Here is a 72089-nt window from a genome sequence, read left to right as displayed (position 1 = left end):
ACCTCATTCAACCAATCAATACTGCTACCAGGAGAGAAAGGATTTAGATCGTCCATCTTCGATCTCACCACATCAATAGTAAATATGCCATTTGAGGTCAACCTACATCTCCAAACGTCATTAGATGTACCTGGAATGAACAAGCTTACACAAGCAATAACTTGGCCCATGTTTGATGCCAAAATGTCGTTACAACATCAACGACCCAGTCCCACTCAAACCCATGAGCTTTGACATGATCGAATACAATGTGTTTTTATACATTGAATCTTATACAAATTAGGAAATCGCCTCTCTAAAGTACCCCCAATCAGCCAATCGTCTAACTAAAAAGAGTGTTAGGACCAGAATTCATGATTTTCTGTATAATATTGTTGAAATTGAGATCAATTTCTGAAATTTCTGGTTTTTCCCCATGCAGTGTTATTCCACACTCCAGTTATATATTTTTTTGGAAAGGTAATATACATGCTTACTAGATAAGTTATGAATGCTGATGATCACTCGACACCACAAAGAGTTGATATCATGTTTAATCTTCCACCACCATTTGGTCTTCAAAGGTAAATTTAAAGCATGTAAAGACCCAAATCCAAGACCTCCTTTATTTTTAGAAGCAATCACATTTTCCCACAACTCCTTTCTTTTTAGAAGGAATCACTTTTTCCCACGATACCCAATTGATTTTTTTTCTTCCCATCTAGGCCACCCCAAAGGAATATCTGACAGATCTTCTCAAGGTTATCTAACACTAATTAGGTCTCTGAAAAGGGAGATATATTAGGTAGTGAGATTACCATGGACAACCTTGATGATTGTGAGCCTACCATCGAATGAAAATGTTTTGGACTTCTAAGTAGATAATTTTTTTTGGAAAGGGAACTTCCCTAACGAGGGTTTCCTGGCCAACTTTCGCGCACCGACTAATCCCCCGCTGCAAACATGAGACTTTGCCTCATGCCCTGGAGTCACTGCAGGCGAACCTCCATGGTCACGAGGGCTGAGTGGTGCCAGGATTTGAACATGGGTCAATAGGTTATCCACCATATCTTCCACATGCCTTACCAAGTCACCACAACCCAAGTGGTTTAAGTAGATAATTTAGAGTTGAATATCTCTATAACTGGGTTCCAATTTTTATAAGGTTCATATTGGCTCCTACTAGAACCCTGAGACACTTGAAAGGAAGCGTGCATGTCTCACACCCAAAAAGATTGGCCCAATTACTTGTTTCAATGAATGAGGCCCCAATACCAAAACTTTGAATTTATAAAAGTTGGCCTTTAAAATAGAAGTGATATGAAAAAACCTTAATATCCTAGTAATATTTTTAAGATTGGATCGTGACCATTCGCCCAAAAATAAGGCATCATCGACATAGAATAAGTGGGAAATCAAGGGTTCATAAAGGGAAGTCTTCACACCGTTGAAAATACCTTTATCACGTATCACCTTCATATCAACATTGAGACCCTCCATAAAAATGATGAAAAGAAACAGTGATAGAGGGTATCCTAGTCAAACGACCTACTAATATTAAACTTTTTTTTGTAAGAGGCCCATTAACAATTACCGAAGCTTTCAAAGATACAAGACACCTACAGATCCAAGTTCTCCATTTGATCCCAAAGCCTATTTTCAAGATCAAGGAATTGAGATATTCACAATTAATATATAAAAATATTTGTTGAAATCCACATTGAATAACAAGATTCTCTTATTCACCATTTTGGCCCAAGAACAAACCTCATTTATGATTAAAGAGCTATTAAGAATATTCTGGCCTTCGATATAACTAGATTAAGTCTCATTAATGACATTACCAATGACATTTTTGAGACGAGAAGCAAGAACTTTGGCAATGATTTTTTAGAACGCACCAAGAAAGCTGATTATGTGGTAATAACTTAGAAAGATGGGATCTTTTTTTCACTAATGTTATGAAAGAAGAGTTATATTTGCAAGCAAGAGTCCCATATGCCTCAAAATGTCTGATGACATCCATTACGTCCCCACTAATAGTGTTCTAGAAAGTATACATCAAAACATAACTGAATAATCATTAAAAGAGTAGTAACCAAAATAAAATACTTTATTTTCTTAATTGAATTTATGTTTTCCATAAAATGTATTTTAACAGTAAATCTTGCACCCTACCAAAATGATTTCTAAAATTTATTTCCATTGTAGGTTCTCCAGAACTTGGCATAAATATGCCATTCATAATTCCTTTTATATGAGCTAAAATTTATTAAGTTTTTTTAAAAAAACAATTCACCATTTTAAAAGTTGTTGTAGAAATTTGGTCCTAATCTAATGTTTAATGTTAAAACAATCCAATTTTAAAAATTAATAATATGAGGTTGTACAATACAATATTAAAACCAAGGTCAAGGAACAACCACTACATGTTTCATGAACTTCAAAGTATCCAAACTAATCTTCACTAACCTTCAACCTAAGTACATGTCGAAATAGTAACATTAGACATTGCGAATACCTAATAAGTAATCCCAAAGTAATATTATGTGTGGAAATGGATAATGGAAGTAATTTAATTCTCAATTCATAACTCCCAAAATCATTTCAACATTTTTCTCATAAATTCTCAAAAAATATTTCAACACTTTTCGCAACATAAAATTTCAAAACACTTTTACACTTTTCTCAACATGATCAAAATATGAGTTAACTGAAATTATATAAAAAAATGCAATGCATATGCTTTTAATCCCTAACATAAGGTTTCTACTCTCAAATAAGGGCTCTCTCATAATAAGGTGTAAACTATAAAATGGCATAAACGAGTTAGTAACATCATAATAAGGTGTAAACTGTAAAATGTCATTTCCATGGGATACTACATGTGGTATCAAAGCTTAATCTTGAAGGGTAAGCAACCATTTCAAGAATGACGATCTGAAATGACAATTTGATCTCGTAAATCTACATCGTTCTTCAGTGTTGTAATTCTTCTGTTTTGTGAAGGAATTCTTGTTCTAGAAATCGAATTCAATTATTTTATTCATTCAGATTCGATTTTCTCTCTCTAGAACATTTTTCAGATCTTGTTTCTTATTAAAAAATTCATTCAAATTTGTTATTTATTCGTGTTTTAGAAGTGGATTTGTTGAAGAGATTCACATTTTGTTCATATATTCGTTCTAGATCTCTTAAAATTCATTTTAGATCTACTTTCTCTCTCTAGAATTCATTTCAGTTCCATTTTCTCTCTCTTAAAATATCCAAGATCTTGTGATCATTTTGTTTTATGATCTGAAATGGAAGAAGCAATTATAAAGGAATGATTTGTATTGGAAAAATGTTATCCTTATACCTACACCTTTGAAGAACTTCTTTATTCCTTGACTGTTGGATTCCTTAAAGCTTATTCACTCATTTCTTCTAGTTAAAAGGATAAGCATGGATGATTAATCGGTTATTCTCTTGATCATGAAAACCATAAAATTTTACTTGATCGATTGATTGCTACTTATCATGAGAGAAGAAGGAATAATAAAGAAGGTGAAGTCATTAGAGGAAGTCTTCATGATGCATGTACATATGGTTTCAATAGACTTATAATGTATCCAAATGTTTATGAAGTTCATAATGGTGTTCTTAAAGATGTTCATAGTGTTCATGATGTTCTTGATGTTCCAGAAAAGGAGATAACTCCAAATGTTCATGTTGAGGGGGAGTTAGGTGTTTTGTAAAATTATTGTGATTTAGAAGAATTACACTTCGAATATGATGTGTCAAATGAAGAATTTTAAAGAAAATCTCCTGAAGTTGTAAAAGTATTTTATTCTATTGGAACTCAAACTAAAGACTGTTCATGTTCTTGTGATTCATTTGAAGGAATGATTCCTTATAGAAAACCTTTAATTGAAGATGTTCAAATGTATCAAACTCTGAAGGATATGATACAAAAGTGAAATGTCGAAGTTGTGAAAAAATTTGTTGGTTCTCTTGGTTTCAAATCTTCAAGCAGGAAAAAGTTAAAGAATAAGAAGGAGAGGAAGAGAAAATCCAAGAAAATTTGGGTGCCTAATAAAAAGTCTTCTAATTTTGTAATGAATTCGAAATTCAAAGCCAAAATTGTCAAAGGTTCTCAAATTCGACATGATGATGAAGTTCGATATGAGAAAAGTGAGAAAAAGTCTCATGGTTGGTACAATGTGATGTTTGATAGTTTTTATGTGCCTACCAAAGAGCCTAGAAGTTCATTTTATTATCAGAAGTGTGATATTGGATCTTCGTTATTCAATTCATATTTTTTGAAAGGGCAATGAATTTGCAAGGAATTTTCATCAATTCTCAATTTCAAGTGGGTACTAAAAAGTCTTGTTAAAATCGAAGCTATGTTTGAGGGGGAGCCAATGACTTCGAAATGTATCGGTCGCGAAAGAAACTTCTACCAATCTCAACTAACTATCTTACGAATATAATTACATGCATCGAGGATTAAATAGTCCCTTGACTGAAAGATCATGCACCACAACGATTGGATTCAAACAAGAGCTACGCAATAGGTTCAAATCAAACATTCTAAAACTAATTAATCCTTGTGGCATGCAACTTAGCATATTCACTTAATATTCAACTAACATCAATATAGGTTTCATATAACAAAAAGCAAGCAACATTCAAGCAACAAAACCAACATGAAAAATGGCATCATAATTATCAGACATTTCTAACACACAATTCTTGAGGATCCTTAACCTACACACTATCATGTATCTCTAACAGTTCGAATATCACACACAAAAGGCATCTCTCCTAAACAGGTACTCTAGCATGTAACCCTAAGTAGATCCTTAGCTTAACTTATAGCATACACATCATACTATATCCCATATAACAACAAGTCAAATACAACATATAAAGCAAGTATGTGTATTTTAGGAAATCACTTTTCCGAGCTCCGATTGACTGTACACATTGCATCTTTTCTTTTCTTCTCTTGAAATGAATCTTTTCCAAAACAAGTTATAAAAACTCTCAGATCCATAATTTGAGTTTGGAATCCCACGATTGTTCATCCAAATCCATCAAACGATGGCTCTAATACCCACTTGTAACATCCCAAAATTCCAGGAAATGATTTTCATTTTTAAAGTAATTTAAAATTCCATTTTAATAAAATTACATTCGAGTAAAACCATTTGTTCCTAACCATTATTCAGGAATTGGAGTTTAAGAAGAAAATATGGAAACTCAAATCATAAATCTACTGATATGTGTGTACAGTCTCACCTTCGCAATATGATAAGTATCTGCAATATAGTTAATCCACAACTGTAAGCACAAAACTTAGTGAGTCCCCCAAAATATCTCATACATCACAACATAATAATCAGCTATGTTTTAATAGCAGCCCTTGAACTATCAGTAGTCCCGAATGTCACATACAACACACAATATAATTAACTATGGGTTAACAACGACCCTTGAGACTATCTGCAGTCCTAGTGGGCTAACAACACGCCTTGTGGATTAACAGCACACCTCTCGGGTTATCAGCAACCATGTTCACATATATAAATAATCAATAGATAAAACCCAACTTCTCAACATATACTACCACATAGGCAACTATAGTGAGAAGACTCACCTTGTGAATACCAGCTAACAAACAACCGCTCATAGACCGGGTAGACTGGTACAATAAGACACCTAACCTCGATAAATAAGTACCCTCTCAGTCTACACCTTAAACCCCTATTTTGACCAAAAGTCAACCATGGTCGTGGGCTTGGGCTGCAACCCTTGTCATGTCGTGACCATACACCTGTCACATCGTGACCAACTTCTTGACTTGTCATGTCGTGACCTCCTCCTGTCACGTCGTGAATCATGGTTTTTCCCAAAAATCATGCCTGTAACTCCCTAATTCCCTACACTGATCTATACTAGAAGAAGAGTGTTACATTCATAATAACGATTATGATTATAAATATAAGTTACACTTGAAATAAAATAAGTGTAGCTTAACTTACAGAAATTATAGCGAAAACTGGGAAATTACGTTGGCAAAACTCCGATCCAACACTTCTATTTTTAGGCTCATAGCTACTCTAGAGCCTAACTAAAATACTCAAAAGTCTGGAAAAAGTCAGACCTTAAGGACCAACGAGATTTCAGAGAGAGATATGAGAACTGGGATGAGAAATGAAGGAAAATCGAGGGTAATATGGTTGAACAGGTGCGCGCGGTGCAGCACCCTTCGAGCGGCATTGCTCCTACTCCCCCCATGCTGCCATGTGTCAGCACCAGATTTATCCATGTCGCCATGTTGGCAGCTTGCTGCGCACCGCGCTTTTGTTGCGTGTGTGTGCAGATTTATGATTTTTCAAAAAATCATATCTTCCTCATACGAGCTTCGTTTTCAAAATTATTTATATGCACGCGTAGCTATCGACAACTACTACAACTTTTATTTAGACTCCTTCGGCTAGATCTTACTTTATTTTTAAATTTTTATTGTTAATATACTTAGACTGTTAAAATTCGTATAAAATTCATAACTATTTCATACGATATTCGTTCTCGACTGTCTTTATATCGACAAATTCCTATTCATACGATCTCCAGTTCTCATTTAGATTGTTTTTCCTAACAATTGACTGATGTAAAATTCGGTTTCTATGTCGCACACTGTTATACCGAAACTTTGAAAAAATCATAACTTCCTCATATAAAGTCAGATTTAAACGTTATCTATATGCACGAGTTTGCTTTTATAATTACTATGACTTTCATTTGGATTACTTAAACTAATAAGCAATATATATCCTATTCATTTTTTATGACGCGCATAGCCATATCGGTTTAATCGTCAAACTTCGAAGAAGCATAACGAAGTCGGATTTAAGCGCTTCTTATATCCACGAGATACTCATTACGACTACTACATCTTTAGCTAATATTATCTTTTATATCTTCAATGTCTATCCTGAATTTACGGATGTTAAATTAAAGTCTAATGCTACACCAGATAAAAAAAACCCACCTCATCGTCTAAACTGGTTACACCAATACTGGTCACACTAGAAACTTTTGTCAAATTTAAATAGATTTAATAAATAATAATAATTAAAGTGGTTGCAAAATAAAAATAACTAAAATATAATAGCTATGTATATTGTCCTATTTATTAATATAATTTATTTAACTTAAGAAATTGTATCTTTTTCGTAATATAATTTATTCAACTTGTGATTAATCTTTGTACCTAAGGGTGGAATTGGTAGGTACAAATTTATTTTTTCATTAAACCATGTACCGTACCAAATATACTTGGTATAATAAAATTTCTACCACTACTATACAAAGTATAGTTGGTACCAACTTGTTTGACTACCAGTAAGTTCGATTGGTACATGTTGGTAATGATATATACCAACATGTATGTGAGTTTTGTGAGTGACGATTTTCGTGTTCTCGAGCATGGTGAAACTTCAATGGGGGGGGGGGGGGGGGGGTTGTAAATAAGAGTTTTGTAAAGGTTAAGATTGAGAAATCAATCCAAAATGATTTTATTAATTTCTATCATGAGTTTATAAGTTAAAGCGGTGGAGGAATATTGGACAAGCCGGTATAAGTTTAAAACTTTAAACTTTACTAATTCAGTAATGCAAATATCAAAGCTCGTAAATCATATGCACCAAAAATACGAAAATTATATATATATATATATATATATATATATATATATATATATATATATTAAATTGGTTGGTATGGTACTACCGTGGTATTGAAAACGTTGTACCACTACCAAACCATGATTTCACAATTGGTATGGTACTACCAACCAAACATGTTGGTTACTAAACATATTGGTTACCAATATTCTTGGTTCGGTTGGTAACATGTTGGTTGGTTTTCCATGATACATATTCGTCAGCCTTATTTGTACCTATCTATTTGTTTGTTTCAACCTACTCTCTTCTTGTTATCTTGTCTTTCCATATTTATAGGTCCTCACTTGGCACATGTTGGAAGTCATTTTTTATGAAACGTTCATTTTTCTCTCACTAGAAATAAGATTATCGACTTCTATCTCTTCTATCATATTATAATGAATTTTCGAAGTTTGTCGTCCTTGTTGTTGTTGTTGTTGTATAAATAAACATCGAAGAATAATAAAAGGAAAATTCCGTAAAATTCTTTTTGGCCTCAAAATCGATTTAGTCATTAAATGTTTTTTATTCAATGAAGTCTTAAAAACCGATAATTGTATTTATTTTGACTATTTTACCCGGTCAACAGGTCATCTCACTTTCAAAAATTATGTTTTTTTTGTTGAATCTATTTTCCCAAGAATCATTATTGAGTGATATTGCTAATAATATATGATCCTATAGGGTCACACCTTTATCAAGTTGACATATTTTGTATATTTATTATTAATAAATTATATCAATTCTTGTATTTAATTAGGGAATAATTATTGTTTTATGAAAAGAATAATTATAAGAGAGTATAACTAGTTATTTTTTCATATGGTATGAATTAATAAGTCATGCACAACCTTGTGGACTAGTTGAATCTTTTTGTCTTTAATCTAAAGACAAAGTTTATATTTTATAAACTTTGAGTTTATAAATATTAAACAATTCTTCTTCTTTATTAGCATATAGCCGAAAGTTGTATAAGGTATGGGAGGTTGCTTTTCAACCTCTCTCCATTGTCCCCCATGCCTCTAAAGTAAGGTTATTACTTTAAATTATAATCTGGGGTTGGTTTTGCTTTTGCATGAGTATATAAAGGATGTGTCTTTCATGAGTTTGGCTAGTTTTTGGTCTTAATCTCTCTCTTATTAGAAGTGGCTGAAACCTCTCTTCTACTCCTCACTTATCTCTATTTTGAAGTTAGTTTGGTGATTATAAGCTCCATTGAGTTGTCTCATTTAGTGCTTATTTGAGTTAAGTACCTAAAGGCTTAAGACACTCAAGAATACAAGAAGGAACTAACATTCCAAGAGTCTGTATCTTGATGGTGGATACTTGTAGAGAAAATCATACTCTTTGATTTTTCTATCTTCATCAACACTCCAAAACCAAATGGGTCAAAGGATTCAAAGGTTTTCATTCTAAAACACTCTTTGGTTGTTTTTAATATCATTCTAACCTCTATAAATGGATCCTAAATGGTTTGGTTTTATTATAAACTTGAAAATAAACTCATTATTTTATAAGACTTCCTTTGTGATTTTTTAGGAAAAACACACTTATATTTTGTATCAAAACCCGTCAGAGGTATCAAAGCTATCTTTTGTATGTTAGAATGATTTTTTTGTTTTATAATCTTTGGTTTTTGGAAAAAAAAAAGCATGGATTTCTTTTGGTTAAGAAATATATATATTTGTCTTCTTTTGAAACTTCTTGGTTTAAATTGTTTATTTATATATGTAACCATTTTTCATGCATTTTGGTTATATAAAAGTTGCCTTAGAAAAAAGAAAGAGTTGTTTGTTATTATATTTGATATGTTGTTGTGTATAACCAAGTCATTTGGACCTTTGTGTTGTGTTTGGTTGATATTTATTTATTCACAAGCTGTAATAGATAAATATGTATTTTTTTTATTTGTTGATTTATTGTAATAAATTATTTAAACTAGTTGTATTTATTTTTAAATTACAAGATGAAGAAATGACCTCTTTGAAGATGATTTAACCACTTGAGACTATAATCCCAACCATGAGCTTCTACTCTTGGTTTTGGGCTTAATTATAGTCTTAATGGTTTAAGTGTTCCAACCTTCACAACATGAAGACTTGAAGGTCTTTTGCAAAGAAGAGTTGACTTGGAAAGTGGGAGCTTAAAGACCTTTTGAAGTGTCCCTTAAGTCCTTTAGGAATGACTTACTAATTCTTGTAATGGCTCACAAAAATTATTAGTAGACATGACTTGGTTTATACACATTATAATGCATGCATTTGATGTTTCTTTTATGTTGTATGTTATGTTTTATGTATGAAAATGGTTTTTATAAGATAAAAAACATTTTTTCATAAAATAATATCACTCGAAGTCTGAGTAAAAAAATATTCAAAAGATAACATAAGATGTTCATAAATGGATATTTATAAAAACTTTTTTACCGGTTACCGGTTAAAAATCGATTTTTGTTAAAAATTGTTTTATTGTAAAACTTATAAATAGTCAAATTTAAAATATTTAAAATGGTTAAGCAGGGCGTTTAAAGATTTTTTGTTAGAAAGACTAAAATCGATTTATAGCATTATAACGGTAAACAATAAAACTAATGATTATTTTTTGCGTCGAAACTTAATATAAGATATTATTGTTTTAAACATAACGCAACATGTTAATATTATGTTTTATACATGTCAAATGAGATTTAAAATATAAGTATCATCACCCAAGTTTTGGTTTATCAAAATATGACTTTTATCATAAGATGCATAAAATTGAGTTTATAAAATAAAATGAGTTTATTCTAAAAATTCATAAAGTTATAAGTTTTTTATTGTTAAAAGGAGATTTAAAACTTTGATTTTAGAACTCATCCAAAAATCCAAGTTTTTAGTATAAAATGAAGTTTTATTTAAGACTATTGCCGGTTCTTAACCGCTCTACGACTAAACTTCAAAATATCATATTTTAGTTTATAATTGATCACAGAGAATGGTAAATAAAATGAAGTTTTATTTGGTACCTAAAGAACTTTATAACAAGTGATGATTTTTACAAAATGATACATGAATTGTTGGATGCATGCAATATTCATGAGACCGTGTTTTTTATAACTATAATTGTAAAACATATATATATATATATATATATATATATATATATATATATATATATAAAACATTTTCTTAAAAATGCAAGTCATTGTCGTCCTTTTGAAGAACATGCGGTATCATTTGTATGGTCTTGGTGGCACAAGGTCACTTGGTCATTAGGATTGTCTTATGATGTTTGGGGTAGTTTTATAATTTCTGGTGACTAAATGGTCACCTTGTCACTGGTTAGTTGCAATACTACAAGTTGTTCCAAGTAGGATGACCTGATCGGAATCTTGTGTGATAAAGGTCACCTAAGCATGAGAGGTTTGATGTATAAATGGGATAAAAAATGTCAATAGTTGTTTAGGATCCCATTATCTAGGAGTTACATATCTTATGCAATTGGTAAATGCTACCAACCGAGTTTGATTAAGTTGATAAGATAAAGGTCACATAACCAGGGTGGTCGCGAATATTCTTCGGAGTACGCTGGGCGTACGCCAATCAGATCACAACCCTATTTTAAGGTCTTGGTGTTGGGTAAGGTGTATAAGTCCATAACTATTTCTGGTATGTACTTGACCCGACCCGGCATGGTCCATTTGGGTTGCATGGCATCATGCATTTGGATAGACTAAATGAGAGAAATAACACTTGTGGTTTATTAATATATTATAAGTTCTAATATATTAATAATATTATTTAATTAGTTTGATCAAGAATTAATTTAGAATTAATTAAGTGATCAAAAGATAACTAATTAAATATATGGGTAGATTATGTAAATCTTCCATATCTTATATAGTGGGCTAAGAGGCTCCATGGATTATCAAGTTGGGTTCCACCCATAGGATGCTCTATGGATGCTCCATGGGAGTTACAAACCCATGGGTCATGGAAATGAAGAGTCATGCCACATTAGGGTTTACATGGTGTAACCCTAGATGTGACACACTATATAAGCAACATGTTCTCCACCAAAATCGGCGACACATAAGAAACAAGAGGGCTAGGCCGATTTTAGAAGTGTGTATTCTCTCTAAAGTCATTCCAAAAGCATTTGGTGTTGTGTGAAGCATTTGAGGCATCACACTTGGGGTGCTAGGCTCACAAGGTTTCAAGGATCATAAGCAACAACAAGGTAAGTTATTCTATCTTTCATGCAAGTTAAAATTTGTTCCCCATGTATGCTAGATAGGAATATAACCTTGGAATTCAACTTTGCATGATAATTAGACAAACATAGATCCAAGGTTATTAGGGTTGCATGTACACTTAGGAAGTGTTAGAATGCTCAAAACCCATCACTTGGACCCTATTGAAACCCCTTATCTCATAACCTAACCCTAATATCTTCAGCCTCCACCCCTCTAAACCCTATAAATCGCCCTTAGCCCTCATTTGAGTGATTTTGGAGCTTGAAGGGCCATTATAGGATTATTTTTGGTGATTTGAAGAAGAAGGTGTCTAGAGAAGAAGAAAGGGATTGAAGAGAGCTTGTAGATCCAGAGGTTTTACATCATTTCCAGCCTATTGAAGGTATAAAGTTCTCATCTTGATGCTTCTACAACATAGATCTAGGTTCTCATGGATATTGTCCCTTTTTGGTTTCAAGAATGGATTTTTATGGTGCAAATCCGTTTCTGGACTTAGGGTTTCCACCCATAAAGCTATTTGAGTCCCTTAGGCAGTAAAGTTTCCATCTTGGAGGTCTTAATGGGTTCATGCAAGAGTTATGGTCATTTTCATGGTAGTAGATTGCTATACTTTGAGTTTGGATTCATGTGGGTCATATAAGTCACCAAGTTAGTGACTTTATGGATTAAGACGTTAAGTAGTGCTCAGATCTGTAATTTGCCCCTTGGTTTGAAGCATTAAGCACTTAATGGATTTTGTGCATAAGCTGTTTATACGTTGGGCGTACAATGTAGTACGCCGCGCGTACATCCCTTTTACCTAGTACGCTAAGCATACAGAAGAGGTATGCTGGGCGTACGCTCTCAGGAGGGCTTGGGCCTTTGTGGACTTCGGACCTTTAGGCCCTGACGGTTTTGGGCCTGGATTTACTGGTTGATGGGCCTAAATATATCTTTGGGCCAATATTGGAATAGTTGGGTCTATTGGGCCTTGTGGTCCAATACAGAAATGGACTTCGCAAATGTGGGCCTCGGTTTGGGCCAATTATTGGACTAGGTTGCTGTGGGCCTTCGTTGGTCATTTGGAAACAAGGTTTTGGACTAAGGAAATTTATTGGTCTTGAGGAAAAGGCCATTAGAAAGGTCCGGGCCCAATTTGGAAAATTGGGCCATAATTGGGCCTTGATGATTATGAGATACTGGGCCATACATTGGGCTTTGGCCCATTAATTGACTTTTGGGCTCTTGTAGTGTGAGTTGGACCTTGGACTTGGGACCCAATTATTAATTGGGTATTGTTTGATGTGGACAGTTCGGGAATCTGTCAACCAGCAGCTGGAGTTGTATCTGCGGGACTTCAGCAGTGCCAGGTGAGTTATCCTCATTATACTAAGGGGTCTAAGGCACCAAGGCCGACCCATTGGATATGTTATCCTATTAGTGTTAGATGTTGAGTATGAGTTAGTGTTGCATGCTAGTGATTATGCCAGTTAGGTAGATCGGTAGGACTACCTGTGTTGTTATATTATTATCTGCATGCTCAGTAGTTATGTTATATGTTGATATGTTACGGGGGATGGGTTGAGGATGTACTACTTCGTGCGGTGACCAACAAACCCTAGGAGCATTCCAGATACGAGCTGTGGGCCCGGTAGGCAATCCAAACTCGTACTGTGGGCTCGATGACAATCCAGATGTGAGCTGTGGGCCCGGTAGGCAATCCAGACTCACACTGTGGGCCCAGGGGTAATCTAGTCTGTAAAGCTGTGGACCCATTACATGCTGTTCAATTTGTTAGGTTATGATGTTTCTGACATGGTTATGTGGACTGTATGTGTATCGATATTTTGGGGGAACTCACTAAGCTTTCGGGCTTACAGTTTCAGTTTATTGTTTCAGGTACATCAGCGGATGACCGCAGGAAGGCGAAGGCGTGACCGTACATCTCCTCGATTTATTATTATGATTTTTGGGGACTCTGATGTTTAAACTATTTTGAAAACAAATTGTAATAACTGAATGGTTTTATATGATTTAAAAAGTTTAAAATTGGTTCGAATTTTATGGATGTTACACTACTAGTGGGCCGGCATTGTGGCCTTAGACCCACTTTTACTGGAAGGTAACTTACCTCAATGTCGTGCAGTAGCTGAACTGTCCTCGGCTCTGAAATCAGCTTTCCTCAAACTCCTACACATAACATATCTTTTAATTACTCGTTTATACTCATAACCCTTCTAAGGGTCAACTCTAGTCAATGGTCAAGTCAAGGGTCAACACTTCTGGTCAAAGTCAACCTTCTGGTCCAAGTCAACATTTTGGTTGACTCAACTCGCCGAGTTGATCCGTCAACACTTCGAGTCCCATGATTCAGAAAATCTCGAACCCGCGATCTAACTCATCGAGTTACCCTCTAACTCGTCGAGTCTCTCCCTATGACAAAATCGGGACTTTCCGTTTGAAGTCGTCGAGTCCTTCCTTGGACTCGTCGAGTTCTCCTTTATACAAGTCGGGACATTTGCTATCAACTCGCGAGTTCATCCTTGGACTCGTCGAGTTCTTTGATCTTCAAGTCCATAAACACGTCCAACTCGTTGAGTCATCTTCTAGACTCAACAAGTTTGCTCAGTAACAGAAAAGGTTGGGGAACCACGACCCAACTCGCCGAGTCCTAAGAACGACTCGTTGATTCCCCCAAAGTCTAATTCCATACAACCGATTTTAGTCGGGCTTAATGCATCCAAAACATAGATCTGGCCTTCTAGGGTCGATATAACATGTAAAGTTACGAGATTTACGTTCATGCATGGGTTGTTTAGCTAAAAAAGGCTCTAAAAGTGGTTCTTATGATGCAAGGGACTCCCATGGTCATAAAGTTGTCACCTTTATGCCATAGAGTGTTGGATTAGGTGTCTAAGTTCATAACTATTTCTGGAATGTACTTGACCTGGTTGGCATGGTCCATTTGGGTTGCATGGCATTGCAACACTTGGATAGACTAAATGAGAGAAAGGACACTTATGGTTTATTAATATATTATAAGTTCTAATATATTAATAATATTATTTAATTAGTTTTGATTAAGAATTAATTTAGAACTAATTTGGTGATTAAAAGGAGACTAATTAAATATATGGGGTTGATTGTGTAAATCATCCATTCTTTTATAGTGGACTAATGATCCATGATTTATTGGATTGGGCTAAATCCATAGGGTGCTCCATGGATGCTCCATGGAGGCTAAAACCCATGGATCATGGAATATGAAAAGCCATGTCAATTAGGGTTTACATGGTGTAACCCTACTTGTGACACAACTATAAAAGGACCCCATGGGCTACCAAAATCGGCACTATGTGTAGAACAAAAGGGCTAGCCGATTTTGAGTGATAGTGTACTTCTCTCAAGGTTATTCCAAGAGTTGTGGTGATGTGTGAAACATTTGAGGTATCACACTTGAGGTGCTAGGCTCACAAAGTTCTCAAGGAATCCAAGCAACCTAAAGGTATGTTCTTCTACTAGATTATCCGTTTCCATCCTTTTCCTGATAGGATTGGAAATCCTGTATTTTACATATCCATACGATTGAGTCCTTGGGTTTCCGAAATAGTGTAAAAAGAAGTGCTTCAAATCATTGCTATTTGACTCGGACCTGTTCTAAAAAGGCGATGACATGCTAGTTAGGTTAAGAACCTTGGAAAATCAAATTTGCATGTATCTTAGTAAAACATAGATCCAAGGTTTCTAGGGTTGCATGTAAACCTTAGGAGTGTTAGAATGCTCAAACCCCTTCAGTGGTATTAGAGCCTAGGCTTGTTTTCTTGATACTTGACGCAAAGTGTTGAAAAAACTCAAGATTTCTGCATTCTGCTGAGTGAACTCGCAGAGTCCATGGGGGGACTCGACGAGTCCATGTGTTATTTCATCCTACTCGGCGAGTAGGTTCTTGCACTCGACGAGAAGGAGGCCCTGAATGCAGATTTTCGAGTTTTTCTGCTGGAAATGGACTAGAAACATTACCCTAAACTGTTTTGGTCTTATAAAACTTGTTTTAGATGGTGTAATGCTTATGCTAATCCATTTACAATGGCTATTATCAAAATTTCAAGTTTTGTATGTGTTATTTATGACTCTTGAAATTGTTGATATGAATGTTCATACACTTATGAGTTTAGAAGATCATAGGAATTATTTGCAAATAGTTTGTTAGTTTAATTCTTGATCTTGATGTGTTTTAATGGAATCCATAATTTGTCCTCAAGTTATGGATTACCAAAAGTATTCCTTTTAAAGTCCATTAATGAACACATAGGTTACATAAAATGAAGAGTCTCTCATTTTAATAAACCATTAACTCATAAGTTATGAAAGTTGAAAAGTTTTGAAAGTTACAAAACTTGCCCTCAAGTTTTGGAACATGTAAAGTCACCTTAAAAACTTTCGTTCCATCCCTTAGAATTTTAAAAGTTAAAATTCAACCCTTATACTTTATAATATTATAAGTTAATAATATATATATATATATATATATATATATATATATATATATATATATATATATGTATAAGAACAAGTCGTTTTACCGTTAGTAGGCCTCATTCACGAAGCCGGTCTATAAGGGGGTATAAGGTTGTTGCCTATAAAATGGCAGCTTAATGAGTGTCCACTATCACCCACCGCTTCCTTGACTGGTGGAGGGTCATTAGCCGAACGGATAAGACAATGACTTTAATCCTCATTAAAAGTATGATGGTTATAAAGTAACTAAATGTTTTATAAATTCCCAATCTTAGTTACTCTAGGAAAATGTGAATATGGTGCTAACCCATGAAATTACACTTTGCACTTTGCTTAAGTCGTTAGTGGAGCGTGTGTGTTTAACCGGCACACTAACCTGGACTTAACAAGGTAGGCAAAGGGTGGCTTATGGTTTATCATAGATCGGTGGAGCGCGTGTGGTTAACCGTCACATCGGTTAGGTGATAAACATTAAGAGTACCAAGTAATTTGCATGGTTAATTCACACCTTGTTTTGTGATCCTCGGCATCCCAGTCACAAAACCTGAAGGGCACGCTCGAGATTGAAACATGCCATTGAAAAGTTCAATGAATCTCAAAAGAATCTAGGAGTTTCAAAACCAATTAAAACCTAATAATTTATTTCGTTTTTCATAGTGGAAATGGGTGAATCGTCATTCACCTACCTTGAAATATTTTATAGCTCGGATTACGGCATCCCTCTTCTAAGTTATAAAATATTGTGTTGGGTCCTAGCCTTAATATTACATTTGGGTGTCTTATTAAGGACTATCTTTATATCTAATCTAAACTTGTCCTTCTTCTTTTTCAGATGTCTTCCAACAATGCTGCTTCTGGCTCAAACCCTACCGGCTCCTTTTCTCTCATGAACCTTTGTGGGAGAGTCATCTTCGATGGATCCAACTTTATGGATTGGATCAGGAATAGGGATGAGAATTTGGCCCGAAAACCCGAACCGAACCGAGAACCGAACCGAATTATACCCGAATAAGCAATTCGATTCAGTTTTCAGGTATCTATATAAGGCTTATTCGGGTTTCAGGTTATTCGGTCAGGGTTACCCGAATAAGGGCTTATTCGGTCCAAAAGGACCGAACCGAATATGAAAAGTTACATTTTTTCCCCTTGCACAATTGCTTAATCGGTCTTGTGTTCTATTGATCGTTACCCAAAATACCCACGTAATACACCAAAAAAATCAACGAAATCGATTGAGAGTAGCGTATTACACCAAATCGACGACATTACCCTATTGTATCCCGTATGGTAAAAGGTATAACTTTATTATTTGTATACTTTTTTTATAATTATATTTTAACATTTTCTATGTTTATGTTGATAGATATTTTGGGACTGCAAATCACTACCGTGGCGTCAGAGGCGGCGTTTAGTACAAGCGGGCGTATATTGGATCCATATCGAACAAATTTGTCTGCAAATATAGTAGAGGCTTTGGTGCACTCAAGATTGGGTAAGGAAATCAAGAAAGCCAATTGTGGACAACATTGATGAAATTTTGAAAGACGATGGGGTCGCGAAAGCTTTAGAAGAGGCGATAAAGAACGGAGATAGAAAGGGAAAACAACCAATTAATATTCCCGAATAGTTAATTCGTGTTTGAAAAATATTATTTTGGATATGGATAAAAACTTAAGATTCATATTTTAATTTGGGTGTGGAATGTTTAATGTTTAGCTTATATACTTATAGATAAATTTTTTGGTGTTTTGGATGTTTAATGTTTAGTGTTTAATATGTTGCTTAATAACTATATCTTAAGATTGTGGTGGTTGGATTTTACATTTTATATATCAAGAATAGTTAATCCGTGTTATTCGTGTTTATCATAAGCTACAAAAGTCATACAAAATACAATATTTATAATCACATTGTAAATGTTATTTGGGTTATTTGGGTTATTCGACTCCTTAATCATCTTGTACATGTTATTTGGGTTATTCGGGCCGGAACCGAACCGAACCGAATAATACCCGAATCGAACCGAACCCGTATTGCTTATTTGGTTCGGTTTTCGGTTCATACAATTACCTTTATTCGGTTTTCGGTTTATTCGGTTCGGGTCGGTTCGGTTCGGTTCCGACCCGAATAACATCCCTAATCAGGAACATCAGTATGGTCACTCGATATGAGGACAAGGAATATGTCCTCGACAAGGAGCTTAAGGAACTTGATGAGTCTTCTGTTACTCCAGAGGAGGTCGCTGAATTCGGAGCACATGAGAGAGATGCCACTAAGGTGGCATGTATCATGTTGACCATGATGACAGCCGAGCTCCAAAAGTCCTATGATGACTTTTATCCTTTTGAGATGCACCATGATTTGATGGACAGATACCATCAGAGTGCTCGTCAAGAGTGATATGAAATCATCTCCTCCATGATAACAACCCAAATGAAGGATGGTGAACCCATCACGGGCCACATGCAGAAAATGAAAAGATTCGTGGACCGTTTGCTGAAATTGAATGTGAACTTCCCCGAGGAGTTGGCAATTGACATCATTTTGCACTCCTTACCTTCGTGTTATGATCAATTCCGAATGACATATCACATGAACAAGGAGGAAGTTACACTCAGCAAACTTCAAGGACTTCTGAAGACCGCCGAAAGTGGTCTTAAAGGTAAATCGATTGTTACTACTTCTACTCCTACCACCGCCCCTGTTCTGGCTATCGGGAAAGGTAAAGGGAAGAAGAGGAAGAGCCCTTCGAAGGGCACCAAGGGAAAGTCTCTTGATGGCTCCTCTTCAAGTAGAACCAAAAGTGGTTCTGTCACTCCTTCTGCCAACCCTAATGAGGATGAATGCTTCTATTGCCATGAAAAGGCGCACTGGAAGCGAAAACTGCCCAAAGTACTTGCAAGATGTTAAGGATGGGAAAGTGAAACCCAACCATGCAAGTATTTACACTATATTGTCTAATAACTCACCATATTGTAATTATTGGGTCCTTGATACAGGTTGTGGTATTCACATATGTTCTATTTGCAGGGACTAAGAAGAAGTGAGAATGTGGAGCATGGGAAGATAAACTTGATCATGGGGAATAGGAAAGTTACACTTGTCACCAAGATTGGAGTTTATTCTTTGTTGCTAAGTAGTGGGTTAACTATAGATTTGAATAAATGTTGTTACTCGTCTGAAATGGCGAGAAATATTATTTCCTTTCACGGTTTATACAAACAAGGTTTTACCTTTTCGTTTGATAATGAATGTTAAGGTATTAATGCTTTATTTAATAATGTTCTTTATTTTAAAGCATTATCTTGTGATGGTGTATATGAAACTGTGTCGGTTGTAGATAACCTAGGAAATAATGTGTTCTGTATCGATTCTTCCACTAGATTGGATAAAGCATCATTATGGCATTGTCGTCTTGGACATGTGAGCAAGAAACGCATAGGCCAACTCCAAAAGGATGGAGTCTTGGAGTCATTTGACCTAAATTCGGATGATAGTTGTGAATCTTGTTTACTTGGAAAAATGACAAATTCACCCTTCACTGGTTCTTGTGCTAGGGGTGAGGGTTTGTTGGACCTCGTACATACTAATGTGTGTGGACCCTTCAGAACCGCCACAAGGGATGCTAACCACTTCTATGTGACTTTTACTGATGATTATAGTAGATATGGATATGTCTACTTAATCAAGCATAAGTCAGAAACCTTTGAAAAGTTCAAGGAGTTTAAACAGGAAGTGGAAAATCAGTTGGGCAGGAACATTAAGACGCTTCGATCCGATTGAGGCGGTGAGTATCTTAGTACAAAGTTCCTTGACTATCTTAAGGAATGTGGGATCGTCTCACAATTGACACCTCCCAGAACACCACAGCTTAATGGTGTGGCTGAGAGGCGTAATCGAACCTTGTTAGATATGGTTTGTTCCATGATGAGTCGAGCTTCGCTACCAATCTCATTTTGGGGGTACTCTTTAGAGACTGCCGCCCATATCCTTAATCTAGTCCCTACCAAAAAGGTTTCCAAAACACCTCATGAGATGTGGACTGGAAAAGTTCCCAATCTGTACCACATCAAGATTTGGGGTTGCGAGGCTTTTGTGAGGTGCGAGAGTCACGACAAACTCGAACCTCGAAGTGAGAGGTGTATTTTCATCGGCTACCCACATAAACCCTTTGGTTACCTCTTCTACAGACCCACTGATAATGTGGTCTTTGTAGCAAGGAGATGAGTCTTTCGCGAGAGAGAGTTCATAAGCCAAGGAAACAGTGGGAGGAAAATTGACCTTGAAGAAATTCAAGAGTCGAGTGATGAAGGAACCTCAAACCCTAGCAATCAACCTGAGGAGGAAACTCCTTTTGATCCGACTAACGAATTCGTACCTCTGAGGCGTTCCACGAGAGTTAGGAATGAACCTGAGAATTACTATGGTTTCCATATTACTGCGTAAGGTGATCCACTTATTAATGATAATACAATGGTAAGTATGGATGAACCTAACAGCTACACGGAAGCCATGGCAGGCCCTGAGGCTGCTAAATGGAAAGAGGCTATGAACATCGAGATACAGTCCATGTATGACAATGAAGTTTGAAACTTGGTTGACAATGTACCAGGTCGTAAGACAGTCAGGTGCAAATGGATCTTCAAGAAGAAGACCGACATGGATGGAAATGTACACACTTATAAGGCGCGACTGGTTGCAAAGGACTTTTCTCAAACTCCGGGAGTAGATTATGATGAGACCTTATCACCAGTAGCAATGATTAAGTCTATTAGGGTTATGTTAGCCATTGCTGCATTTCATGATTATGAAATATGGCAAATGGATGTCAAAACTGCTTTCCTTAATGGAAAGTTGGCTAAGATAGTTTACATGAGTCTGCCAGAGGGTTTTGTCAGTACAGAGTACCCTAACAGAGTGTGTAAGCTTGAGAAATCCATCTATGGATTGAAACAAGCACCTCGCAGATGGAATCTTTGTTTCGATGATAAAGTCAAAGAGTTTGGCTTTTCGAGGAGCTAAGATGAATCTTGTGTATATGTCAAGGCTAGTGAGAGTATAGTTAGCTTTTTGGTATTGTATATGGATGCCATACTACTCATAGGAAATGACATCCCAACTATGCAGAAAGTGAAGTCCTGGCTTGGGAAGTGTTTCGATATGAAGGACCTTGGAGAAGCTGTCTATATCCTAGGGATAAGGATTTTGAGAGACAGGAGTAAGAGACTAATTGGACTTAGTCAAAGTACCTACTTGGATAAGGTGCTGAATAGGTTTAGCATGCAGAATTTCAAGAAATGAGAGTTACCGATCCAGAGTAACGCCAGATTGAGTAAGACTTAGAGCCCGAGTACAGAGGCTGAGATAGCTGAGATGAGTTGAGTACCGTATGCTTCCGCTGTAGGCTCGATCATGTATGCTATGACTTGTACTCGTCCTGATGTGGCCTTTGCGTTGAGCATGGTCATCAGATATCAGGAGAACCCTGGAAAGGCTCACTGGACTGCGGTAAAGAACATTCTCAAGTACCTACGGAGGACTAAGGACTGGGTCCTTACCCTCGGTGGGAGTGATGACTTGAGAGTAGTAGGGTATAGTGATGCTAGCTTCCAGAATGATAAGGATAATTTCCGCTCTCAGTCAGGCTGGGTCTTTACCTTAAACGGAGGAGCAATTACTTGGAAAAGTTCCAAGCAGGAGACAGTGGTTGATTCAACTTGCAAATCAGAGTATATAGCGGCAAGCGAGGCAACAAAGGAGGCTATATGGCTAAAGAACTTCATTGGAGACCTTGGAGTTGTACCAGCTATAAAGGAGCCTATGGAGATTTTCTGTGATAGTGAAAGTGCAGTTGCCTTAGCCAAGGAACGAATGGATCATGGAAGATCCAGACACATCGACAGAAAATACCATTTCATCAGACATCGAATAGAAGAAGGACTCCTCGTGGCAAAGAGGGTATCATCGGATGAGAACCCAACAGATCCCCTCATGAAGGGACTGGGTAGGGTTAAGCATCTTCAGCATGCGAGGCGCATAGGGCTAAAGGACGATATTAGTTTTAGAAATTAGATAGATTTGAAATTTGTAAAGTGTAATTGACATTTGATGATAAATAAAGGTTGTTTATTTATAAGTAAAGTGTTGCTATATTCTGTCAATCGTTTACTATCATTTCATTTTGCATGTTTTGACTTCCAGAATAATTATGTTATGGTATATCATATTATTCAAAATCTCCACAGTCGGTCATATGTTGGAAGTAGATATGAATCAAGACTGTCATGAAGCTGGCTTGTAGATGTCTAAAGTGTTGGACATAGCAATAGTTGCTACAACATTCATGAGTGCTCATAAGTTCCGAGTATTGGATTCAACCCACGCTCACTTGTATCATTTCATGGAATTTATCTCGAGTGATCGTGAGACGGTAATATCATATAAGTCTTCAAACCTAGAGATATGAGTTGTTGACTATGAGTTGGTTATACATTGATTGTACGAAAACGCATTGGTAACTCGATGTTATAAAACGTGCCTTTGTGTATGATTCAACAAGTAGTAGAACAAGCATATGATTCGAAGTTTATCTGTTCCTTCTTGGATTAGAAGCGATATATGGGCCCCTCGATGATTTTGTGTTGACCTATGTACCGGGCCCGATCAGAACTAAATTGATGTGTTCGATTAAGTTCTATGTCAAACAAATCAGAAATCGGGAAACAAACTGCTGGACAATAAGTAAGACATTGTTCCATGTATTTGTCCGACTGATATCTAGAATAGAGGATTATATGATCACTTATCTTAAATGGCGTATCATCATCATCTCAGTTCTGCGAGACTTTGAAAGAGCTACGATTGCTGATCGGTTCCTGAATTCATTCTTGCAGTTATAGTTATTAGACTTATCCAAGTGGGAGACTGTTGGATTAGGTGTCTAAGTTCATAACTATTTCTGGAATGTACTTGACCCGGTTGGCATGGTCCATTTGGGTTGCATGGCATTGTAACACTTGGATAGACTAAATGAGAGAAAGGACACTTATGGTTTATTAATATATTATAAGTTCTAATATATTAATAATAATATTTAATTAGTTTTTGATCAAGAATTAATTTAGAATTAATTTGGTGATCAAAAGGAGACTAATTAAATATATGGGGTTGATTGTGTAAATCATCCATTCTTTTATAGTGGGCTAATGATCCATGGTTTATTGGATTGGGCTAAATCCATAGGGTGCTCCATGGATGCTCCATGGAGGCTAAAACCCATGGATCATGGAATATGAAAAGCCATGTCAATTAGGGTTTACATGGTGTAACCCTACTTGTGACCAACTATAAAAGGACCCCATGGGCTACCAAAATCGGCACTATGTGTAAAACAAGAGGGCTAGCCGATTTTGAGTGATAGTGTACTTCTCTCAAGGTTATTCCAACAGTTGTGGTGTTGTGTGAAATATTTGAGGCATCACACTTGAGGTGCTAGGCTCACAAAGTTCTCAAGGAATCCAAGCAACTTAAAGGTATGTTCTTCTACTAGCTATTATGTTTCAAAGTTCCCCATGCCATGCTAGTTAGGTTAAGAACCTTGGAAAATCAAATTTGCATGTATCTTAGTAAAACATAGATCCAAGGTTTCTAGGGTTGCATGTACACCTTAGGAGTGTTAGAATGCTCAAAACCCTTCATAGAGTCCCTCAAAGACCCTGGATCTGAAGTCTTAACCCCAAACATGCTTGCATCCATGAATGGTTCCAAAAATGGTTCCATAAAGCCCTAAACTCCTCCATGAAGGGATCTAGTAGATGAATGGACAATGTATAGACTTTATACCTCAAATGAGCTGAAAATGGAGTTCTTCTTATGGATCCAAAGGTCCTTCCTTCAACCAAGCACTTCTAGCTTTCCATCCTTCAAGAAAACACCAAGAAATCACTTATTTTTCACTCACACACACTCACAAAGCTCAAGGTCACGAGTTAGGGTTTTCTGGACTATGGGAGGCGACGAGGGAGGCCACAATGGGTTGTTAAGGTCTTTAAATAGGGTGCAAACCCTGAAAATTAGGGTTTCACTCCGGCAGCCCTACTCGTCGAGTCGAGGCTCTCGACTCGTCGAGTAGACTTCAAGTCCAGCGTCCAAAAATCCCATTCCTACTCGACGAGTTTGGGGCCTCCAACTCGTCGAGTCCCTTTGCAAAAATGAATAATTCTTATTAAAAAACATACCAGGAACCAGGCGTTACACTTATAGGGACATGTGACAGTTATAAATTTATGAATAAATCTAGATTTACTTATCGTTTAAAGGATGTTCGCATTCATGATCTGAAACAATGTATTTAATGTTAAAGAATATTTTTTCATAATGTCATTTTTGAAGTAAATCTATAAGCTTTCATTAAATTGATAGTTATGATCATAACACCTAAATAATCAAATGGTATTTGATTGAAACTTATCTATGTCATAATCATCATGACTATATATATGAAACATATATACCAAATTCAAAAGGATGGAAATTTTGAAGGCAAACGAGCTTGATTCATTTGATATATGTGAATCCTATTTATATGGGAAGATGATTCGAAAGTTTATATATATATATATATATATATATATATATATTAGTAGTTAAAGAACAAAAGTCTTGAAAAAGAATTATACATAAGTGATGTATGTAATCTTTTCAATCCCTGAATAGATTTGGTGTTAGATGCTTAGTCAATTTCACTGACGACTTTTATTCGTTATTGTTGAAACCTTTGATTTGCTCAAATTGTTTCATAGTGAAGATTGAGATACAACTTAATGAGACCATCATTAACCTTTCATTGTGATAAAGAAAATGAGTTTTTTTTTGTAAACCAAGTCTTCTTATAACATCTTAGGAGTTGTGGAATGGATTCACAACTCATTCCGTCAAAAACACTCACTCGTCATTAGTATGGTTCTTGTGGCACATGATCACCTGGTCACTTGGATCTATCTTTTGATGTTCGAGGTAGCTTTCATATTCTCTAGTGGGATAGGGTCACCTGACCACTGGTTGAATGACGATAGTATAAGTTTTTAAAGAGGATAAAAACACATACCTTACAGTCTATTATATGATGTTTTAAAAGAACTATTTACTTTTTTAAATTTTGGCATTATGGTCACTACAACAAATATATATTGAATATATATATATATATATATATATATATATATATATATATATATATATATATCCAACCAAACAATTAGATTAAATACTTTCATTAGATTAAGGATGTAATGGTTTATCCTTTTCTAAAAGGTATAAAGTTATGATGCTTATGTTAGAAAATAAGCTTAACCACTCTAGCATGTTCTAACTACATTTATGTAGATTATCCTAAATGATTGTTTAAGATGAAGTTTCTACTAATCCCACTAATTGTCATTCCCGAAGACAAGTTCTTAGAAACTTATTTTTCTAAGTGGGAGCAATATGGAACTTTAACAGCTAAAGATCCATAAGTTAAATGCATCATAGTTTGGAACTAGCAAGTTTTCAACTCTTGTTGAATCTGCTCAATAGTTGATCATAAACTAATAAAATACATAGAGATGCATTCATGTATGATTATCAAGTATGAGCTTGATTAATCTTCCTTGATATATTATGAATATAGATAGTAAGTGAGTTTTCAAAGGAGAAAACATACATGAATGAAAATCTATTCATATTTAAACTGACATCTCAAAGTAAGAATCTTCTTTCTTATAAGATAATTACATAGTTTGATTTAATTATAAATCAAAATGACTCTTGCGTTTTCTATAAAGCTAGTGGGAGCGCAGTAACATTCCTAGTCTTATATGTGATTGACATACTAATTCTTGGAATAAAGATCTATATAGATATATCATGACAACTTAAAGGATTAAGTAAAATTGCATTAACTGTTAAAGATCTTAAAGAGCTTAAGATAAAGGACTCTGAGAGAGTCATTTTGTCAAATACCACATGACACGATTTTGAGCACTCCTTAAATTCCTAGTATAAAGTTTTGAACTAGATTATATGATTATATTCCATATGCTGTTGCAGTTGGATTGATCATATATGTCATGATTATGCATAAATGCCAGATAAGTCGTATGCTTAGAGTATGCCGAATGATACCAGTATAACCCGAGAATAAGTCATGGTGTGACTTAGAGGAACATTCTAAAGTACTTGTGAAAACTAAAGAAATATTCCTAATATGTGGAGTATTTGAAAGAAAGCTATGTTTAAATCTGTTACACATGTGCTAAACTTTCAAATAGATTGAGATGACTCTCAGTCACAATCGGGCATGTCCTCATTATGAATGAAGAGAAAGTTACATGGATAGTGGTTCCATGTAGATTTTAATTACAGTTACACATCATAGTTAGTGTACATTGTTGTTTTGGGAACCATATACTAATATGCTTAATGTATAGTTAATTATGACTATGAGTAAGCCCATGACGCAAGTATTAGTATCTAAGTTATGTTTAAGCATCTAATATATTCTTAATAGTTTTCTCTATATATAAGTTGTATATATAAAACTGAAAATGTTTGTATTCGCAAATTTTATACAAATCAAGTTTGTAAAATCTACTTAACAAAATTCTTCATTAGCTAAAGCATGAAAGCCAAGGTGGTGCTATAGGGCCTTGCTGATATAAGTTGATGTATTTGATTGAAATTTAGTATTTGGATATTGGAACAATACAATCAACATATATTGTAATGAGTTGATATATTGGCTATGAGTCTTTCATTAAATAATTGTTGTGTTCTATATTAGCATATTTAATCCTTGAATAACTAGGTTATTCTAAATGTCCATAGTCCTTCATAGTTGTGGGAATATCTATGAGGTAAGACTAATATGAGTAGATTGGTTGATTTTCATGGAGATGAAAATAGCAAGAGCTGCTACCAACTTCTTAGGTACTTGATTAGGAGAATAAGTATTGGACTTGACATGTATCAAAATCACTTTATGGATCGTAGTCATGAGTGATGTTGTGATCAAGGTTGTATATTTGTATTCTCAGTCCTAAGATACATATTTGGGACTTGAAGTGTAGGAATTGTTGTGCTTTGACATGGATTAACGTTGTTCTGTAAAAGGCAGTCATAAGGGTCGTCGTTGGGTATGACATGAACTACATGATAGGCGTATGTAGTCAAGATGGGATTTATTCCCTCTTATTCATTAAGAGTTAGACATCTAAGGCCTTACTAAAAGTCGAACACTAAATGAGACTGATTGTGATCAATATCTCATGTTCAACATATGTCTGAGACAAAGAAATAATTGATACCACACCTTTAGTAACAATTGTAGCTTAGAGCTCCTGGAATTGGCGCTTGATAAGATGACACCCTTTATGTGTTGTTAGGGAAATTAGCCCATTGCAAGACGTCAGCTACTGTCTATATCAGTCTATAATAAATCTTGTGCAAGTGGGAGATTGTTGAATCTATATGCCCAATAATAATTATTGAGTGATATTGCTAATAATATATGATCCTATAAGGTCACACCTTCATCAAGTTGACATATTTTGTATATTTAATACTAGTTTATAACCCGTGGGAACCACGGGTTATAAAATTAATTAAACTCTCATAATAAAAATTTATAATTATTAATCAATTATTTTAAATAAATCATTTTAAATAAATTATTAATTAAGAGATATATCAAATTTTGAAAGTTATTATAACTTCAAATTAACATATAATTAGAAAATGTAAATTTGAATTTTGAAAATGAGTTGCCTAATATATCTACATGATATACTATTAAATAAGAGTTGTATTAGAGTGACACTTGGCAAAAGGTGATTAAAACTATTCATTTATTAGAATAGGGATTAATATGATTATTAATAAATAATGCCAATTCTTGTATTTAATTAGAGAATAATTATTGTTTTATGAAAAGAATAATTATAAAAGAGTATAACTAGTTATTATTTCATATGATATGAATTAATAAGTCATGCACAACCTTTTGGACTAGTTGAATCTTTTTGTCTTTTACCTAAAAACAAAGTTATATTTTATAAACTTTGAGTTTATAAAAATTAAATAATTCTTCTTCTTTATTAGCATATAGTCGAAAGTTGTATAGGGTATGGGACGTTGCTTGTCAACCTCTCTCCCTTTTTCCCATGCCTCTAAAGTAAGGTTATTACTTTCGATTATAATATGAGGTTTCTTTTGATTTTGCATGAGTATATAAAGGACGTGTCTTGCATGAGTTTGCCTAGTTTTTGGTCTTAATCTCTCTCTTATTAGAAGTGGCTAAACCTCTCTTCTACTCCTCACTTCTCTCTTTTTTAAAATTAGTTTGGTGATTAGAAGCTCCCTTGAATTGTCTCATTTAGTTCTTATTTGAGTTAAGTACTTAAATCCTTAAGACACTCAAGAATACAAGAAGGAACTAGCATTCCAAGTGCATTAATCTTGATGGTGGATACTTGTAGATAAAATCATACTTTTTGATTTTTCTATCTTCATCAACACTTCAAAACCAAGTGGGTTCAAAGGCTTTAAAGGTTGTCATTCTAAAACACTATTTGGTTGTTTTTAATATCATTCTAACCTTTATAATAGATCCTACATGGTTTGATTTTGTTATAAATTAAAAATAAACATGTTATTTTATAAGACTTTCGTTGCGGTTTATATGAAAAACACATTTATATTTTATATCAAAACCCATCATTTTTTGCCTAGATTGGTACAAAAATAATACCTTTGGCCCAGATTCCAAAATTTTGTTACGATATCATCCTAAATTTAGTTTTTTCATCATTTTTTTCAAAACAAATTCGAATATTTTTTGTTTGTTATATAAAATCACACTTATACAAAAAAACATATTTTTCACATGAAAGCCTTTATTTTTCTATATAATTTTAAATAAATATTTTTATATGCAAAATACCAATACATAAATTTAAAAAAAAATATTTTTGTATTCAAAATACCTATTTGTAAAAGTGTTTTTTTATTTTAAATATCTATTCATAAAAACGTATTTATGTGATAATACGTGAAATACAATTATGTAACATACGTATTTATACTCATATATACTTTTAATTTTTTTTTATAAAATAGATATTTATAAAGTTAATAAAAAACATTTTGTGTCCATATATATATATATATATATATATATATATATATATATATATATATATATATATATATATATATATTCATTTTTATAAAAACAATGAATAAAAACACGTAATTTATATAAAAAATATATAAAAACAACTATTTTTTAATAAATGAATTTGTATACAAACATGCTTTTATAAATATATATATATATATATATATATATATATATATATATATATATATATATATATATATATATATATATATATATATATATATAAACACATATTTTATAAAAATGTACGCAAACACGTTTATATATATATATATATATATATATATATATATATATATATATATATATATATATATATATATATAGAGAGAGAGAGAGAGAGAGAGAGAGAGAGAGAGGTATGTTCAAATGTTTCTCACATCTATTGTATGCAAAAATACACCAATAAGAATTTAGTAAAAATTAAATTATTATTTAATCAAATAAATATAGGTATTAAATGATTTACATAATTATATGTATATTAAATGATATTTATAATTTTTTTTTTATGAAATATAATTAAATTCGTCATTAATGTCAGCAATAATATTCTTTCAGAATGAATTCGTATAAAGAAGAATGAGATTATATTATAGCAGAATGAGAGTGTATTCTAGTAGAATATACTTTCGTTCTTTATATTCCATGCAACTTTATTATATTTTAAATGAGTGTGTCCTGAAACAAAACACGAATCAATACATAAAACCTAAATACGAATTCATTCTGAAAGAATGTTATTGCTGACATTAATGACAAATATTATAATTATAGATATCATTTAATATACATACAATTATGGAAATCATTTAATATCTATCTTTATTTAATTAAATAATTATTTAATATTCGTAAATTCCTATTGGTGCATTGTAGCACACAATAAATATAAGAAACACATTAACCTAACCCTATATATGTATGAAATGTGTACAATATACGTAAATATACATAAATACGTTTACAATGAAATAGATCTTTGTATATTTTTTTTTAATAAAAACGGATTTGTATATATTTGTGTATTTATATTCATATAAAATGTTTTTATGTACTTAATAAATACCTATTTGATTAAAGTTTTTTAAAGTATATATGGGTATAATAACGTATTTTACATAAGTGTATTTAATACATTTTCACATAATTACATTTTTATAAATAAGTATTTGAAGTAAAAAAGTATTTTTAGAAATAGGTATTTTGCATAAAAAATGTTAAAAAGAAGGTTTTTACATAGGTAATTTGCATACAAAAACGTTTTTTTTAATTATGGAAAAAAGAAGGGTTTTTATGTGAAAAATATGTTTTTTTATTTGTATAAGTATGATTTTATAAAACAAACAAAACGTATCCAATTTCTTTTTTTTTTTGAAAAAAAAAAATTAAAAACTAAATTTATGATGAATTGTAACAAAATTTTGAAATTTAGGTCAAAAGTGAAATTTTTTGACCAAATTTATAAAAAAATATAAAATCTAGATCAAAAGTGTAATTTTTGAAAATGAGATGAGGTGTTGATTCGGTAAAATGGTCAGAATGAATAAGATTGTTGGGTTTTTGAACTTAATTGAATAAAAAAATATTTAAAAACTAAATTGATTATGAGATCAAAACATGAAGACTTTTAAGAAGTTTTCCAATAATAAAAACAGAACGGTTTGGAAAAATATTACGTCTTACATTAAAACTTTTCAACCCCATCATTGATTCGCATATCAAAGATTAACCAATTAATCAAAGTGAAAGCTAATTGCCAGCTCCAATTTGATATTAAATAATAAATACCATTGTTATATAGCATCATTCTTTAATTTCCTTTGAATTCAACTATAATTGACATCAATGACCTTTTAAAGTAAATTTTATAATTACATGTTAATTGTACTTTTGATGACTAATTTATGTATGTTATAAAGTGTTTTATGAGAGGTTTTCTTTTACGAAGATGATCAAAATTTACCGAAAAAAAGATGTGAATTCATTGGAAAAGTAAACCTACAACATCTAATTACCACATAAAGTTTTATATGTTTATCTACAACATCTAATAAAAAACAACCCCATCATTGATTCACATATCAAAGATTAACCAATTAATCAAACTGAAAGCTAATTGCCAGCTCCAATTTAAATACCATTGTTATATAGCATCATTCTTTTCATTTGAATTCAACTATAATTGACATCAATGACCTTTTAAAGTAAATTTTATAATTACATGTTAATTGTACTTTTGATGACTAATTTATGTATGTTATAAAGTGTTTTATGAGAGGTTTTCTTTTAAGAAGATGATCAAAATTTTCCGAAAAAAGGTGTGAATTCAATGGAAAAGTAAACCTACAACATCTAATTACCACATAAAATTTTATATGTTTATCTACGACATATATAAAAAACAATATATTGCTCACTTCCATTATATAGCTGACTTTCTTTTGCTGAATGAATCTTTTTAGCGATCATAATCCAAGTTTAGATCATGTTATTAACTTGTTAAAAAATTATTAAACGTATATTTCTAAATAAATGAATAACATACAAAGTTATTATCGTTTTGAATTGTTTCTAGAAAAAAAAAAAAAAGAATCAAAGAGCACCAACCAATCCCTATATATAAATTAGAATTGTGAATGAAATAGTTGAAGAAGTCGTAAACTGGAAGGAGGGATGAGTGGGAGACACGACTCCAGCTTATGGAAAACTAAAAAAATAACAAACAATTAATGTTAGTTACCAAATTAATATTTTCTAATTAATCTGGTACGTAAGATAGCATGCACCTATTTATTACACCATGTACACCCTATCTTAATCTTAATCTTCATCTGTTTGCTTAATTAGTGATCGTGAGAGTTATTGTTTCAATACTAACAGCGAAATGATAATAAAATATAAGGGGTTAGTTAATAAAAACAAATGGATCAAATTACCCACAAGTTATTCAAAGTATATTATTAATGCGTACAACACTCTAAATTATACCAATAAAAATACTTAATTATTATTGTAATAATATAAAATTTATAAGCTTATTCAGTCTCATCAGTCATCACTATATTTATGAAACAACATTTAGGATAACAAAAGAAGATTGACCATAACAAGAGAATTGGGTAATTTTGTTAAAATGGGGGTGAGAAGAGATAATAAGTGATAGTAGGGGGTGTTTCTGTAAAATATGGGAATAGAAATGGAAGGGGTGGGTGTATGTATAGTTTATATTGGCAAGGTAGGAGATGGAAAAGATGGGGGGTTAAAGAAACAAGACTCAACTACTCTCTACACAGAAGCGTTGAATTCGTGTGCACCCATCGGTTGAGAGGTGTTTGTTTTACAAACCCTTTTTTTCCAATCAACCTCATCGTTTGATTTGCTACCGGTTGATGCAAATTTACGCCTAAACACGTATGTTTGTCTATGGAGTTGCACCAAATTTGAAGCAGAATGATGGGGTCTGATTCTCCGGTAAGTAGCCGCTCCGATGGAAGATCAAATTACAGCCGTATGTTGGACTACCCACTTGATGATTCCAATGACGTTTACGGAATTGGAGGAGCAATGCTCCCTATTTTCCTCAATGATCTACAACGCAACAACGATCAGGATTTAGTGGAAGTCACGTTGGAGCTAGAAGATGATTCGATTATCTTGTGCAGTGTCACTCCCACCGCCACCGCCAACACCAATTCCCATCCCTTTCCTGTTTCTTCACAATCACAATCGCCGCCGGCCGCCACCTCCAGGCTTCGTCGGAAATTTTCGTGGTTGACGTCGTCGTCGTCACGAGCTTCTTCATCTGATGCTAGTGTGGATCGTGCCATCCCATCTCGGGATGCTAGGAAAATGAAAGCGAAATTGATTCGCACCAAATCTAGCGCTCAACGAGCTTTAGGAGGTCTCAGGTTTATTAGCAAAACCACAAACGCCTCCGACGTCAGCGACCTGTGGAAAAACGTCGAGTCAAGGTTCGCGTGTCTCGCTAAACATGACGGACTCCTAGCTAGAGAAGATTTCGCCGAATGTATAGGTGACCATCCAAATTGATCATTTCCCGGTATAATCCAATCAATTCGTCCTGTTCTTCCTTTTCACTTTTCAGTGTGTGATTTTTTGCAGGAATGGCGGACTCAAAGGAGTTTGCGTTGGGAGTATTCGATGCATTGGCAAGAAGACGACAGCAGAAATTGGGGAAAATTACGAAAGCAGAGCTTTACGAGTTTTGGTTACAGATTTCAGACCAGAGCTTCGATGCTCGTCTGCAGATCTTCTTTGACATGTATGCTTCTCTCTTCTCTCTATCTCTCTTCTTTTCCATTGATATTACCTGAAATCTTGAACTTTTTTCCATTATTCTTAAAATTCTGCACCCAAAACGTTCAAGTTGCAAAACTCCTGTTATGAGCGGGAAACACGGACAGCAGAATTCATAGTCAATCGGTTGCTGACATATTAACACTCTTAAGGTTCTTTGAGCTGGCAAAATGACTACTTAGTCCTTAAGTTTCTTCCACCATATTTCGATTTTTTATGACGTTTTCTTTCATCTTCCATTACGTTTGTCTCAAATTTATTATTTAACTCCTTTCCATGTGACCATGGTGCAATATTTGGAACAAAAGATTACAACCAATAGGTGCAAATAGTCGCAGGATTAGTTTAATCCCAATATCTTAAAAATGAGTTCTTGGTGAAGGGTACCGTTGTCAATTCACATTATGCCAACATAATCTCAGTTGTATATATAATAACAAAGTTGACAGGATATGATGTTGGGCTGTGGCCATCAAAAAGAATTCTATAATATTCTTTTCAATGTTAAAAAAAGTAAATTATTATGACGTTGTGATTCCAGGGTTACCATTTGACTACAAAACACTACAAATTGTTTTATAGTTATTTTATGATATTTTCTTTATTGTTAAACAAATTCTAATGATTATTTTTTTCTTATAAATACAGGGCTGACAGCAACGAAGATGGAAGGATTACAAGGGATGAGATACAGGAGGTGTGTGTATATATACAGATGTTACTGTATTTGATATATTAAATTCTTTTAAATTATCACTATTAAAGGACTTTGAGATTCTTTTATTAAATTGGGTGATTTTACATTTGTATGCAGCTCCTAGTGCTTAGTGCCGCTGCAAACAGATTATCAAAGTTGAAAGAACAAGCAGAGGAATACGCTTCTTTAATTATGGAAGAATTAGACCCTGAAAATCTTGGTTATATAGAGGTAAATTAGCTGAAAATCAATTCGTTACAACAAAACTAAATTATATTAAGAAACAGTACTGAAGTGAAAATTTTGCTTCAGTTATGGCAGTTGGAAACGCTTCTACTACAAAGGGAAGCATACATGAACTACAGTAGACCATTGAGCATAGCTAGTGGAGGTTGGAGTCAAAACTTGAATTCGTTAAAGCCAAAAAGCATCATCCATCGGGTAACTCATTTTGTTAGGTGGGTCATGATAGAGAACTGGCAAAGAACTTGGGTCTTGATGCTCTGGTTCTTAACAATGGCGTGTCTCTTTATATGGAAATTTAAACAATATAAAAACAAAGCAGCGTTTCAAGTAATGGGTTATTGTTTGACTACTGCAAAAGGCGCTGCCGAGACCCTGAAACTCAATATGGCTCTCATCCTTCTACCCGTTTGTCGAAACATGCTAACATTCCTCAGATCTACACGCGCCAGATTCTTCATCCCCTTTGATGACAATATCAACTTTCACAAGGTGATCGATTGATGATTTCAAAAAACCCTAAAATCTTACACCGTCAAAAATTGATGTCTGATTTAATTACATGATTTGATCTTCAATTCCAGATGATTGCGTTTGCGATAGCGATTGGAATCGTGGTTCATGTCGGGAACCATATGATCTGTGATTTCCCTCGTTTGGTGAACTCTTCGCCGGAAAAATTCGCACTTATAGCTTCGGATTTCCATAATGAAAAACCCACATACAAGGATTTGATGGTTGGAGTTGAAGGTGTGACCGGAATTACAATGTTGATACTCATGGCCTTCGCCTTCACACTTGCTTCAAGATATTTCAGGAAGAATTTAGTAAAACTGCCTTCACCATTGAACCGATTGACAGGGTTTAATGCTTTTTGGTTTTCACATCATCTTTTTGGTTTGGTGTATATATTGCTTTTGATTCATGGATCCTTCTTGTTCTTGGTTCACAAATGGACTCAGAAAACGGTAATCAAGATTATTTAATTATAATAAATTTATTTATTTTTTCATTTCTTGTTAATGTATATAGATATATGTTGCAATGTCCCTGCAGACGTGGATGTACATTTCTGTCCCTCTGATTATATACTTGTTAGAGAGGAGTCTGAGGACAGGAAGGTCAGAACACTATTCTGCTAAAATCATAAAGGTTTCAAATCTACCAGGAGATGTATTCACCATAATCATGGCCAAACCAAATGGATTCAAATACAGAAGTGGCCAGTATATATTCCTTCAATGCCCTTCAATCTCTCCATTTGAATGGTAACTTAATTTTATATCCATTTTCACTCTTGTTGATAGATAAATTCCTTCCTCTGCTTATATTTATTGAAAAATCCAGGCATCCATTTTCAATTACTTCATCACCTGGAGATGATTACCTAAGTGTTCATATCCGGACAGTAGGTGACTGGACACAAGAACTCAAACAAGTTTTAAACAATGACAACGGTTCACCATGTACAATTGGCCGAGCAAAATTCAAGAAGTTAGGGGATGTCAACTCAAAAGGGTAAATTACTTTTCTAAATAATAATAATAATAACAAAAAACTTATTTTTATGCATTATTAGAAACTAAAGTAAATAATGCACAGGTTACCGAGGCTATTGTTAGATGGGCCTTACGGTGCACCAGCGCAGGACTACAGGAACTATGACGTGTTGCTTCTTGTGGGGCTAGGAATTGGAGCAACTCCCTTCATAAGTATTCTTAGAGATCTGTTAAATAACAATCGTGCAGTTGATGATCAAATGGTGAAAACTCAAAACTCAAAATCATGTACATTTATTTTTGAATTTTATGATAAAAAGTAAAAAGTGGTTTAATTTTTTTATGGTTTATCTTTTGTGGTGGTTAGGATTCAAACACGGAGACAAGCATATCAGGGGATAGTCTTACGAGTCTTGCATCTTCAAGTATGGCATCATCAAGTGATAATAAAAAGAAATCAAAAAAGGCGAAAGTTGCAAACTTTTATTGGGTTACAAGAGAATCCGGATCATTTGAATGGTTCAAAGGAGTTATGGATGAAGTTGCTGAAATGGATCATAAAGTATATATATGTTCATAGTCATAATTAAAGATCAATTACCATTTGACTCTCTTGCTAATTTCTATAATTATGTTACAGGGTCAAATTGAGATGCATAATTATCTTACAAGTGTTTATGAAGAAGGTGATGCAAGGTCAACTCTAATCACTATGGTTCAAGCGCTTACCCATGCTAAACATGGGGTTGACATCCTATCTGGCACCCGAGTATGATATAATTCCAAAAATACCCTCCTTCAATATATATGTTACATTAATTAAACGAATGTTAAATAACTAGCATAAGTTTTGTTGCAGGTAAGAACACATTTTGCAAGGCCGAATTGGAGAGAGGTGTTCAGTAAGGTTGCATCCAAACATCCAAATTCAACCGTAGGTAATTAATTTCAATAAAACTCTAAAATCCTTTTTTTTTTTTTGTTAAATTATGTTTGGGTTAAAGGTTTAAAAATGATATTGATTTTGCAGGGGTGTTTTACTGTGGGATGCCGGTGTTGGCTAAGGAGTTGAAGAAACTGTCATATGAAATGAGCCACAAGACATCGACACGATTTGAGTTTCATAAGGAGTATTTTTAAAATAAAAAAAAATAAAAAATATTTGTTATGGGTACTTATATACATGTATACATATATTCATATTATAAGTAACAAAAGTATGTAAATGTGTACACTATATATACAAAAGCTAGTGTAGGACCACCTGTATAATCAAGAGAATATGGAGACCCTCCGATTAGTCGTAAAAGGATTTTAAACAACCATCATGAGTTTATTGTTTTTTATTTTAAGGGCTGCTCTAACGGACAATCTTTTTTTTTTTTAATTATGTTTAAATATATATGTTATTAATCATGAATGTTACTTACATGTTGTGTTTTATTTGGTTAATATGAATTGACGTTTTTTTTCTTTAATAAACTGAACATGGAGATGGGCCAAGGGTGGGGTCCGTTGGTCCAATGGCCAATGTCAAATGCTTGCTAAGTTGCTATCTAAACTATATTGGTGTATAAACAATTGGTTCGAGTTGAAAGCAAAACTGGAAACATGTAGATGTCGGTTGGATCCGTCATACATACAACAACATGCCATGGTGATTGGTGAGTAATAAAGCAACTCAAATTATCAATATCTTTTCTTCATTTAATGACTTTTGTCCATTTATTCCTACTCCAAATTGATAAATGATTTTCTTTATAGTATCTAAGAGTTACACCATTTTTGGTGAAATATAAAAATAATTGTGAAGCTTTTGCGTTCTTTTCTTTTATAAATTTACTGCTGTAAAATTTGCATATATAAATTATAAACATCAAGAAACAATGTATATGTAATAAACAAAAAGATAAAGTAATGAACTTGTCTATTAATAATTTAAGCCTATCGGATGTGACCGGGTCACATCCTTCGTACCATTTTGTTTGCAACATCATAACTATATCATTTCCACACCATTTTATATTTATTAGGAAATACTCATCATACAACCGCACCATATTTGAGGATAAAAAAAAAAAAATAGAAAAAAGAAAAATTAAAAATCTGACAATGATTGCTCCAAGCATTCTCCTTTGTATTGAGTCATGTTGAGTCTTCAAAATCTCTCTACATAAGGCCGTCTGGTATGGGTATCACGAAGCCATTCGTGGTCCAGGTGGCCACGGTGGTTTTCCGTGCACACCATCCCATTCCTCTCATGGTGCTGATCTGGAACCAAGAACGTGGTCTCTCGTGTTGGCCACCACAATTCACCACAGACTCTTTCTTCTCTCTTCCTCTCCTCTTCTCTCTTGCAGCTTACACCCACAACGACCACATTCCTTCGTTGTGAGTATACCGGATTGAGAATGGAAGGAGGGTGGAAGAAGAAGATGATGAGGTGTATACACACCACGAGCCTTCTCGTGATGTGTATACAGGATGGCCTAATATATAGGGTGGTGTTCCAATAACTTTAACGGAGTGGATAAGTGCCAACTGAACCTCCTCCACTCCGTTAAACGTCTATATCCAACACTCTAATAAAATTTGAAAAAAACTGATACTTTTTAATTTAAAAACTACTTGAAACTAGAGCAGGGGAGATGCATCATTTTTCAATTGTTGTACCCCATTACAGTACGACAATCGCATGCCAAATTTTCCATCAATTCCCATGCTCTCTGAATATATATATATATATATATATATATATATATATATATACTCTAATAAATGAAAGTTTTTTTTGCCACATGTCCTCTTCTCCTTCATTTGGACACATGACATTTTCTAGAATTTTTAAATTTTCTATTTTTCACTTGTCATTTTATTGTATTTTTCATTTTATTAAATTAAAATTTCATATTTAATATGTAAGGTAATATATATGTAAAGTATTTATTGGAAATGGTTTATATATGTAATGTATTCAATACATTAAAGCATTACTAATTTTAATAATTTAAAATTTTTCTCATTTTTCTTATAAATTCAAACTTTTTCAAATTGTTAAAATTTCATATTTAATTTTTTTTAATTAAACCCATGTAATACATGGGTCTCACACCTAGTATATATATATATATATATATATATATATATATATATATATACATATATATATATATATATATATATATATATATATATATATATATATATATATATATATAATGGTGTTCAATAGATAACCATTATTAACAAAGAACCAAAAAAACCAATCGTAAACGACAGAAATCATAATAATCAACGGCCAAAGTAATGGATGTATATTTGTACATTGGATGCACATACACCGGATTATACCATAAAACTCACTTCTTTATCAAAAAAAAAACCTACCCATTTTTTTCGTTTAAATTTTTTTAAGCCACATTTTTTATCGAAAAAAACCGAATATACCGTTGTTCACGATTTTTCGTTCTCTTTCGATATAGATCCATGTTGATATATAAAAAATCAAACTTTTTTTTTTCGAAAAATACCCACTTTGTTTTGTTTTGTTTTTTATTTTTTCAATATTTAAGTTTCTTTTTATCCAAAAAAAACTAATTATACCAAAAATCTCAATTTTTTGTCCTTTTATTAATAAACATCATCAACGATTAAAAAAACTGATCGGTTTAGATTCACACTGTGAATCAGCACTATAAATATTTCAACTTTAACATTCACAATATAAATCTGACTTACTATTTCAACTCTTTGATCATTTACAAATTAAGTGAAATTTACATATGAATCAAAATATATATGTATGTAGTTGTATAATATTTTTAACATTTTGTTTACTCGTAAATTAGTTTTATAAAATCAACAAATATATATATATAACCTAGATTTGTTCTTGCGTTCTCAATTCTATAATTGTTCCCATTTGAACCTAAGTCTCTCTCTCTCTCTCTCTATATATATATATATATATATATATATATATATATATATATATATATATATATATATATATATATATATATATATATAAGTTCAATAGAGAACCATTATTAATCAAGGAAGAAAAGAACCATTCCAAAATGTCGGAATTTAAAGTGATCAACAGCAAAGGAAAGGTTGTAGACTTTTATAATAAACGCACATGCATCAGATTATAACAAACCACACTTTCTTTTGTTTAGTTTAATTTTCTTTAGTCCACATTTTTTATCAGAAAAAAAATCGAATTTACTGTTGTTCATTATTTTTTGTAATCTTTCAATGGAGATATATATATATATATATATATATATATATATATATATATATATATATATATATATATATATATATATATATATATTCAAAAAATCTCAATTTATTTTCTTTATTTTTTGAAAAGTTGAAGTCTATTTTTTATTGAAAAAATTAATAAATATGTCAAAATTCATATTTTTGTTACTCTTTAAACATAGATTTATATTGATGTTTAAAAAAAATGAAATTTCAGTTCAGATTCACAGTGTGACTAATAATAAGTCAGATTCACATTGTGAATTCTAAAAACTAAGTTATATACAGTTCAGAATCACAATGTGAATAAGTCTATTTGTTGATTTTATAAAACTAATTTACGAGTAATCAAAATGTTAAAAATATTATACAACTACATACATATATATTTTGATTCATATGTAAATTTCACTTAATTTGTGAATGATCAAAGAGTTGAAATAGTAAGTCAGATTTATATTGTGAATGTTAAAGTTGAAATATTTATAGTGCTGATTCACAGTGTGAATATAAACCGATCAGTTTTTTTAATCGTTGATGATGTTTATTAATAAAAGGACAAAAAATTGAGATTTTTGGTATAATTAGTTTTTTTTGATAAAAAGAAACTTAAATATATATATATATATATATATATATATATATATATATATATATATATATATATATATATATATATATATATATATATGGGAAAAGTGAATATGTGGCTGTTATGTACGTAAGCTTAGGTATAGAAACATTTAAACGACGTAGTTTTAATAAAAATAAATCCAATTTTTTTTCTCTAAACTTTGTTTTAATAGAATACCATTGAACTGAGTTAAATTATGAAATGAAAAAGATCAATTTATATGTTTTTATTGCAAAGAATTATTGAAGTTTGTTGGGAAAGTAAAAAAATCAATATTTTTTTAACGATCATAATCAAACATTTTGTCCTTCAATTGAGAAACTACATCCAATGATTTTGTGAAAAGCTTTATTGAGTTATTGCATTTTTGTTTTTTTATCTTTTATTCTATTAGTTTTATTTAAAATTTATTTGGGTTGATTAAATGATCATGACTTTTAATGCTTTAAGTTCTTAGACACAATGAAGAAAAAGAACATAAATTCCATCATTTTAGTATGTTACGTGGTTAAGGAAGAATAGTAAACGAGATATCATGATTAGCTTGGATATATATGGATAAAAAAGACATAGTTTCGAGGGTTCTATATATAAGCTTAGGTACATAACAGCCACATAATCCGTAAGCAGTATATATATATATATATATATATATATATATATATATATATATATATATATATATATATATATATATATATATATATATTATCTGTTTCGTCGTCCCGGTACGATAAGACACTTAAGCGGTAGATTTGTAATATGTAAGAATATACTTACCTTTATATTCACATATGAATATTAAGTTCCTCCATTCTGTCGGTACGCGGAGGGTTTTACGGCAAAACAAAATGAAATATGTGACCCATATCTGTTCTTTCGTTCTCGATTTTATAATTGTTCTCATCTAATCATTTATATATATATATATATATATATATATATATATATATATATATATATATATATATATTAAATCATTTCATTTTAAACTATAAACCAGTACCATCCTATCCTTATTTTTATAGAGGGGTACATGGCCAACAAATTTAGGTGCACATTTAAAAAGAGTGAATGCCAACCTCTCATTTTGCTGTACTTCTTTTGTTCAAGTTCTCCTTGAGCATTTTCAACCCAAAAAATTGTTTTTGATATTTTGCTTAATAATTCAAAACACTTTTGTTGTTCTAAATAGTGTTTGAAGATTATATTTGAGAAATTGAATAAACTAATCATTATAAATAAGTTTTCTTAAAAAATAATTATTTTTTTTATTTTTCTTACAAATATCATTTTCTCCCGAATATCCTAATTCCACACTGAACTTCAAATTTTAGAGTTTTTTTTTTCTTTTTCTTTTTGTAATTTTTTTTCTATTAAATATTTATACTTATATATAAATTTTTTATGTTGAAGTATTTAATATCACAAATTTTCAATTAAATTTTTGATTTTAAACCATAAATGAAGATAACAATATAAAATAGAAAATTAAAAAGAAAAAAATTAATATAATAAAAATATATTATATTATTAATAAACAACTCACTCCAATATTCTAATAGAAACAAAAATACTCTGATGACATTTATTATTAATATTCCAACTTACAGAAAAACTCACATATATAATTATATATATTCTTAGTTTAACAATACATTTATCCATGTAAACACTTCGTTTTTTCCTTTAAAACCTTCTAACAGATCAGTATGTCAAAGTCTATATTTTTAATAATATTTTAATTTTTTTTATAAGATTTGACTATTTTATTTAGTATATTTAATAACATTTTATTTTATGTTCTAATTTTATTTAAATATGAAATATGTTTTATTTTTTTAGTTAATCTAATTAAATAAACATATAAAATAATTTTAAATATTTTTCTATAAAAAATATATAATTTAAAAATAATTTTCAAAACTTTCAAATGTAAAACAAATATCATATATTATAAAATATTATGGTCATAAAATTATTTATCGTTTTATCTTTATTTTTTATAACCGCATACATTAAACTTCTACCTTTTATATATTCAAAATTCAAATCATAGTTTGTAAAAATTAGCACATTTGTATGTGACGTTGCAATTTCAAGCGATGCACTTATTAACTACGTGTTACATATTGTTCAGACATTTGCGAGTGAAGTTAATGGATTGTGAATGGGCATGGTGGGTAGTCAATTGATTGCGACAACAACATGCTACATCCTAATTTTAGGAGTGAATTAGAAAAATTATAATTATTATTTTTAATGAATAATTAGAGGAATAATTTTGATTTTATATTAATAATTCAGAAAGAGGGATTAAATGTGTCATTTTCTCCAAAGTAACATTTGTTTGCTTGATTATAAGGAATAATTTGTTATAAATTATAAAATTAGGAGATTTAGTTGATTACTTGTAGGTTTGACTAAGTAACTAGGTCATATGGGGATTAAATTGAGAAAGTTAGAAATTAAGGAATTAAAGTTGCAAATGAGCTCAAACTTGGACATAAGACTCATATGATCCTATCAATCTTTATTCGGGTAAAAACTGGTTGGAGAAGGGAGAAGAGGTTCCCATGGTGATTTTGATTACACTAGTTTCTTAGAAGTGAGATTTGAAAACTAGCTAGGGGTTACAATAAATAGATATTGGAAATGTACATATAAATTTTGTTTTCCTCTCCATTTCAAGTTAAGGTTTGGCTTTCACCTCAAATATAAGTTCTTTATGTTATTAGAGACATTTTGTTTTATGAGTTTAAGGTTTAGAATCATTCATTATATTATTAAGGAATCATGATTCCATCCTTGGAATGATTGATTCCACCTTCAATGGTGGATTTGGGGAAATTGGAACCTTAACATGATTAGATGATGATGCTGGATTCTATAATTTCAATTGATGATAAAATTAATCATTTTACATGTTTTATAACTTTGTAACTCGTAATAATTGTTGTAATTACACTCGTTGATATAAATTAGAGTTTCCATGAAATAGAGAGCTTCAACGGAGTTAAAGTTAAGTTATGACATAATGTTAATTGTTTTATATAAAATCTATGGAAAAATTATGGCATTTACTTATGATGCTCAATTGACTCCTTAATGTTGGTGATTAATTTTATAAATGGAACTTATAAGTATTTGAAGAGTAAGTGGATTCTATTGATTTCTAGCAAGCTTTTTAGTATAAAGTCAATAAATCATTACAATGGAATCATATATCATGATATAATTATAAACTCTACCAACACTATGACACCCAACACGTGTTCTGCTAAGTATTCCAACTAAGGGCTTGAAATAATTTAGATTATTCTAGAGAATAATGATTATTGTAGTTTCCATGTTTAGCCCTTAAATTGCTCCTGTAATTATATTCTCTCCACTATTTGTATCCCCTGTATTTGTGATCTTTGTACATGAAAATACAAAATCCTCACTTAACCTCTTTATGGTATCAGAGCGTGCAAATCTCTAACAAGAAAAATCGATCCATCACCTTTTTAGTCTAAATACCACAATCACATTAATGGGTGCCTTTAACACCCTCGTTACATACACTGCTCCCACCCACTTCCCCATCAACTCACCTTCCAGAACTTCTTTGTATGGAGACGCCATGTGCAATCCACTCTCATCCGTTTAGGGCTAGATGATTTCCTAACCGGTGTCGTTGTTGCCCCACCGAAAACTCTCACCGACACGACCGGTCAAAAACCTAACCATGCCCACATGGCCTGGTTTCATCAAGATCAGGTGATCTTTAGCACCATTCTTGGCTCGTGTTCGGATGATATTCAACCGTTCATCGCTTCTTTCTTGACTGCTCAAGAGGCGCATGAGAGGCTAACAACCAGCTTTGCAACTACATCTTGTTCTCATATTATCTCTCTGAAGTCCAGACTCACGAAGAACCCTTGTGGTACCACATAACACTACATCAACTAGTGTACCACATATCGTAAAATGGGCCGGCCTTGGTGCCTTAGACCCATTGGTATGGTGAGGAGACTCACCTCTCAATAATGCTGAACTGATAAGATATGATAAGTCCCAATGCGTAGCTCCAACTCAACTGCCTACAATCATCATGTGACTAGCTTTGTTAACATCCCGAAATACCAAAAGTACCCTCAAGGTAGAACTTGGTCAACCATGGTCAAAGTCAAGGTCAACAGTCAAGTTCAATTGTCCATGTTGACCCAACTCGTCGAGTGCATCTAGCAACTCATCAAGTTCATTCAATGTCCATAAACCAAAATCTCGAGTCAACTCGCCGAGTTACCTGAGTAACTCGTCGAGTCCTTTAGTGTCCATGAGGCCGAAAACTCTAGACCAAAAACTCGAGTCACGAGACCGAAAACCCTAATCAGCTCACCGAGATCACTCATAGTCCCGAAATGTGACAACCCGTAATTACTTTTCTTGTAAAAGTCAAACTTGGTCAACTAAAAGTCGAACTTCTCATTTTGATCTATCTTATTTCAGTAGGTTTGAAATCTAAATTTGGTTTAAAACCTTTAATTAGAAGAGTTGCTTGAATTAGAAGTGAATTATTGGGAGCCTAGTCCGAACCGCAAACCTTGCATAGGCCGCGGACCTTGCATCCGGGCTGTGAACCTGCTTGGGCCGTAATCATGCTTCGGACCGTGAACCCTGGGTTTGCGGCCGTGATCTCGCCTCGGCCGTGAAATCCCTTCGGACCGTGAACCCTACCCTATATATATGTGTTGGACTGATTTATTCCTCATTTCTTCACCTCTGGCCGAAAACACACCCTTTTTCTCTCTAGATCTTCAACCGAAAACCCTCAATTTCCTCTCAAATATCATCCATCTTCCTTTGATCTTCTTAGAAGGTTGATTAGGATCTTCAAGTGTTCCTCTTTCATCAAGATCTTTGGGCCGTGAACTCAAGAACACCAAGCTGTTCTTGGGCCGTAAACACCCAGCTGGCCGTGAACAGCTTGCAGCCTTCAAACTTTGCATCTAACACCCTTATTTGTAAGTTACACTTGCAAATTAGTTCGATTACCTATCATTTTTATGATTATATTAATTAATAAGTATACATAAATATTATATGAATCGTGTTTAGGACTCGTTTTGTTAGCGAAACTTCACTTGTGAAGCTAACGTCCTATACCAAATCTTCTATCGAATCACTCAAATAAGGTGAGTTCATACCCCCATATTTTTCCAAGCTTTTTAAATGTTTTTAGGGGGGGGGGGAATACAAGTAAAAGACAATAAATTTTGTGTTTTAAAATATAATTTACTTATTATGTTTTTCTTATCATTATTATGTATGAAAACATGAAACTTGTTAAAAACATGGAAATAAACTTATAAACTATAATATGTATAGTTTATGGAACAAAGGATTCTTTTTACAAAATTACTTGTTATTTACAAAGAGGTTTTTCACTTTATGTAAACTAATTAATACATGATTGTGAACCGCTCGATGTACCACTCATGGTACCCGTTAGAATTTTATTTATAACCAGAGTCTCCTTAAGGGAGAGCGTGAGTTGGTGTATAGATCTATACTGGACTGACTATGTATTAGTATGGTTATAATGAATATTCACAATAAGTATTAACTAATTATTTACATAAGGATATACTTTTCCTAAACTTTGGAATGTGTGAAATTAACTATATGATTACTTAGTATATACAATAAGGTTAGATAAAATTGAAATCTGATAGACAGAGGAATGTGTGACTTCCGCCGCATTTCCTGTTCCTTGTTTGGTTGTGGGCTTAGGGCATATTCACCCATTCAACTATCTGTTCGATCTCGGTTATATACAACTCGTATGTATTAAGTGATCATAGGAGGGTAATATCGTCGCATCAGGTTTTCAGGGCAAACAAGTCTTCAACCAGTTTAACTTATCAACAAAACTAGATATCATTAAAGTAAGTATAATAATTATACTTGTGCTTTTCGATCTTGGAATGATTAAGACTACAAGTTAGTTTTATAGAAAATATAGGATTTTCTATGGTAAACATCGTTATTTTAAAGGTAAACTGTTTTCGATAGAACTTTCTGAAAACAATAACAGTTATTACTGAAAACAATGTTTTATAATAGAGTAAGTGGAACTAGAAACTTATTCACAAAAGGTTTAATACTTATTTTCAAACTATTATAACATAAAATAACTTTAATGGTTAATTATATAATTCCTTAGTTTATACATCAGAATTATACATAAATAATATCCGATAGGCAATGGAATGTGTGACTTCCGCCTTACTTCCTGTTCCTTGTTTGGTTGTGGGCTTAGGGCAGATTCACACATTCAACTGTCCTTTAATGGTTAATTATATAATTCCTTAGTTTTTACATCAGAATTATACATAAATAATATCTGATAGGCAGTGGAATGTGTGACTTCCGCCTTACTTCCTGTTCCTTGTTTGGTTGTGGGCTTAGGTCAGATTCACACATTCAACTGTCCGTTCGATATTAGGTTATATATAGTTAGTATAAACTAAGTGATTATAGAATGAACTATTGTGGTTACCATTCTACTAGAGAATCATTAATGTTAATTATGTGATTACTTGATGAATACATTAGGATTATATATAATAAAGATCCGGTAGACAGTGGAATGTGTGACTTCGGCTTCGTTTCCTGTTTCTTGTTTGGTTGTGGGCTTAGGGAAGATTCACACATTCAACTGTCTAATCGATCTATATTATATATAATTTGTATTCACTAAATGATCACTGAAGGAATAACTACAGTCATATTACTTATTAAGAAAATATAGGATTTTTTGGAAGAACAAGCAAATTTTTCCAAAGAACAAAGAGTATACTTTTTATAACAAAAATAATTATGAACTCACCACTTTAATGTTGACACTTATTCAAACAAATTGTATTCTCAGGATCGTTAGTATACAGGTACCCTCTCAGGCGCCGCGAAGACGGAGTTTTACGTCTTAACTTTTGTTGTACTTTTAATATTATTCAAGTAATGTTTTGAAGACAATGTAAATATTATATTATTAATACGATAGTTGTTGTTACTTTGATTACTATGATGCATGTGTTGTGATACTTAACATGAAGTCATCCACCCCCGGACGTTTCCGTCGTTCCAGTTTGGGGGTGTGACAGATTGGTATCAGAGCATTGTTTATAGTGAACTAAGTATATCAACCTATAAAATATATACAACTATAAATACAATGAGAGTAAAACACTCTGACCAAGAAATATACTTTAAAATATAACAATATTTTATAAAAGTGTATATATATATATATATATATATATATATATATATATATATATATATAAACTAGAACAAGTATCACAAGAAGAACAAAACAAAAGTATTTGGATGTTGGACACTACAGTCAAACCTGGACAATTATGTAATCTTATCTTGAATAAATATAGCCTGATCAACTATATTTATTTGAGATACGACCAACATGTGTTTGGGAGTGATAGTGGTGTTGCAGCAAGCCTAAAACTTACCAACCCTATATATAAAGAAATGTTAGAACAAAACATAAAGTTAAAATACTATAGGAGTATTTTAAGTACAATAACTAACTTATGTGAAAACTAAAAGACCTTTACTGGTAAAGTTATAATTACTGAGTGTATACATAAGGTTATATATAATTGAGATTTTATAGACTTAGAATTGGTGATTTTCGCTCTACTTCCTTTTCCTTGTTTGGATGTGGTTTTAGAGTAGGATCACTTATTCGAAGGTCTATTTGATCTGGATTATATATAATCTGTATACACTAAGTAATTATAGAAAGACCCGGTATGGATCATCCTCGTAAAAATCTATTTTTAATAAAAATATTTTATTAATCTCGTAGATTCTTTAGACATTCCCATTCTCGCAAGAACAACATAGATAGATGTAACCACTCCATTACAACAGTCAACAGAGGAGTTGAGGCAGAACCAAAAGAGGGTTCATGAGGAGAATTCCGAGAAAGAATGAGACAAAGAGAAAGGCACTAGAGAGATTGTTAACAAATCTTACCCAATCAGAAAACAAACTAGAGAGCACCATATACGTCACACTAATAACTAAGAAAGTAATATAACTTAGTGAGTTAGTGATTACACTACCCACAATATGTGTTAAATTACTGTACATTCCGTCACAACTAGTAACAGTAAAATCAAGAGAGATATTTCCTTCCAAAACCTATGAAACCCAATCAACATAAGATTTTAATATATATATCCTACTTTGTTAAACTTAACATCTGAAGAAAATCTATCAGCACTCTCTACCATGAATACATCATAGGGATGTAGTTCAAAACATTGAGAACCGCACAACAAAATGAGAAAATTTATATGTATATATAAATAGATAAAGAACAACTAGCAACGATCCTAGTTATTAACGAACTCGCTTCACATTATGTAACAGAATTATGTCTTCACATGGAAATAACCGGCCAACCAACGAAACACCATTTCTGCAGATAGATTTTGCTACTTTTCAAGCTACGATTACGGCCGCCGTGATAGCCATCATGGCATATTTCAATGCAAATAACGTAGACAATTCAAACCGTAATAACAATCTAGGAAACCAACGAGTATCTACTAACAAAAATATTCCAACCCACAAACCTGAAAACATGAAACGAAAGTTTCGGAACGAAAAGGGAAGTAGTTCAGAATAAAGACCTACCAATAAGAAACAAGCTAGAACAGTCCATACTCCCGCCAACCTTACTACCCCAGCACCGACAACACCATATTTAGGAAACCTCCCATACTGCAGCAGGTGTAACTACCATCATTATGGAGTCTGCCGAGAGTTACATTGCAAAAGGTGCAACATGAAAGGGCACACTACCTGCTTCTGTAGGACTCTAGTAGAACACCTCACTTCAACCACCAATGTTGGAGTAAGTCCAATATGCCATTTATGTGGTGAAATGGGACATTTCAAAAGAGATTGTCCAACAGAGAAGAATGACGGAGGAACGGGAGGAGTTTAATGACAAGACATAAAGGAGCAACAGGGAACCTTCTAGGATTTTGGTACGTTTTCTAACAACAATAATTAAACATCGAATTTTCACGGAAAATATTTAACAATTAAAAATTTAAAATCATAAGTTAACACATCGTTCATATATAAAATAAGAATCCTTGCAGGTAAGCTATGATGGCTTAGTGTATACATTAGGGTCATTTATAATTAAGATTTGTAGGCTTAGAGTGAGTGATTCCGCCTTATTTCCTGTTCCTTGTCTGGTTGTGGATTTAGGGCAGAGTCACTTAGTCGATTGTCTTTCCAATATTAATTATACATGACTTGTATACACCAAGCGATTATAGTGGGACCTAGTAGGGATTATATTAAGAAAGTTAATTATTTTCAATTATCAGAACACTTGTACTGCTAGTACTAACAAGGATAAAACAAGGATAAAACAAACACTTTTTCCTAATCGACTTAACAACCGTTACGATAAGAAGTTCTGATGTCGTTCTTAGAAATGGATTGGTTTGGTCCTCACCATACCAATTTCCTATGCCACGTAATGACCCTTCGCCTTAAGCGACAACTAACGAAACTTCTGTCACTCATAACAATAAACTAGATACGAACCTCAGAATCGTCTCTCGCTTCAAAACTTCAGAAGTACCCATGCGAGGGGTACCACGTCTTCCTGGCTTATTCCGTACACAAGAAACTTAAAGTGAAAACACCAAGGGTATTCTGAAAGTCCGTGACTTCCTGAAGTGTTCCCAGCAGACCTTTTTGAAAATACCACATATGCAACAAGTTAAGTTCAAGCACATAGGCTAAGGACAAATACGGTTAACCTATCACTGTTAAGTGTATACGCGAGAGTGGTATATAATTAAGATTCTATAGACCTAGGATGTGTGTTTCCGCCCTATCTCCTGTTCCTTGTCTGGTTGTGGACCTGGGGCAGAGTCGCACATCCGACCGTCTTATTAATCTTAATTATATACAACTTGTATACATGAGGTAATGATAGATGGATCAGGTATAAATCCTACTATGAACTTCAGGACAAATGCTGCCCAGAACTACGAGTGGACATCTTACCAGTTGGATAAATGTAGTTAAGTAAATCAAACCCACCTACTTTCTACCGATCAAAACATCAGACGCAAAAGTGTAGATCCGTAGAACACCAGCAAGGATCAGAAATTCACTTAAGAAAGAGAAGTTCAGAGGAAATCGAAGTACTCACTTCTTTCCCAATTCATAGTAGCCACTCAAGATTTCGAATTTCGGGACGAAATTCCCTTTAACGGGGGGATGATGTGACAACCCGTAATTACTTTTCTTGTAAAAGTCAAACTTGGTCAACTAAAAGTCGAACTTCTCATTTTGATCTATCTTATTTCAGTAGGTTTGAAATCTAAATTTGGTTTAAAACCTTTAATTAGAAGAGTTTCTTGAATTAGAAGTGAATTATTGGGAGCCTAGTCCGAACCGCAAACCTTGCATAGGCCGCAGACCTTGCATCCGGGCCGTGAACCTGCTTGGGCCGTAATCATGCTTCGGACCGTGAACCCTCGGTTTGCGGCCGTGATCTCGCCTCGGCCGTGAACTCCCTTCGAACCGTGAACCCTACCCTATATATATGTGTTGGACTGATTTATTCCTCATTTCTTCACCTCTGGCCGAAAACACACCCTTTTTCTCTCTAGATCTTCAACCGAGAACCCTCAATTCCCTCTCAAATATCATCCATCTTCCTTTGATCTTCTTAGAAGCTTGCTTAGGATCTTCAAGTGTTCCTCTTTCATCAAGATCTTTGGGCCGTGAACTCAAGAACACCAAGCTGTTCTTGGGCCGTGAACACCCAGCTGGCCGTGAACAGCTTGCAGCCTTCAAACTTTGCATCTAACACCCTTATTTGTAAGTTAAACTTGCAAATTAGTTCGATTCCCTATCATTTTTATGATTATATTAATTAATAAGTATACATAAATATTATATGAATCGTGTTTAGGACTCGTTTTGTTAGCGAAACTTCACTTGTGAAGCTAACGTCCTATACCAAATCTTCTATCGAATCACTCAAATAAGGTGAGTTCATACCCCCATATTTTTCCAAGCTTTTTAAATGTTTTTAGGGGGGGGGGGGGGGGGGAATACAAGTAAAACAAAATAAATTTTGTGTTTTAAAATATAATTTACTTATTATGTTTTTCTTATCAGTATTATGTATGAAAACATGAAACTTGTTAAAAACATGGAAATAAACTTATAAACTATAATAGGTATAGTTTATGGAACAAATGATTCTTTTTACAAAATTACTTGTTATTTACAAAGAGGTTTTTCACTTTATGTAAACTAATTAATACAGGATTGTGAACCGCTCGATGTACCACTCATGGTACCCGTTAGAATTTTAATTATAACCATAGTCTTCTTAAGGGAGAGCGTGAGTTGGTGTATAGATCTATACTGGACTGACTATGTATTAGTATGGTTATAATGAATATTCACAATAAGTATTAACTAATTATTTGCATAAAGATATACTTTTCCTAAACTTTCCCAAGGGATATTAACTATATGATTACTTAGTATATACAATAAGGTTAGATAAAATTGAAATCTGATAGACAGTGGAATGTGTGACATCCGCCTCATTTCCTGTTCCTTGTTTGGTTGTGGGCTTAGGGCAGATTCACCCATTCAACTATCTGTTCGATCTCGGTTATATACAACTCGTATGTATTAAGTGATCATAGGAGGGTAATATCGTCGCATCAGGTTTTCAGGGCAAACAAGTCTTCAACCAGTTTAACTTATCAACAAAACTAGATATCATTAAAGTAAGTATAATAATTATACTTGTGCTTTTCGATCTTGGAATGATTAAGACTACAAGTTAGTTTTATAGAAAATATAGGATTTTCTATGGTAAACATCGTTATTTTAAAGGTAAACTGTTTTCGATAGAACTTTCTGAAAACAATAACAGTTATTACTGAAAACAATGTTTTACAATAGAGTAAGTGGAACTAGAAACTTATTCACAGAAGGTTTAATACTTATTATCAAACTAGTATAACATAAAAGATCTTTAATGGTTAATTATATAATTCCTTAGTTTATACATTATAATTATACATAAATAATATCCGACAGGCAGTGGAATGTGTGACTTCCACCTTACTTCCTGTTCCTTGTTTGGTTGTGGGCTTAGGGCAGATGCACACATTCAACTGTCCGTTCGATATTAGGTTATATATAGTTAGTATAAACTAAGTGATTATAGAATGAACTATTGTGGTTACCATTCTACTAGAGAATCATTAATGTTAATTTTGTGATTACTTGATGAATACATTAGGATTATATATAATAAAGATCCGGTAGACAGTGGAATGTGTGACTTCCGCCTCATTTCCTGTTCCTTGTTTGGTTGTGGGCTTAGGGCAGATTCACACATTCAACTGTCTAATCGATCTGTATTATATATAATTTTTATTCACTAAATGATCACAGAAGGAATAACTACAGTCATATTACTTATTAAGAAAATATAGGATTTTCTGGAGGAACAGGCGAACTTTTCCAAAGAACAAAGAGTAGACTTTTTATAACAAAAATACTTATGAACTCACCAACTTTAATGTTGACACTTTTTCAAACCAATTGTATTCTCAGGATCGTTAGTAGACAGGTAACCTCTCAGGCGCTGCGAAGACGGAGTTTTACGTCTTAACTTTTGTTGTACTTTTAATATTATTCAAGTAATGTTTTGAAGACAATGTAAATATTATATTATTAATACGATGGTTGTTGTTACTTTGATTACTATGATGCATGTGTTGTGACACTTAACATGAAGTCATCCACCCCCGGACGTTTCCGTCGTTCCGGTTTGGGGGTGTGTGTAACAACCCGAAATTTCTATCTTGTACCATCATTCAATTCAATTACAGTCAGACTCATTTATGCTATCTTTTAGCATTGTTTATGGTCTGTTTGAGTGTTCTAAGCCAAGTACATTCAAGGTTTGGGTGTAGGGATAAGTTAACTTAGGTTCATCGGGTTCCATTCGGGCCAAACACTCCATCAAGAGGAGTGTACGTGTCACACCCCAAAACCGGAACGGCGGAAACGTTCGAGGGCGGAGGACGTCATGTACAGTATCTCAACAATGCATAATAGTAAACAAGCAACAACATCATCCATTGCATTACTAGTAATATTTTAATACAAGTGTGTTCTGAAGCTTATAAGACACCAAAAATACATATCACAATAAAAGATGAGTCTTGAATGTGCTCCATCTCCTCAAAACCTAGCCATCGGTACCTGTCTATTGGCGACCTGAGAATACAAGTTATTTTGAAAGCGTAGATCAGCATTAAAGCTGGTGAGTTCATAAGTATTTTAGTGTCATTGTTTGTATAAGTTTGAAGAAGTGTTTGTAAATGTTTGATGTAGAAGTTTGTAAGTGCTTGATGTAAATGTTTGTAAATTCCTAGAAAATCCTATATTTTCTACTAAAGTAGTCTTCTACCAAGACTCAACTGTTCTCTATGTTTGTTCTTTTGTAAAAGTATGAGTTTTCCTAAAGTATGACTATCATTACTAAAATATAGTTTCTCATTACCGTTTATGTGAGAAGATCACAATGTGAATGAAATGGGAAAATAAAGATGTACTATAGTTTTATCTAGGTAACTACTAATGTACTAACTACCTTTAAACTTGTTAGTTAATTAAGGTAAAATGTGATATGATTGTAACCATACTCGATTGACCAGTAAAATACGACGTTCGAGACGTCGAAATGATATGACATTCGTCACCCGCAGACCTGCAGGTCCCACTGTAGCTAGCAACAAGGTGTAGGACGGTCAGTCCCGTATAGATCTATACATTAATTCACGCTCTCCCTCCAGGAGACTCTGGGTACAAAACGTGACACAACAGTATTTGCCGAGCCATGAAGTAGTATCTCACATTAATGTTATAGTATTCTTGTAATTGTATAGTATGTACTAGTGTAGTGTATGTTATCTCTGTCTAGTATGTAGTATGTTCTCTAGTGTATAGTGTGTAGTATGTATTGATTCTCATTATAGTATGCTCTATCTGTTTCTCTTTATAGTGAGTATTGTTTCTAGTTGTAGTATTCTCTATTTGTTTCTCTTTATAGTGAGTATTGTTTCTCGTTATAGTATGTATTGACTCATGTATGAACTGACTCTTTTTATGTTTCTTTGTTGTAGTAATAGTATTAGTAACTTCCTAAACTATACCTATTATAGTTTACTAGCAATGTGGTTTATATGAATGAACATGTTTGTATACCTTTGCTACCCAAAGGTATTGAACTGAATGAAGGAGTTTTATATCTATACACATATACATAATATATAATTAAGATTCAAACGACCTTCGGACAAACAACATATACACTAAGTCCACAACCAAACAAGGAACATGAAGTAAGGCGAGCTATCAGTCCTAAGTCCTTTCAATCCTACTTATATAACTATATCTATATAGATAAGCTTTTAACAAAATATAAGTTTAAAAGAGTTTAATAGAAAGTATTTAACATGTAAAAGAGTTTATAAAACGATTTGAAGCACTTTGTTTGATAACACAGTTTGAATGTAACACAATCCATATGTTTGATAGTTATTAATCACATGCGATTGATATAATAACCATTATGTTTGTACTTGTATTCCCCCCATAAAAGCATTTAAAATCATTTAAAAGATAAGTTAAGGGGTATGAACTCACCTGTAGTGAGTAACTCGAATGTAAGATCGATAAAGGATGCTAAGTGTCAAGTGAAAGCTTGAGCACACACGGATCCTATTTAGCATATAATGACACATATATGAACACAATTAGTGTTTATAACAACTAATCATGCTATGGAAGGGACTCGGAAACACTTGTAATGAAGTGTTCAACCACATAGGGTTGTATATAAGGGGTGTAGGGCCTCACATTGGAGTTTACGGACCAAATGGTAAGACTCCCATGAGTTCACGGCCCATAGGTTTACGGCCCTATGAGTTTATGGCCGTAAACTCATGGTATTTTGTACCAAAGGTGTTTTAAAGGTCATACAATTATAAGGAAGTGTTCTAGACTCTTAACCAAGCCTTAGGAAGAAGTTATGGTCCATATGCACCACTAATTAGGGTTTACGGACAAGGGAGATGCTCTTGGCCGTAAACACCTCATGTTCTTGGGAAATACTTGATTTCAAGGAGTAATTCAAGGGTCTTTACAAGGTAGTAAGTATATAAGAGGATACTTACAATGTAGAAGCTTGAAAGAGTATTTTTCGGCCCAAAGAACAAGAGTGTTCTTGAAGAAATGAAGAACACTTGAAGATCTAACCAAAAGAAGAGATTTCATGGATGAAATCATGTGTATTCACTAGATATTGAAGGATATCAACTTGAAAATGGAAAGATTACTTACTAGATTGAAGATTGAGATGAAAGTTCTTGATGATAGTTGAGAGAGAAATCGGTTTCTAGGCTTGAAAAGGTGAAGAATGATGAAGTAATGGAAGAATATCATGTATATAACATGAGTTTACGGCCACCATGTGTTTACGGCCGTAAACTCACATGGTGTGGCCGTAAACTCCCCATGATAAAGTTTAGGGCTTGCTTGTTAGGTTACAACTTCAATTGACACTTCCTTTCACTCATTCCTTTGGTGTACTAGGCTCAGAATGCTCGAACAGACTCTAAACAGTGCTAGAAGATAGCAGACACAAGTCTGACTTTGAATTAGTTTAAGTGTTGTACAAGATTCAAATTTCGGGTTGTCACATCATCCCCCCGTTTGAGAGAATTTCGTCCCGAAATTAGAGTTTAAGCAAATAAGTAATTACAAATAACTAAGCGAACAGATGAGGATATTTCAGTTTCATTTGATCCTCACGCTCCCAAGTGAATTCAGGTCCTCGCTTGGCGTTCCAGTGAACCTTAACTATCGGGATACGACTTTGCTTCATTTGCTTGACCTCTCGGTCCATGATCTCTACAGGCTCTTCCACGAAGTTGAGGCTCTCGTTGATCTCGATCTCGTCGAGTGGGATTACAAGAGTCTCGTCGGAAAGACACTCTTTCAAATTCGAGACGTGGAAAGTAGAATGTACGTTACTAAATTCGCGAGGTAGTTTGAGTTTGTAAGCTACAAGGCCGATTCTGGCGAGAATATCGAAAGGCCCTACGTATCTTGGATTTAGCTTTCCACACTTTCCGAAGAGTATCAAGCCCTTCCAGGGTGAGACCTTCAATAGGACACGGTCGCCCACCTGGAATTCCAACGGTTTCCTTCTCTTGTCTACATAGCTTTTCTGCCGGGCTCTAGAGGCTTTCAATCGTTCACGAATCTGAACGATATTCTCTGTCGTTTCCCGAATGATTTCCGGACCTGTGAGAGTGCTGTCAGGAACTCGTCCTTTAGCTAACTGAGTGTCACCCACCTCAGCCCAACACAGAGGGGATCCGCACTTACGGCCATAGAGGGCTTCAAATGGAGTAGCCTTTATGCTCGTGTGATAACTATTGTTGTAGGAGAATTCGACAAGGGGTAAATGAGTATCCCATGCCTTCCCAAAGTCAATCACGCAGGCTCGCAACATATCTTCCAAAGTCTGAATAGTCCTCTCACTTTGTCCGTCGGTTTGTGGATGATAGGCTGTACTCATGTCCATCCTAGTTCCTAGGGAACTTTGTAGCGACTGCCAGAACCTCGAAGTGAATCTACTATCCCTATCAGAGATAATAGATATGGGAACACCATGCAGTCGTACGATCTCTCTGATGTATGTTCTGGTTAGTTTCTCCATCTTGCCAGTTTCTTTGATCGGTAGGAAGTGTGCGGACTTTGTTAACCTGTCTACGATCACCCAAATGGTATCGAGACCACCCGTCGTCTTGGGCAATTTGGTTATGAAGTCCATTGTGATCCGCTCCCACTTCCATTCAGGTATCTCCGGTTGCTGAAGTAAACCTGATGGTTTCTGGTATTCGACCTTAACCTTGGCGCAAGTAAGGCATTTACTCATGAAGGTAGCAATCTCTGCTTTCATGTTAGGCCACCAGCATAACTTTTTAAGATCTAGATACATCTTATCTGAACCTGGGTGGAAGGAATATCGAGTTTTGTGAGCTTCGGTCGTGATCAAGTCTCTGAAACCACCGTGTTTCAGTGTCCAGATCCGATCCACGAGATATAAGGCTCCGCCACCCTTGACCACTAAGTTCTTATCCATCCCTCTCAGGGATTAACTCGCCACATTTTCAGGTTTCAAAGCTTCGAGCTGAGCTTCCTTAATCTGTGTGAACAAGTGTGAATGGATAGTCATAGTCAATGATTTGACTCTACGACCAGAGTATTCTTTCTGACTTAGGGCGTCAGCTACTACGTTGGCCTTGCCGGGATGATAACGAATTTCGCATTCGTAATCACTGAGCAGCTCGACCCACCGTCGTTGTCTCATGTTGAGCTCCTTCTGGTCGAATATATGTTGTAGGCTTTTGTGGTCTGTAAAGATAGTGCTTTTTGTACCATACAGGTAGTGTCTCCATATCTTCAGAGCAAACACGACTGCTCCTAACTCAAGATCGTGTGTGGTGTAGTTGACCTCGTGTGTCTTCAGCTGTCTTGAGGCATAGGCGATGGCCTTACCTCGTTGCATCAGAACACAACCGAGACCTTGATTGGACGCATCACAATAGACCACGAAGTCTTCTATCCCTTCGGGGAGGGACAGTATCGGTGCGGTGCATAAGGCTCGCTTTAGCGTTTGGAACGCTTGATCTTGCTTCTCTTCCCAGTCAAAGGCCACGCCCTTCTGGGTCAATGTTGTAAGCGGTTTCGCAATCCGAGAGAAGTTCTGAATGAACCTGCGATAGTAGCCAGCGAGGCCTAGAAATTGACGAATTTCTGTAGGCGTCTTCGGTGCTGACCAGTTCTCAATGGCTTTAATTTTGGAAGGGTCCACGTGTATTCCCTCTTCGCTAACCACGTGCCCTAAGAATTCGACTCTTCGGATCCAAAATTCGCATTTCGAGAACTTCGCATAGAGCTTCTCTGATCGCAGTGTTTCCATGACCTGACGCAGATGTTCACTATGCTCCTCCTTACTACGAGAGTAGATAAGTATGTCATCGATGAAGACAATGACGAACTGATCCAAGTAAGGACGGCACACCCTATTCATTAAGTCCATGAATACTGCGGGCGCATTGGTCAATCCGAACGGTATCACTACAAACTCGTAGTGTCCATAACGAGTTCGGAAGGCTGTCTTCGGAACATCCTCCCCTAGCACTCGTAATTGGTGATACTCGAATCTCAGGTCTATTTTTGAAAAGAAGTTTGCCCCTTGAAGTTGGTCAAACAAATCGTCAGTGTGAGGCAGAGGGTAACGATTCGTGATGGTTAGTTTGTTAAGTTCTCTGTAGTCGATGCACATACGGAACGATCCGTCTTTCTTCTTGACGAACAAGACCAGTGCTCCCCAGGGTGAGAAGCTTGGTCTGATAAACCCCTTGCTGTGCAATTCGTTAAGTTGACTAGATAGCTCCTGCATCTCAGCTGGTGCTAGACGATAGGGCGATTTGCCTACAGGGGTAGCCCCTGGAATTAAGTCGATTCTGAACTCGACTTGACGTTGCGGAGGTAATCCTGGGAGTTCTTCTGGAAAGATGTCGGGAAAATCGCGTACTAGTGGAATGTTCTTAATGTCTTTCATTTCTTGGCTCACATCGACAACATGAGCAAGAAATGCGCGCCATTCCTTTCGCAAGAATTTCTGGGTTTGAATGCTCGAGATGAGGCGAAGGTTGGTGCCGGGTTTGTCACTGTAGATTACCAGGGTTTCGCTAGACAACAGATTAAGGCGAACAACCTTTTCATAACACATTATGTCGGCACGATGAGAACTCAACCAATCCATGCCGATAATGATGTCGAAGCTTTTTATTGAGACTGGCATGAGGTCGATTGAAAATGAATGGCTATCTAGTGTTAGTGAACAACCTATGTATATGCAGCTAGTACTCTCTGTCTTTCCGTTAGCCATTTCTACTGTAAATGGTTCTTTAAGTGCATGCGATTTATTCTTAAGTAAGTGAGCAAATTTCTGGTTCACGAAACTCCTCTCCGCTCCACTATCAAAGAGAATGCATGCATAAGAGTTATCGAGGAGAAACGTACCAGTGACCACTGTGGGGTCGGCAACTTCTTCCTCGTGGCCTATGGCCAAAACTCTTCCCACTCCGCCGGCATTCCCTGCCTTCGGGCAGTTCCTCTTGTAGTGGCCCACCTCGCCACAACCGTAGCAAGCCTGGCCCACACCAGCGCCGGGGACTTGGGTAATTGGCTTTGCCGGAGCCTTGCAGAAACGAGCAGTGTGCCCCTTCCTGTTGCAGTTAGAGCACTGCATTTCACGGCAGGGTCCGTTGTGGTGGAAGCTGCATTTGTTTCACTTCGACAAGTTTCCCACGTACGGCTTTACCGGTGCAGCAGCGGTAGGTGCTATCGCAGCGTGAACAACTACGACCTGCTGCTTTTTGGCAGCTTTCTGCTTCTTCTTGTCATCCCAGAATTTCCGCTTGTTGTCGGCGGATTTGGAGGGTTCTGAGATGGCTAGGGTTGTTGTTGCTGACGGGGTACGGACCCCATGGTCAATGAGCCTCTATGCCAATCGCTTGGCACTATCGAAGGTAGTGGGGTTGGAAGCTAGGACGTTCCCCTAAAATGGAGGCACCAGCCCCCAGATATACCTCTCCACCTTCTTTGCTTCAGAAGGGACCATTCCCGGACATAGCGCTACCAGATCGCTGAATCTGGCAGTGTAGGAGACTATGTCGGAGCCCTTCATGGTTAGGCTCCAGAGCTCCTGCTCTAATTTCAGCACCTCGCCCCTCGGGCAGTATTCCTCGATTATAAGTTCCTTAAGAGCTTCCCAGCCGATGGAATTTGCCACTATTAGGGATAGTGACTTGACATGGCTGTTCCACCACGTCAGAGCTCGGTCCGCGAAGGTGCAAGCGGCAAATTTTACCTTGCTCCCTTCCGGACAGGAGCAGATCTCAAAGATCGACTCCGTCTTCTCGAACCATTGCGAGAGGGCAATGATTCTGCCAGTTCCATTGAAGGACCTGGGTTTGCAGCTGGTGAAATCCTTGTATGAGCACTCCCTAGAGCGCACAGGAGTTTCAACTGGGGTGGTAGGCACATTAGTCCCACTCCCGCTAGTACCGGTTGAGTTGAATCGTGCTAGAGCTGCAGTAACAGCCGCATTCACAACAGCTTGAATAGCCGTTGGGTTGTATTGAGGAGGAGGAGTTGGAATTGGAGTGATTGGAGTAGTGCGTCTCGTTGATCGACGTGGAGGCATCTTGAAGCTATTAAATCACAAAGATGAAGATGTTGATAAGAATTTAATAGAGAGAATGATGAGAGTGACTCGTGGACTAACTCTCCATAGCCCAACAACACAGATGAAAGTATGATTGGATATAAGTCTAGTACTAGGAAGATGAAAGCATTTGGATAATAATTTTTCACAAGATGATATCTGTCAATAATACTGGTATTACAGATGCAATTAGTTCGGAAAAGCGACCTAGAAATAGGCCTTACATCACACCAGGATGAGAAAAATTTGGCAGAATAAAGACCTAACTATCAAAAGTTCAAGGTCTTAGCATAGACAGGAAAACTAAAACTAGAGCTTTTACATAGTCCTAATTTATATCCAAAAGAAAAAAAGTTGAGTAAGCTCTATCTGCGACGAGAACTACTAGAGTGAGTTCTTGATTCTGACAGACGACACTCCATGTCCCTCATGCGCCTTTCAGACATAGCCTGCCGAGGTCGAAGTTCCCTGACTTCGACTTGGGTTTCAGTAAGTTCTCTCTGTAGAGTCGCATTCTGACTCTGAGTTCTCGCCTATGCAGACTCCAGATGACGAATGCGTACGGTATTGACTCCCGCATTAGCATCAACCTCCATGATTTGGTTGATAGCCGCTCTACCCTGCTCATCAGTACGAGCAACCCTGCGGACTAGAATAGGCAAGATTCTGTCCGCTGAGCCTCCCTCGCTCAAGTCATAGAAGCTTCGATCTCCGTTGTAAGGTAAAGGCTGACCCTGCTCGTGGCTCCATCTGTTCAAGTTTGCTGCCCACAGAGGTGTGGGACCTTGGAATGCTGGACGAGGGTTAGGATTTGGGATTTGAGCCACTGGGGGTAGGTTGTTGACTTCGGGTTCGGAGTCAGATGCCTGCAGGAAGTTTTCAGCAAGGTCATCATCCAGTGGAATTGCAAGTTCCTCTTCAGGCCTAATATCAAGCCATCCTCCGTCGCCTTGGTTGGGAAAGTACGGGTCTCCGGGGAGATGGAATCCAGCCATGTTATCTAAGAGAGAAAAGGGGTAAGAGAAATAATTAATAGACGAACTAATTAAGATAATTATAAGATGATCCTTACTAGTTACTCCAACATTTGCGTAGTGCATACCAGCCATATGTAACCAAAACAGGATAGACCTTCGAATAAGTGACCCTAACTCTAAGCCCGCAACCAAACAAGGAACAGGAAGTAAAGCAAAGATCACAAATTCAAAGTCTATAACACGCTAGTCACATATAACCTCAGCGTATCCACTCAACAACTATTGACATACTAATAAAGACCTTTTAGTTTGCACATAAGTAATTATAGTAACACAAAATACTCCTATAGTATTTTAAGTTTATGTTCTGTTCTAATGTTTTCATTGTAGTAGTGTTGGTAAGTTTTTAGACTTGCTGCAACATCACAAACAATCCTGGACACATGCTAATCACTTCTCGTAAAGATATAGTTAATCAGGCTATATCACTCCCAGATCTGATTATATGTCCCCAAGACTACTCGCGTTGTCCAACAATCGTAATACTTTTGTTCTGTCCTAGTGACACTGGTTTTAGTATGAATGCAGGTATGTATACTTAGGTTAAATATTTTATTATTTAAAAGTATAAACTCTTGGTCAGAGTATTTTATCCCGTTGTGTTTATAGTTGTATATCTTTTATGGGTTGATATACTCAATTCACTATAAACAGAGCTCTGATACCAATCTGTCACACCCCAAAACCGGAACGGCGGAAACGTTCGAGGGCGGAGGACGTCATGTACAGTATCTCAACAATGCATAATAGTAAACAAGCAACAACATCATCCATTGCATTACTAGTAATATTTTAATACAAGTGTGTTCTGAAGCTTATAAGACACCAAAAATACATATCACAATAAAAGATGAGTCTTGAATGTGCTCCATCTCCTCAAAACCTAGCCATCGGTACCTGTCTATTGGCGACCTGAGAATACAAGTTATTTTGAAAGCGTAGATCAGCATTAAAGCTGGTGAGTTCATAAGTATTTTAGTGTCATTGTTTGTATAAGTTTGAAGAAGTGTTTGTAAATGTTTGATGTAGAAGTTTGTAAGTGCTTGATGTAAATGTTTGTAAATTCCTAGAAAATCCTATATTTTCTACTAAAGTAGTCTTCTACCAAGACTCAACTGTTCTCTATGTTTGTTCTTTTGTAAAAGTATGAGTTTTCCTAAAGTATGACTATCATTACTAAAATATAGTTTCTCATTACCGTTTATGTGAGAAGATCACAATGTGAATGAAATGGGAAAATAAAGATGTACTGTAGTTTTATCTAGGTAACTACTAATGTACTAACTACCTTTAAACTTGTTAGTTAATTAAGGTAAAATGTGATATGATTGTAACCATACTCGATTGACCAGTAAAATACGACGTTCGAGACCTCGAAATGATATGACATTCGTCACCCGCAGACCTGCAGGTCCCACTGTAGCTAGCAACAAGGTGTAGGAGGGTCAGTCCCGTATAGATCTATACATTAATTCACGCTCTCCCTCTAGGAGATTCTGGGTACGAAACGTGACACATCAGCATATGTCGAGCCATGAAGTAGTATCTCTCATTAATGTTATAGTATTCTTGTAATTGTATAGTATGTACTAGTGTAGTGTATGTTCTCTCTGTCTAGTATGTAGTATGTTCTCTAGTGTATAGTGTGTAGTATGTATTGATTCTCATTATAGTATGCTCTATCTGTTTCTCTTTATAGTGAGTATTGTTTCTAGTTGTAGTATTCTCTATTTGTTTCTCTTTATAGTGAGTATTGTTTCTCGTTATAGTATGTATTGACTCATGTATGAACTGACTCTTTTTATGTTTCTTTGTTGTAGTAATAGTATTAGTAACTTCCTAAACTATACCTATTATAGTTTACTAGCAATGTGGTTTATATGAATGAACATGTTTGTATACCTTTGCTACCCAAAGGTATTGAACTGAATGAAGGAGTTTTATATCTATACACATATACATAATATATAATTAAGATTCAAACGACCTTCGGACAAACAACATATACACTAAGTCCACAACCAAACAAGGAACATGAAGTAAGGCGAGCTATCAGTCCTAAGTCCTTTCAATCCTACTTATATAACTATATCTATATAGATAAGCTTTTGACAAAATATAAGTTTAAAAGAGTTTAATAGAAAGTATTTAACATGTAAAAGAGTTTATAAAACGATTTGAAGCAGTTTGTTTGATAACACAGTTTGAATGTAACAAAATCAATATGTTTGATAGTTATTAATCACATGCGATTGATATAATAACCATTATGTTTGTACTTGTATTGCCTCCCCACCCATAAAAGCATTTAAAATCATTTAAAAGATAAGTTAAGGGGTATGAACTCACCTGTAGTGAGTAACTCGAATGTAAGATCGATAAAGGATGCTAAGTGTCAAGTGAAAGCTTGAGCACATACGGATCCTATTTAGCATATAATGACACATATATGAACACAATCAGTGTTTATAACAACTAATCATGCTATGGAACAACCTTAAGGACTAGGAAACACTTGTAATGAAGTGTTAAACCACATAGGGTTGTATATAAGGGGTGTAGGGCCTCACATTGGAGTTTACGGCCCAAATGGTAAGACTCCCATGAGTTCACGGCCCATGGGTTTACGGCGCTATGAGTTTACGGCCGTGAACTCATGGTATTTTGTACCAAAGGTGTTTTAAAGCTCTTAAAATCATAAGGAAGTGTTCTAGACTCTTAACCAAGCCTTAGGAAGAAGTTATGGTCCATATGCACCACTAATTAGGGTTTACGGCCAAGGGAGATGCTCTTGGCCGTAAACACCTCATGTTCTTGGGAAATGCTTGATTTCAAGGAGTAATTCAAGGGTCTTTACAAGGTAGTAAGTATATAAGAGGATACTTACAATGTAGAAGCTTGAAAGAGTATTTTTCGGCCCAAAGAACAAGAGTGTTCTTGAAGAAATGAAGAACACTTGAAGATCTAACCAAAAGAAGAGATTTCATGGATGAAATCATGTGTATTCACTAGATATTGAAGGATATCAACTTGAAAATGGAAAGATTACTTACTAGATTGAAGATTGAGATGAAAGTTCTTGATGATAGTTGAGAGAGAAATCGGTTTCTAGGCTTGAAAAGGTGAAGAATGATGAAGTAATGGAAGAATATCATGTATATAACATGAGTTTACGGCCACCATATGTTTACGGCCATAAACTCACATGGTGTGGCCGTAAACTCCCCATGATAAAGTTTAGGGCTTGCTTGTTAGGTTACAACTTCAATTGACACTTCCTTTCACTCATTCCTTTGGTGTACTAGGATCAGAATGCTCGAACAGACTCTAAACAGTGCTAGAAGATAGCAGACACAAGTCTGACTTTGATTGAGTTTAAGTGTTGTACAAGATAGAAATTTCGGGTTGTCACAGTACGGCCGTACACCCAAGGTGGCCGTGAACCCAACCCCATATATAAGATTTTCCCTCATTCTTTCACACTTTCTCATACTTTCACCTCAAGAACTTCCATTCTCTCTCAACTACAAATCAAGAACACTTCATCTAATCTTCAAAAGTGGTAAGTGATTCTTCATGTACCTTGTTATACTTGAAAGACCAATAGATCCAAGCCGTAATTCTTCATGTTTCAACATCCCTTCATGATCTTGAAGGGAGTACGACCGTAAACCCTTCATAGGTTGGTCGTACACACCTAAAGGCCCTCCAAAATGAGAGTTTTGTTCATCTTCTTGTTGTATATTTGACACACTAGTTTCCCCATGGATCAAACACCCGTTTTTGCATGTTTCTTCCATGAGTGTACGGCCGTACACTCCATGGCCGTACACTCCATGGTCGTACACTACATGGGCCGTACACATCATGGCCGTACACTCCCTTAAGTGGCCATAAACCCATTTAGTGCAATCACATGTGATTGTAACACTTCAATTCAAGTGTTTCCTAGTCCCTAAAGTGGTTTCCTATCATAATTAGTTGTTATATACACTAATTAAATCCATATATGTGTCATTATATGCTAATAGGATCCGTTTGTGCTCAAGACTTCACTTGACACTTAGCATACTACATCGACCTTTCACTCGAATCACTCACTACAGGTGAGTTCATACCCCCGTATTTTCATAGTTTTTATTGTTATAAAGGGGGGGGGGGAATACAAGTCTAACACAAAGGTTTTGTGTTATAAACAAATGGTTTCAAATATCTTATCAAAATGGATTTCAGTTATCATCAATTCAAATGGTTTTTCAATGATTGTATTAAAATGACATCAAGTCATCAAAATGTATTTCAAATTATTAAACTTCTTTTAAATGTTTTTATAAACTTATATTTCTCCCAGAAATCATACTTATATATATATATATATATATATATATATATATATATATATATATATATATATATATATATATATATATATATATATATTTATATAAATAAGATTTAAAAGGCTTAGGACTGATAACCCACTTTGGTTCCCTTTCCTTGTTTGGATGTGGGATTATAAGCATCAGTTATTTGTCCGAGTGTCATTTAAATTTTACTTATATATATCTGTATATGTATACAAGTATAAAAGTTAGTTCATTAAGTTTCAATTACCCTTTGTAACATGTTGAGCAAGGGGTTGCATTCATGAATACTCAGTATCAAATTCAGAAAGTACATATAAATTATAATAGGTATAATTTATGATTCACAGAACATTAATTCACGATTCAAGTATACTAAAGTACATTGTTTTACAAGAACAAAGGTTTAATTCAAAACTAATCAAGGATATACATCTTTCAGATACATGTTAAGAACATTGGTTTACAAATAATACAGTTTATTTAACTAAAACTACTTTTCATATACAACATAAAATATAGGATTTTCTGGAACAGTTTACATATTCAAGAAACAGAAAACATTCATTCAAACATAGATACTTATGCACTTACTGAAATTTATGTTGATACTCTCTTTTCAAATTACTTGTATTCTCAGGGAACTAGTAGAAAGGTACTCCCCGTGCTTTTGAGAAGATGGAGCTATTTTTGTGTCTTATCTTCTTCTTTTGTATAACTATTTAGTTTCAGTATACAATGATGAAACACATGTAAATACTTATACTTTTTAAATACAGTGGTTGTTTTGTACTCTGATTACTATAATGCATGTGTTGTGATACTATAAATGAAGTCCTCCACCCCCGAAAATTTCCGCCGTCTGGTTTGGGGGTGTGACAGATTGGTATCAGAGCATTGTTTATAGTGAACTCAGTATATCAATCCATAAAAGATATACAAACTATAAATACATTTGGGGCTAAGAGCTCTGACTACAAGTATACTTTTTAAAAATTGAAGTATTTTTAGAAGAAGTATACTAACACTCATACCTACAAGTACAGTATTACAGTCATAAGAACTTAAAAGTATTTGGATGTTGGACATTACAGTCAAACCTGGGCAGTTATGTAATCATATCTGGGATTAATATAGCCTGATCAACTATATTGATTTGAGATATGACCAACATGTGTTTGGGAGTGATAGTGGTGTTGCGACATGTCTAAAACTTACCAACCATACATATTCAGAAGAACATTGGAACAGAACATAAAGATTAAAATACTATAGGGGTATTTTAGGCAGTATATACTAATAATGAACATGTGAAAACAATAGAACAATTGAGGGTAGAACTATAAATATTAAGGGTATATTACAGTTATATATAATTAAAGTTATATAGACTTAGAATATGTGATCTAGCTTCATTTAATGTTCCTTGTTTGGTTGTGGATTTAGAGCCGGGTCATTTAATCGAAGGTCGGTTATACCCAAGTTATATATAATTAGTATACACTTTATAGTTATAGTAATACCTAAAACAAGTCATAAAGAATACATTACTTGTTAACTGCAAGTCTCTCTCGTAGAAACTTGTATCCTTAATCTATCGTTACTAACTATATTCTATATCTCTTATCCCTATTCTCGCTTAGATAACAATAGTGGGATTTCATTTACCCGGATACCCATATTTCCCCAATCAAGGACAAGATGCAGATCCAGAAGATAATCATGCAATTCCATTGGATGATGAATTCGCAGAGAACTTTCCGGATAATTCTGACTCTGAGCCAGAGGTCAATGAGCTACCCCTGGTAGCTCCAATCCCAAATCCTAAACCTCTTGCAGCTTTTCAAGGCCCGACGCCTCCATGGGCGGAAAGCTTGGAAACATGGAGTCAAGAGAAGGGTCAACCCATGCCATACAACGGAGACAAAAGCTTCTACAACCTGAGCGAAGGATGCTCAACAGACAGTGTCCTGCCAATTCTGGTCCGCAGGGTTGCTCGAAATGAAATACAGGGTAGGACAGTCATCAACCGAATCATGGAAGTTGATGCCAGTGCAGGAGTTAATACAGTCCGCATTCGTCGTCTTGAAGATGCTCGCGAGAGAGCTACGAGAGACAATGAGTCTCTACTGCAAGAATTAGCTGTAACTCGAGCTGAAGTCATAGAGCTTCGAGCACGCCTGACAGTGTATGAAAGACATCTGCTTGCTGTGGAGCGTCAGCTGGCAGAGTTGAGGTTTCGTCCAAGTGATAACCGTCGCTAGTAGGAGATGCTCTACTCGTTCTCTGTTCACTCTTTTGGTTATAGTTAAAGTCTACGGATATGTTCTAGCGTTATTTTTTATGTTTTTCAGTACGACCGCAAAATTTTTATTTTCGGTAGGTTAGTATGATGTCGATGTTTTTCCTAGAATTTGGTATATTGTAGACCTGTTTAGGGTCAAGTTTTCCATACTTTATTTATTCAATATGCCAATTTAATCGACATGCATTTTCATACTCTTTGAAAAATAACCACTCAATTTCATGTCATCCTGTTACAAGTTGTACTTATCGTAGAATTCTATTTCTAATTCATTACAAGATTCATGTTGAACTAAATGTTTTAGTTCAGAGATATCAAAATTCATATTTCACTCTTGATATCTTACCATATTTGTATCTTTTAACTTTTATAGAAAAATATGCCTCCTCGTAGAAATCCAAGACGTAACATTATTAATGAAGCACCAACGCCACCTCCGCCACCACCTCCTCAGTCCGACGCTGCTATGTTCCAAGCAGCGGTTACCGCGGCTGTAGCGGCTGCCATGTATCATATCAATACTCCTGGTGCTAGTGGGTCGGGAGCTGGTACAAATCCTTCTAACCATGGCGAGAGTCATGGGCACTCGCGAGAGTGCACTTATAAAGATTTTTCGAATGCCAAACCCAGGACCTTTAATGGGACTGGGGGAGTTATGGCATTAAGACAGTGGATTGAGAAGACAGAAGCAATTTTCGAAATCTGCTCCTGTCCAGAGAGCAGCAAAGTCAAATTCGCTGCTTGTACCTTTTCGGATAGAGCTTTAACGTGGTGGAATGGCCATGTTAAGTCACTGACTCTTATAGTGGCTAACTCGATAAGCTGGGAGAACTTAAAAGCCATGTTAATGCGGGAATACTATCCGTGAGGGGAAGTTCAGAAACTCGAAAAAGAGCTCTGGGGTCTTACAATGGTCGGTTCTGACATATCAACCTATACTAGTAGATTCTGTGATCTGGCAATTCTTTGTCCGGATATGGTTTCTCTGGAGAGCAAAAAGATTGAGAGATATATTTGGGGTCTGTCACCCCAAATTCAGTCAAGTGTTTTAGCTTCGAGGCCTGTTACTTTTGACAGTGCCAAAGAGCTAGCACAATCTCTTATTGACCACGGAGCCCGTCAAAACTCAGTGGTTGCTGCACCAGAACAACCGAAGGGAAACAACAACAACAACAAGAAGAAGGGTTGGAACAAGAGGAAGGGAAAGTCTTCACAAGAATCCTCAAAGAAGCAACAACTAGTTGCAGTCAATGCTGCTACTGTACCTGCTGCTATTCCTGCTAACCCTGCACCAGCTAAGCCTTATGCTGGTAACCTCCCTAAGTGCAATAAGTGCAATTTTCACCATAACGGAAATTGCCGGGAAATGCTGTGTCGTAACTGCAATAGGAAAGGGCATACTGCCCGATTATGTAGATCACCACCTCAACCGCTTAACCAAGTACCTGCCGCTGGAGTAGGTCAAGCATGCTACCAATGTGGGGCATTTCAAGAGAGATTGCCCAAAAGCCGGAGATGCCGGTGGAGTTGGGAGAATTTTGGCCTTGGGTCACGAAGAAGCGGTAGCAGACCCTGCAGTGGTCACGGGTACGTTCCTTCTCAACAACACTTATGCATGCATTCTATTTGATTGTGGTGCTGAGAAGAGCTTTGTGAGCCATACTTTCAAACATTTGCTAAATCAAAACTCCCAACCACTAAACGAAACATTCACAGTCGAAATGGCTAACGGGAAATCCGAATCCACCAACGATATATACATAGGATGTACTCTTACCTTAAATAACTTTTCATTCCCAATAGACCTTATGCCGGTCTCTATCAAAAGTTTCGACGTCATAATACATATGGATTGGTTGTGTCCTAACCATGCTGACATCCTATGAAGAGCCATTCGTCTGAACTTGCCAACTAATGAAACTATTGTTATTTACGACGACAAACCCGGAACGAACCTCCAGATCATTTCTTGCGTCAAGGCACAAAAGTACCTTCCGAAAGAGTACTGTGCTTTCTTATCTCACGTGGTAGACAAAAAGCAAGAAGTGAAAGACATCGCGAGCATTCCTGAGGTCTGCAACTTTCCCGACATTTTTCCCGATGATCTTCCAGGAGTACCTCCCGAACGACAAGTCGAATTCAGAATCGACTTAATCCCTGGGGCTACCCCTGTAGCCAAATCCCCCTATCGTCTTGCACCTTCTGAGATGCAGGAATTATCCAGCCAGCTTAACGAACTCCTTAGCAAAGGTTTCATAAGACCAAGCTTCACACCCTGGGGCGCACCGATTTTGTTCGTGAAGAAGAAGGATGGATCATTCCGTATGTGCATAGACTACCGTGAGCTGATAAACTTACCATCAAGAATCGATATCCTCTGCCTCGCATTGACGTTCTGTTCGACCAACTTCAAGGTGCGAGTTACTTCTCAAAAATAGACTTAAGATCCGGGTATCATCAGTTACGGATTTTGGAGGATGACATTCCCAAAACCGCGTTCAGAACTTGTTATGGTCATTATGAGTTCGTAGTGATGCCATTCGGATTGACGAATGCACCTGCTGTGTTCATGGATCTAATGAACAGAGTGTGTCGTCCATTCCTGGACAAATTCGT

At 34.8% G+C, this 72089-nt stretch overlaps 1 protein-coding gene across 1 annotated transcript; it reads left to right on the top strand.

Moving 5' to 3' along the window:
• Positions 1-32884: 32884 nt before the first annotated feature.
• On the top strand, positions 32885-37752 carry LOC145131338 (Riboflavin synthase-like superfamily protein). The gene is made up of 13 exons (XM_079066041.1): positions 32885-33677; positions 33767-33926; positions 34610-34658; positions 34776-34889; positions 34971-35393; positions 35486-35869; positions 35958-36169; positions 36249-36419; positions 36504-36663; positions 36768-36962; positions 37041-37169; positions 37260-37338; positions 37431-37752. The coding sequence occupies exons 1-13, from the start codon at positions 33095-33097 to the stop codon at positions 37538-37540; spliced, it is 2769 nt and encodes a 922-aa protein (XP_078922167.1). The 5' UTR covers positions 32885-33094; the 3' UTR covers positions 37541-37752.
• Positions 37753-72089: the final 34337 nt, after the last annotated feature.

Source organism: Lactuca virosa, chromosome 8 (genome assembly GCF_052849685.1).
Source record: "Lactuca virosa cultivar CGN04683 chromosome 8, Lactuca_virosa_CGN04683_v6, whole genome shotgun sequence".
NCBI classification, from domain to species: domain Eukaryota; kingdom Viridiplantae; phylum Streptophyta; class Magnoliopsida; order Asterales; family Asteraceae; genus Lactuca; species Lactuca virosa.
Note: the sequence above shows the minus strand (reverse complement) of the source record. Positions and strands in the feature narration are given on the sequence as shown.

Excerpts from the sequence above, each read along its gene's own strand:
- LOC145131338 (XM_079066041.1), top strand. The coding sequence starts at position 33,095 with ATGATGGGGTCTGATTCTCCGGTAAGTAGCCGCTCCGATGGAAGATCA. Across the intron at positions 34,890-34,970 it reads AAAATCTTGGTTATATAGAG|TTATGGCAGTTGGAAACGCT; the intron begins GTAAATTAGCTG and ends ATTTTGCTTCAG. Across the intron at positions 37,339-37,430 it reads ACATCCAAATTCAACCGTAG|GGGTGTTTTACTGTGGGATG; the intron begins GTAATTAATTTC and ends TTGATTTTGCAG.